Source organism: Schistocerca serialis, chromosome 9 (assembly GCF_023864345.2).
Source record: "Schistocerca serialis cubense isolate TAMUIC-IGC-003099 chromosome 9, iqSchSeri2.2, whole genome shotgun sequence".
In the NCBI taxonomy this organism is placed as follows: Eukaryota; Metazoa; Arthropoda; class Insecta; order Orthoptera; family Acrididae; genus Schistocerca; species Schistocerca serialis.
The window spans coordinates 267662413-267734501 of record NC_064646.1 but is presented as its reverse complement, the minus strand read 5'-3'; the positions used below and the strand labels follow the sequence as shown (position 1 = coordinate 267734501).

Sequence of the window (72089 nt, the reverse complement as noted above, 5' to 3'; positions counted from 1 at the left end):
GACTGTACTCAGTCGGCAGTTAACTCTTGGTGTGTGTTGACGGTAGAACAATGTGCAGATCGCCGTCATAAATAATTTTGAATTATGTTACTATTTTTTATATAAACTATAAGAAGAAACTACATTCGAAGAAATGATATTTGAAGCACCAAAAATGAGGCAAACACATTGAACCAGGTCATTTCTGCAGCCGACAAAACTGCAATTGTGGAATCATACTTCGACTAGACAACTGAAGCCAAGACCAATATCGCCTTGTAAACATCTAACGGAAAAGGTACTGACACGAAATATGCCAAATTTGGCCGGCCGGAGTGGCCGAGCGGTTCTAGGCGCTTCAGTCCGGAACCGCGCGACCGCTACGGTCGCAGGTTCAAATCCTGCCTTGGGCATGGATGTGTGTGATGTCCTCAGGTTAGTTAGGCTTAAGTAGTTCCAAGTTCTAGTGGACTGATGACCGCAGAAGTTGAGTCCCATAATGTTCCGAGCCATTTGAACCATTTTTTATGCCAAATTTAAGTAAATAAAAAATAGTGAGCATATTTCAACTTTGTGTCTCAGCCAGGATACCATATTTCAACTGGGCTCATCAAGCTGCCCATCTTCAGTGGGCTAGAAATCATCGAATGTGAAAATTAGCTAACCGCGGAAAAGTAATATGATCTGAAGAATCATGTTTGATCCTGCATTCAGATGACGCACGTCGTCGACTGTACCGAAGGCCAAATAAAGCATTTTATTCTGAATGTGTGCACGGTCATGGTGAAGCCGAGGGTGAGTCTGCGAGGTTTTGGGGGTCTTTTTGTTATCAGTAATTGGTCCCGCTGATGTGACCATCAACGTGAACCAGTGTGTTTATTTGAACATTCTCAGTGATCACGTCAAGATCTGTTTGATGAGTATGCTATTGAAACCCCTGTTTTTCAACAACAGCAGAGTTCATCAGTCGGGAAGAATACGTGATTGGTTTTCTGAACACTCCCCACTTCATTAGATTTCTATTGGTCTGGAAAATCACCTTACTAAACCCCACAGAAAATCTGTGGAACATGTTGAAACAGCGGGTAAACAATGGCATCAACATTTGATGGAATTACGCAATCCAATCCTGACCGAGTGACTTAACTTGGATGCGACGTATCTGCACAACCTTGTGGACTGACTTCCTCACTGCATCCAGATTGTTATCAAGTCCAGGGACGGAATTAAACTCTATTAAATCCTGCTCGTAATGATTTATTTAGGGGTGCTAATTTTTTGTTCCCTGATGTCAATAAATATTTATCAGTGGCAAAGATGAATAATTAAGTGAGTATACTTCGAATCTCTGTAGCTGTACCATCCTTTAAAAAATGTTATTGTCAGTTTCAGTAATAGTACGTCCAGAAGGGTGTAACGATTTGTTTGGTCTTTTACTGGTTCATCAGATTAGTCAATTAGTTTTTCGTAACAGCTGTCACTAGATGTTAAAATTATCCCAAGATTCATAATTAATATATTTAAGATCGCCTTGGTTCGCAGTTAGATGCGGTCGCGCTTTCTCACCAAGCAACATTACGCATCCCCACACTGTAACATCTGGCCCACCAAAACGATCATGCTCGACAATGTTGTGCATGCCACCGTATGAAAAGAGGAGGGAACACGTAACGGACCGAGGAACATGATCACTTTCGTGGCCCCGCTGTTATCGTGGGGTGAGACAATGTTCCATGGATGTGCTGACATCCAAATCTTCGAACACGGTCAGCGTTGTTGTGGCACTGTGCTCCTTCCCAATATGCGTCTTTTCATGAGTGCATTCAGCCCTGACTTCATTTTTATGGAAGACAATGTGCGACCGTATCGAACAGCTCAGGTGGAGGGTCTCTTGGAAGGGGAGAATATTCGGCAAATGGATTAACCTGCCTGTTCCCCTAATTTGAATTTCATCGACCACGTGTGAGCGACGTACTGCAGCCCGTCCATTGAACCAATGACCATCTAGCAACTGCACTGATGGAGGAATGGAACGCTCTACTAAAATAACTCCTTACCAATCTTGTGACCAAAATCGTTGGACGTTGTGCAACACGTGTAGCCGTCCGTGATGTTCACTCACCCTATTAAGAACCACGTACCCCCATGGTAATGTCCAGGGGATCTTGTAGCCCGGTGACTTCGGTGCAGCGAATGTCTTCGAATAAAAGTGTCATCCCAGCTCGAATCACTCCTATTTGTTTCAGTTAACCTTGTATTATAGTGTTGAGTTTTTTCTCTCTATGGTCCAAATTTTATGCAGCTATTTCACTTTGGGGTGACACATCATGCGAAAGTTACTTTCGTCCTTACGTTTTTCGCACCACAGTTAGTACAACGTGTTATTTTACCTCCCATAATTATTCTCTGGTCGATTCCTGTAATTCTTTTACGAAATGAGTTTCTGTAGTATTAAATGTAGTTACCACTTTGGAAATAAATGTACTGCCATTGACTACCAAGGCTAGGTAAATAACCTGAGCGATTGTGTCTGACATGTAGAGATTTCCATTTTCATAAAACTGGATTACTTCAGTCTACATCGCTGTCAAGGGTGATAAGAGTTTGAAATATTCTGGATAGTTGTCACTGTCACTGCTCCTCATGATCCTGTGTCATTATAGCACTCGTTGGCAGAAGGAGATGGAAGAAATAGGCCGTGGGCTACTCATAAAAACCACTCTTTAACCTTAAAGTTATGTAGGGAGGAAGAACGAAAACATATATATCGACGTGTTTCGATGAAAATTTGCATCCAGTTTCTTCTGAGTGCGATTACAGCACCTGACCAAAAGTATCCGGACGCCTCTAGGTAAAGCGGAAATTACCATTACTTATCCCGTCAGTATAAAAGGAGACGTGGAGCGTTGTCTTCTCAGTATAGAAGTGTTAACAGCGGAAAGGGTTGGTCAGCAGAGCTCAGCGACTTGGAACCCAGGATAGTGATTGGATATCACCTGATAAGGAAATTCACCACGGTTAAATTTTCACTCTGCAGCCGAGTGTGCTCAGATATGAATTCGAGTCTCGATCCGGGATACAGTTTGAAGTTCCAAATGCACCATCGGCTGTCAATCCTTCTACAGCTGCTTAAGTCGACTGCTGGCGATGAGACTGTGAAGAGCAAAAGCGGAGGAACAACCACAACTCAACGAAGACGAGGCAGACCTAGAAGCAATCACTCGTGAGTTGCAAAGTGGCTTGACACTGTAATTCTGTCTGAGAGAGCGAAGGACTTGGAGGAACAGCTGAACAGAATGGACACTGTCTTGAAAGCAGGATATGAGATGAACATCAACATAAGGAAAACGAGGATAATGGAATGTAGTCGAATTAAATTAGGTGATGCTGAGAGAATTAGATTAGGAAATGAGACACTTAAACTAGTAAATGAGTTTTACTATTTGCGGAGCAAAATAACTGATGATGGTCGAAATAGAGACGATATAAAATGTAGACTGGCGATGGGAAGGTAAGCGTTTCTGAAGAAGAGAAATTGATTAACATCTAGTATAGATTTAAGTATCAGGAAGTCCTTTCTGAAAGTATTTGTATGAACTGTAGCGATGTATGGAAGTGAAAATTGGACGATAAACAGTATAGACAAGAAGAGAACAGAAGCTTTCGAAACGTGGTGCTACAGAAGAATGCTGAAGATTAGATGGGTAGGTCACGTAACTAATGAGGACGTACTGTATAGAACTGGGGAGAAGAGGAATTTGTGGCACAACTTGACTAGAAGAAGGGATCGGTTGGTGGGACATGTTCTGAGGCATCAAGCGATCACCAGTTTAGTATTGGAGGGCAGCGTGGAGGCTAAAAATTGTAGAGGGAGACGAAGAGACGAGTACACTAAGCAGATACAGTAGGATGTTGGTTGCAGTAGTTACTCAGAGATGAAGAAGCTTGCACAGGATACAGTAGCTTGGAGAGTTGCATCAAAGCAGTCTCTGGACTGCAGACGACTGGTCGCAGGTTCGAATCCTGCCTCCGGCATGGATGTCTGTGATGTCTTTAGGTTACTTAGGTTTAAGTAGTTCTAAGTTCTAGGGGACTGATAACCTCAGAAGTTACGTCCCATAGTGCTCAGAGCCATTTGAAGACGACAACAACAAGAACAGCATCAACAACAACTCAAGGCTTGACATAATCAAGAAGAAAAGCGATCTTAATTTTCAGTATAACTCTTATTTGTCCAGATCGCGAGTTTATAAAATGATATATCATTTTATAAACTCGCGATCTAGACCAATAAAGACTATACTGTGAGTATGGAGTTAAAAATGATGGGATGCAATCTTCGAGCAGCTCCTCAGAATCCAAATATTTCTGTTGTCACAGCTAAGCGACACTTAAGATGGTGGAAAGGGCGACAGCAGTGGACGGAGGACGATTGTAATTACAATGTACCATATGACAACCCGATGGAAGGGGCTGGGTTTGACGAATGCCTGGAAAACGCCATCTGTCATCATGTGTAGTGCTAACAGTGAAATTGAAAGGAAGCGGCGTTATGGTACAGATTTTTCTTTCGTGGTTAGAGTGTGGTCCCCTTTTTGGGCTTAAGGAAACGCAATGATCTGGGGGATATGAGTAGATTTTACAGCATTGTGTATTGCTATCACAGCAAGAAAAAAGGAAACAGAGAGGAAAATGAAAAGCAAGTGATGATCTGAATATTCAATAACCAGCGTATCGCAGATGTTCCCCGTCCTCTGTGTTTGCTACCACACGTTGGCCTCTACCAGAGGCGTTCTTACACAAACTCGACAGGTGCTGGGTTCAAGATCTGATTCCGTGCCAAATGGTTGTTCCTGCCACAGTCAGTAATGCAGAAACTGTCGTACTTTTCTCTTTTCATAAATGTACACACAGATTAATAAGGAGAGTTACCAGACCTCTAATTATTGAAACATTTAATACACTTATCACGAACTAAACATATCGCTTTCCTCGAGCAGTGGTGAGTAAAAGGGAATCGTCCCGATTAATAAGTAAACCAGTCATTAAGATCTAGATCATTCGTCAGTTATGGGTGAACTGTTTTGCGAGTCGAGTGTAGCTGCGAGCAGAGTTTCTCAGCTCGCTGTGGACAAAACCAGAAAATCGGTGCAGACACCTGCGGCACGGGACGTCGAGATAAAGGCAGGCGGCGAGTGAAAGGCGCAGCTACGAGTGGCAATCGCAGCCGTGTGGCGGACGCCGGGCGCCTACTCACGACGCCAAATGCGCTCCCATTATCCCGCTGTCGTCAGCAGGAGTGGCCTGGAACTCGAAGTTTCCCTTGTGGCGTAGTGGCGGTTGCAGAAAGGTTACGTGAGAGGTGTCGCGGCGTGCTGGTACAGTTGTTTTTAAGCGACTATGTTGACGAGAGCTCAACATGATAATAAATATTCTCATTTGCCTCTGTACATCATCCCATTTCGGTGGCCATTCGTGTAGACATGAGCTATCCACCACGGGCCACACATTGCAAAATCAAACGACACTCTTGCGGCATTCAGCGGCACAATTTCATTGATTAAATACGAAATCTAAGATCACCGGGCAAAGTATTAGTCATTCCTTCAAAAGTCTTCAAACAACAGCCACGGTCTCCATCATGTCATCATATGACAAAATTGCATGATCTATAAGTGGTAGCAGACGATCACGTGACCACACTGACAATTAAGTGGCCGGATCTGCCTATCGCTTGTATAGATGAGCGCCGTAACATCCAGAGGTTGGAAGAAAATATGGAAATGCCATGAGAAAGGCGTGCTTGAAGGTAAATGCAGGTGCTAGCCAAGCATGCAGGTTCTGCTGTTGTGTTTGACCACGAACTGCACCTGTGCCATGTCCTGCATATGCTGGTCAGAAGAGTGCTGTAGCTGTAAGGAGACTACGTCGGATCTAAGTGAAATCGAATGTGGGAAAATTGTTGGCGTCCGTATGGTGGATGCTTCCGTAGCCAAGGGAGTCGGAGTGTTTGGTGTTTTGAGAGACACCGTATGGGAGATTTATACTGCATACAGGGAAAGTGGGAAAACATCATCCGATAAGTTACAAGGCGGATGAAATTGTGTGTTGAGTGATCGTGATGGACGGTCATTGAAGATGATTGTGACGAAATATAAGAGGATGACAATTGCATATGTCATGGCAGAATTGAATGTCAACCCCCAAACCCCATCAGCTCCAAAACAGCACGAAGGGACTTCCATAAGCATAGAAAAGGAGGGCGAGCTGGAATTCCAGAACTAATCATCACTGATGCAGATACCTGTAACAAGAAAACATCTTGCCAAAGGCATAAAAACTGGACTACAGAGCAGTGGAACAAAGTCATTTGGTCGGATGACCAGTGTTTCCAACTTCTGGCCTAGTTTATGTCCCAAATGTGGAACCTGGCGGGGGTTCGGTTCGGTGATGATATGGACACCCATATCTCGTGATACTCCACGGGCACCCTGGGTACTCAGCAAGGTCGCTCGAGCGCCAACTGTCATGTGACCATTTTGGCTAGTCAGATCCATCCCATGGTACAATATATGTCTTCCCAAGGTTGATGCCGTGATGCAAACCGACAGGGCTCCTGTTCACACAGCACGCATCTCCAGTACTGGACTGGTGTGAAGGAGGATGAATTCTCGCTCTCCTCTGGCGCCGGCTGGAGTGACCGTGCAGCTCTAGGCGCTACAGTCTGGATCCGTGAGCCCGCTACGGTCGCAGGTTCGAATCCTGCTTCGGGCATGGATGTGTGTGATGTTCTTAAGTTATTTAGGTTTAAGTAGGGGACTGATGACCTCAGAAGTTAAGTCCCATTGTGCTCAGAGCCATTGGAACCATTGGAATCTCCTCTGGCCAACATAGTTACCAGATCTCAATATAATTGAGCCTTTGTAGTCTACTTTGAAGAAATGGGTGTGTGATAACTACCCACCTCCATCGTCGTTACCTAAACTTGCTATTATTTTGCAAGGAGAATGGTATAATCCATTACGAGACGCCTGGAAGCTGTCTCCAATGCCATCACGTTTCCCACGCCTTCTTAGGCATAGTAATGTATCGGATTTTTGGTGTTTGCATATTTTTGTCCAATCCCTGTAGGTCGTCATGTAGATATGAAGAATGACAGGAAGGAGCTATCGTGTTCTGACCTGTCCATGAGCACAGCGCCGGTGAAGATGTCTGATTTTTTTATATTTTAACGAGGACTGTCTAAAGTATCTACAAGGTGTGATGTACCACTCGGAGCCATGTAAAACGACGTAAGAACAGAGGCAAAAAGATCCACCGACAGGGACCAGAGACGAGTGTCTTGCCTTGTCAATAACAGTCGGCTTCAAACTGGACAGGAATTGCTGCAGTCAGTGAATGAAGATCAATTTGAACCAGATTCCGTGTCAACACTGCGAGACGAACTGCATGTAATGCACATTTACAGTCGGATGCCTCACAGAAGGCCGTAGCTCAGTGTGACATTTCAATTTTATCGATGATCAAGGGTGGTTCTCAGCATGCTACAGACATTCTCGTCTCACAAGAAGACCGATTTCACTTTTGCCAGCACTCAAAAATTTCAGAAAAAGTAATGTACAGGCAGCTGCTCCACCATCTGACCACAAATAACATATTATCAAGAACACAGTTTGGATTTCTGAAGGGTTCTGATATCGAGAAGGCTATTTACACCTACAGTGAAAATGTACTTAATTCATTAAATAACAAATTAGAAGCAGCAGGTATCTTCTGTGATTTGTCAAAGGCATTTGATTGTGTGAACCACAACATCCTTTTAAGTAAATTAGAATTCTATGGTGTCACGGGCAGTGCTGCAAAATGGTTCAAGTTATACCTCACTAACAGGAAACAAAGGGTGTCAGTGCAAGGGACTAGTGAATTAAGTCATCAGTCATCATCAGAATGGGAAGAAATTACATGTGGTGTCCCACAAGGATCCATCTTAGGGCCATTGCTTTTTCTTGTGTACATTAATGATCTCTCATCAGTTACACTGCCGGAAGCAGAGTTCGTTTTGTTTGCAGATGACACAAGTATTGCAATAAATAGTATGTCGAGTGTAATTCTAGAAAGATCTGCTAATGATATTTTCATGGATATTAATAAATGGTTTAAAGCCAACTCACTGACATTAAACTTCGAAAAGACTCACTATATGCAATTCAGAACCTGTAAGAGGTTTCCACCCAGCATATGCATAAAGAACGAAGAAGAGCAGATTGAAGAGGTTGACAGTCTTGAATTCCTTGGATTACAACTTGATAATAAATTCAGTTGGGAGGAGCACACCACAGAACTGCAGAAACGCCTTAACAAACCTGTATTTGCAATTCGAGTGTTAGCAGACATAGGCGACATAAAAATGAAAAAGCTTGCATACTTTGCCTACTTTCATTCCATAATGTCATATGGTATAATATTTTGGGGTAACTCTTCAAGTCAAACAAAAGTTTTCAGAGTCCAAAAGCGTGTAATATTTATTATTTGTGGAGTAAATTCACGGACGTCCTGTAGAAACCCCTTCGAAGAACTGGGTATACTAACTACTGCCTCTCAGTATATTTACTCCTTAACGAAATTTGTCCTAAATAATATATCTCTTTTTCCAACAAACAGCTCGGTTCATACATACAATACCAGGAACAAAAATGATCTGCACAAGGACTTAAAAGCACTTACTTTAGTTCAAAAAGGGGTCCACTACTCAGGAACACTCATCTTCAATAATTTTCCAGTAAACATAAAAAATTTAGTTACAAATAAAGATCAGTTTAAAAGGAGCGTGAAAGACTTACTAGTGGCCAACTCCGTCTACTCCATTGACGAGTTTTTTAATAGAAACAAATGATGCATTGTATATATTCACACTATTAGTATTGTTATTTCAGCTTTAAAAAAAAATTTGACATGTTCCACATCCACGAGTATCTCCTCAGCACGGATCTACGGAACGAAAAACTGATCTAATCTAATCTAGTCTAACAGCCGTGTTCACAGAGCTGTAAGCGTACGATCCTGGTCTGACGAAAACTCAGGCACCCTACCACTAAACCATCCGATCTGAATCCCGTAGAAAATGTATGGGACTCTTTAAAACAGCGGGAGAAACGCAATAGTCAACATTCGCAGTGATACAATCAAATAGTGGCGTCAGAATGATATGTCATTCTCCAAGAAACTTGTGGACTTTGTGAGCGATTTGAGATCATTATCAATTCTACATGACGTGTTACATAGTATTATGATGTAGTCTCGTGGGAGTAACTTTTTTCCTGTGTGGTTATGGTTTCATTAGATCTCTAAGCTCTTGACAAACACTGAAATTTGTAACAATGTCGTTTCGGTAATAGCGATCTCTTACAAGTGATAATAAGCAGGTGCAAAATTAATTAGCTGTCGTAATCTGGGGAATCGGTACACAGCGCTTGTGTAAAGTAAGTAGACTGTATTGATACACATCAATACACCGATGCATTTGGTGGAATCGACATGAATATGAGGCATCTGCTATGTAGCTTTTCGAAGATTGTGTCGATGATGTTTTATCAACTTCGTGCCACGCGGGATTAGCCGAGTGGTCTAGGGCTCTGAAGTCATGGACTGTGAGGCTGGTCCAGGCGGAGGTTCGAGTCCTCCCTCGGGCATGGGTGTGTGTGTGTTTGTCCTTAGGATAATTTAGGTTAAGTAGTGTGTAAGCTTATGGTTCAAATGGCTCTGAGCACTATGGGACTCAACTGCTGTGGTCATAAGTCCCCTAGAACTTAGAACTACTTAAACCTAACTAACCTAAGGACATCACACACATCCATGCCCGAGGCAGGATTCGAACCTGCGACCGTAGCGGTCGTGCGGTTCCAGACTGTAGCGCCTTTAACCGCTCGGCCACTCCGGCCGGCTGTAAGCTTATGGACTGATGACTTCAGCAGTAAAGTCCCATAAGATTTCACACACATCTGAACATTTTTTTATCAGCTTCGTGGTGTGAGTTGTCAGTGCCCTCTACGGGCAAAATTGGTCGGCTATGACGCACTAATATAATGATAAACCAAAACATTATGACCAGTGCTCACCGCGACGTTGTATGCCGCCTCGTGGCGTTGCGGTCACGTGACCCGGTAACAAAAGTATGGAAGCGGAGCAGACACGGACAGGGCAGCACGCTAGCGGACATATGGGCTGCAAATGAGGAAATCCGTTGAGATAAACGGCTCTGAAGAAGGGCAGTTTATTATTACGTATCGTCCCTGAATGAGTGTCTCGAAAACGGTGAAGCTGCCTGGATGTTCATGTGGTAGTGTCTTGAGCATCTACGGAAAGAGGTAGCAGGACAGCGAAGCTCCCACTAGGCGCTAAATGGTTGACGTCCACTACTCTTCACAAATAGTGGGGTTCGGAGGCTTGTCTGATCTGTAAAGTAGGATACATGTTAATCTGTGTCATCTCTGCCGAAAGAGCACAAGTGTTTCGGAGCACATCGTTCATCGTACACTTCTGAGCACGGCACTCCGCAGCAGACCGCCCTTATGCGTTCACATATTGACCCAACGACATCGTCAATTACTATTGCAGTGGACACGGGATCATCCGGATTCGACGTCAATTAATGGAAACGTGTCGGCTCTTCGATGAATAATGTTTTTGCTATACTAGATGGATGATCATCTCCACAAACGCCTTCATTATGGTGAACGAAGGCTCGAAACGTGCAGCACGCGACGGACGCAGGCTGGTGAGAGCAACATTATGCTATGGGAGACATTCTCCTGCGTTTGCATTGAACCTATTCTTGGTAGTAATCGAAGACACGCTGACCGCTGCTAATCACCTGTATCCCTTCATGCTTGATGCCTTCCCCGACGGCGATGTCATCTATCAGCGGTACAATTGTCCGTGTCTCGGAGCCAGAACCGTGCTACAGTGGTTTGAGAAGCTTGATAGTGAACTCACGTAGCTGTCTCGACGATGAAATTCGCCTGAGGTAAATCCTATGGAACCCATCCGTGTCGCTATCTGATGCCATCATTGCCTACGCAAATCAGCGGCCCGTTATTTACGCGAATTACATGATCCGTGCTTAGACATCTAATGCCACATACCTCTACAAACCTGCCGATAAACTATCGCATCAAAATGGCTCTGAGCACTATGCGACTTAACTTCTGAGGTCATCAGTCGCCTAGAACTTAGAACTAATTAAACCTAACTAACCTAAGGACATCACACACATCCATGCCCGAGGCAGGATTGGAACCTGCGACCGTAGCGGTCACGCGGTTCCAGACTGAAGCGCCTAGAACCGCACGGCCACACCGGCCGGCCACTATCGCATCCGCGTTACGCTTAATCAGTGATGTATTTCGTTTCAAGAACGAACACACAATCTATAGAGCAGGTGGTCATAATGTTTTGGATCAGTGTAGATTTTAATCGTGACGAAAGTTGACACTCCCTGCCGAATCGCAGTTTTCACCTTTAACAAGTCGCACCGGGTTTGTAATTAAAAGTAAATAAGATGGTTACAAGCTCATCGTTAAAACAGAATATATTTTTATATATCAGAAAGAAAGGACCTTTATTTGGCTGTAAGGGCACGACGGTACCGCCTTAGTACTGCACGCCAGCTGGCAACTGACCTCGCAGCATCCACTGGACGTGTTGTATCGAGGCCATCCGTGTACAGAAGGATTCGGCAGAGTGGCCTTTATTGTCAGAGACACGCCGTATGTGTAACTCTGAAGCGTGTTCACAGAAGGGAACGTTCAGTAAGGAGCCATCTACATGCCACCTGGACGGTCGAATACTAAGCGGACTTTCTTTTCACAGATAAATCCCGATTTGGTCTGGAGAGTGACTCTCGACAGCTTCGCGTCTGGAGGGATCGCAGAACACGATTTCGGACCGAAACATCGCGGAAAGAGACCGATCTCGAGGAGGATCGCTAATGGTGTGGTGAGGGATTATTTTGAACTCTCTGACACCTCTTCATGAAACTGTACAGGTGAATCTGCAAGGTTTAACTGCGGTCAGGTATGGTAACGAGACATTGAGGACCCATGTGCGCTTGTTGCGAAGTGCTGTGGGCCCAGACTCCGTACTGATGGATGATAATGCTCGACATCATAGCGCACGGGTGGCTGATGTTTTCTTCACTCCTGGCGTGGCCTGGTCGCTCTCTCGATTTGAATCTCATAGAACTTGTCTGGGATGCCTTAGGGAGACGGGTTGCATCACGTCAGCATCCACCAATCACTCTCCAAAACTTGTGAGTAGCTGTGCAGGAAGAACAGGGCGTTATCGCCTCAACATGAGACTGATGACAACATTCAAAGCATATCCCATCATTGTCAAGCCTGTACTGTCGCCAGAGGTGGTCACATCCCATACTGAACACATTAACCAGTTGTCTGAATGTGTGTGCAAATCCGTTAAGTTGAAAAAAAAAAAGCGAACAACATTTTGTCTACCGATATGTATGTAGCATTTGTTTCAGTTCTGTATTCTTTACAGTGTTTCTACTTCAGTATCACCTGTTAATGCTGGCTTGTGACAAAGTAAACGTAGTATTGCAAAATTTCCGTTTGTTGCTTTAGTTTTGGACACCAGTGTGTACTGCGCTTACTCTCGTCCGTGTGTATATGCAGGCTAATCTCAGGATCAGCTGTAGGGACTTTGATCCATGAAACTCTTCAGCTCCTAACGTTTCGTCCAGAGCTGCGCTGGACATCTTCTGGACGAAACGTCCCTACATTCACGTCCCTACGTCATTCACGAGGAAGGTTTTTGTATATGCTTAATACATATTTCGTTCTATCTAAATTGTGATGAATTGAATTCTAGTTGCGAAAACGAACCATGTCATTGCCATCTAGCGAAACGCCGCCACAATTAGAGAGAGCGTAGTCCCTCAAGAACGCAACAATCAGGACCATTTTCGCATCTAGCTTGGTGGTCTGGAGGTAGAGCAACGGCTGCAAACCGAAATGTTGTGGCATCGAATCCTGGATGGATCACTTTTCTTCACACTGCGCTCTAACCTGGGGTTCACCTCTCGGTGACGTGGAGATAAGAATTTCGAAATATGACGACAATTTCAGGCGGCCAATTTCCGCTCCTATCTGGTTAGCAATCGAAATTTAAATTCTTAATTCACTACAAGTTCTTCGAGCAACTGGCAGTAAGTTACTCAACTCGGAAGTATCGTAATACATATGAGCAATAACGAAAAGATAACCACATGATCAGCCTGTGATGTGAGACATACAATTTGAAATAAATATTTGTAACCAGTGGATTACGTGCGGACATTCCAGAACAAATGCATAGCTAAAAACCATAGAAATTCAAAATATGTGTTGTTTTGTTTTTTACGCTACAAGTAAAACGTTTTTCAAAACTCAAGAAGTTTCAGCAACTTCACTTCGTTTTCTTTCAGCAGCGCAGGAGATATATCAGCTTTCAGCTTCCTGCCTTTCTTGAATAAAACCTAGATGTGGACGTAATTGTTTGTACGACAAGCCGAAGTAGTCTGCCATAAAGGGTCCATGGAATCCACCGAAAAGAATTCCGGCAATGAGTCTTAACGCATCACAGTGTGTAGTAAGCTTCAAAAGAAAAGTGCTGTAACACGAGCTAGACACGTACTTCATATACGTTTCTTTTTCCATTATTTGTGCCATCTCAGCCAGTCACTGATACTGAGTCATTCACTCACATATACACCGATGATTAGCATACAATATATACGTTGGTTGTAAAGACATTGTTTACATCACGATGTGCTCCCATCACTGCCATGAGGTGTCATTCCAAACGCCAGTTCAATTTAGAGCACATAACATTCATGCCTCCATACAATTTCCCTGCGAGCGCTGCTTACATCGCGTAACTTATATGAAAGTGATGATAAAACTTACTTAACGTTCTCTCTGAAATTTATTCGTTCAAGCAAAATACGCTATGCCAATCAGATTATCAAAGCAGGACGGTACCGCTAGCATATTCAGTGCGGTCAGAAACAGCTTGTAAGGATGTTTCAGGGCAGGTTGTGCTCAGAAATAACTGTTCAGAAAAAAATTCAATGCGCCGCACCGTTTCCGAGTTAATTATCAGTAAAGTTAGCCAATCAAGCCGTTACGAGCGCAAGTTAAAGCAACCCGCCAGATACAATTAGTGTGAACTATTGTCACAACATAGATGATAGCGCTCGAGACTGCTCAAACTTTGTTAGATCCTTACTACCATCTCATGTCCAATCTTTGTATCGCTCTCTTGTTCACATTTAGGAAACCAAACGACGAACACTTTTGGCGACAGGGCCGCTTGAATTTGCCCGCGCAACGGCCTAGCTGGCTAACTACAATAGTAATCAACTCGAAAACGGCGCAACGCACAGAATTTTTTTCTTAACAGTTATTTACCATTATAACCTAAAATCCAATAGATTTACAAAGTTTTCAGTTCTGATCGCCCTTTTATGCGCCGAAGAGCCAAAGAAACTGGTATACCTGGCTAATACGGAGTAGGGCCTCGCGAACACGTAGAAGTGCCGCAAGACGACGTGGCATAGTCGACTAATGCCTGAAGTAGTGCTGGAAAGAACTGACATCATGAATCCTGCAGGGCTGTCCTTAAATCCGTAAGAGTAAGAGGGGATGGAGAACTCTTCTGTACAGCACTTTGCGAGGCACCCCCATACGCTCTATAATGTTCATCTCTGGAGTGTTTGATGGCAGTGGAAGTTTTTAAACTCAGTAGAGTGTTCCTGGAGCCACTCTGCAGCAATTCTGGACGTGTGGGGTACCGCATTGACCTGTTGTAATTGCCCAAGTCCGTCGGAATGCACAATGCACGTGAATGGATGCAGGGGATCAGACAGGACGCTTACGTACGTGTCACCTGTCAGAGTCGTATATAGACGCTTCAAGTGTCACATGTCACTCCAACTGCACACGACCCACACCATTACAGGGCCTCCACCAGCTTAAACAGTCCCGTATTGACATCAGGGTCGATGGATTCATGAGGTTGTCTCTATACCCATCCATTCGATACAATTTGAAACAAGACTCGTCCGACCAGGCAACATGTTTCCCGTCACAAACAGGCCAATATCGGTGCTGACGGCCCCAGGCGAGGCGTAAAGCTTTGTGTCGTGCAGTTATCGAGGGAACACGATTGGGCCTTCGACTCCGAAAGCCCATAGCGATGATGTTTCGTTGAATGGTTCGCCCCGTTGAGACTTGTTGATGAGCCAGCATTGAAATTGGCTGCAATTTGCGGAAGGTTTTTACTTCCATCACGTTGAACGATTCTCTTCAGTCGTCGCTGGTCCCGTTCTTGCAGGATCTTTTTCCAGCCGGGGAGATGTCGGAATTTGATGTTTTACCGAATTCCTGATATTCACGGTACACTCGTGAAATGGTCGTACGGGAAAATCCCCACTTCACCGCTAGCTCGGAGATGTTGTGTCCCATTGCTCGTGCGCCGACTATAACACCACGATGAAAGTCACTTAAATCTTGATAACCTGTTATTGTAGCAGCAGTAACCAATCTAAGAACTGCGCCAGACGCTTGTTGTCTCATATAGGATTTGTCGACCGCAGCACCGTGTTCTGCTCGTTTACATATCTCTGAATTTGAATACTCTTATCTTTATCAGTTCCTTTGGCGCTTCAGTGTATGTACACTGATATTCGATATCACATCAGTTAACACTTGTAACCACAGCAGATCAGAAAACCAATGAGCAGCTGTTATACAATGCAGACCTTAGCACAAATCAGATAAATATTATTTGATCTGCTTAAATGCAAACAAATAAGACTAGTAATATTCATTGAAGGTCCAAAGAAACTGGTGTAGGCATGCGTTTCCAAATACAGAGATATGTGAACGGGTAGAACACGCCGCTGCCGTTGGCAACGCCTATATAAGGCAACAAATGTCTGACCCCGTGTTAAATCGGTTATTGTTGTTTCAACGGCAGGTTATTAAGATTTAAGTGAGTTTCAACGTGGTGTTATAGTCGGCGCACGAGCGATGGGGCAGAGCATCTCCAAGGTAGCCATGAAGTGGGAATTTTACCGTACGAAAATTTCACGAGTGTACCATGACTATCAGGAATCCGGTATAACACCAAATCTCCGACATCGCTGCGGCCGGAATAACAACCTACAAGAAGGGGCCAACGGCGACTGAAGAGAATCGTTCAGCGTGACAGAACTGCAACTGTTACGCAAATTGCTGCAGATTTCAATGGTGGGCCATCAACAAGTCTCAGCGTCCATTCAACGAAACATCATCGATATGGCCTTCCGGAACCGAAGGCCCACTTGTGTACCCTTGATGACTGCACGAGAAAAGCTTTACACCTCGCCTGGGCCCGTCAACAACGCCGTTGGATTGTTGATGACTGGAAACATGATACCTGCTTGGACAACGCTCGTTACAAATTTCATCGGGCAGATGGACGTGTACAGCTGTGGAGACAACCTCATGAATCCATGGACCATGCATGTCAGCTGGGGACTCTTCAAGCTGGTGGAGGCCCTAAAATGGCGTGGGGCGTTTGAAGTTGGAGTGATATGGGATCCCTGATACGTCTAGATACGAGTCTAACAGGTGACACGTATGTAAGCACCCTTTCTGATCACCTGCATCCATTCACATGCATTGTGCATTCCGACGGACTTGGGCAATTCCAGAAGGACAATGCGGCACTCCACACGTCCAGAATTGCTACAGAGTGGCTCCAGGAACACTCTTCTGAGTTTAAACACTTCCGCTGGCCACCAAAGTCCCCAGATATGAACATTATTGAGTATATCTGGGATGCCTTGCAACGTGCTGTTCGGAAGAGATCTCCACCCACTCGTAATCTTACGGAGTTATCGACAGCCCTGCAGGATCCATGGTGTCAGTTCCCTCCAGCACTACTTCAGACGTTAGTGGAGTCAATGCCATGTCGTGTTGCGGCACTTCTGGGTGCTCGCGGGTTCCTGCAAGGTATTAGGCAGATGTACCGATTTCTTTGGCTCTTCAGTGTAGATAACAGGCGTGAACGATGACTGTGGAGATGTGCAACTTTTGAGGAGCTGACGGCCCAAATAAAACAATGGGCTACCAACAGTGTCTCGTCAACGACCATTCAGCGAAATTTTCCGTATATGGGCTTCCGTAAGAGGCACCTGGTTGATGCAACCCTGCTGACTGCTGTTCCTCGGCAACGACAGCTGGAATTTGCATACTTATTCTGCAACTGGACATCCACTGAACGGTGACTGGTGGCCCTTTCAGATGAATCACGTTTTATGCTCCATCAGACAGATAGCCGGTGGCGTGTACTGCCTGAAACGTCTTGAAGCAAACATATTGCAACAATATTTGGAAGGGCCCAGGCTGGAGGAAGATACATACATACCATCGGTGGCCTCGTCATTCTGGAAGGCACAACGGATCAATACAAGTATACATCCATCTTGTTTCAGTGTGTGTACATGCGTGTTGTTATATGTGTGTGTGAGAAAATTTAATTTATTATTTTGTCTGGTTATGGCTCTGAGCACTATGGGACTTAACATCTATGGTCATCAGTCCCCTAGAACTTAGAACTACTTAAACCTAACTAACCTAAGGACGTCACACAACACCGAGTCATCACGAGGCAGAGAAAATCCCTGACCCCGCCGGGAATCGAACCCGGGAACCCGGGCGCGGGAAGCAAGAACGCTACCGCACGACCACGAGCTGCGGACTCTGGTTATGTTTTACATATATGATTGTTATTGTTTTAGTGGCTGTTGCTTGTATTGATTTGATCATTAATTACTTTGGTTTTCATTGTAAGAGCGCTTTGTATATGAAAGTTCTCCTATAGTGTCACTCTAACAAATTTTAATCCTGCTCTGTGTTGGATGGTTCATGTTTATGTTTTATCAAGTGGTCGGCAAAGATAGATTGGTTATTGTGATACTTACAGCTTCTTATATGTTTTTTATATCTAGTTTTGAAATTACTGCCTCTCATTCACAGATACACTGATTCATATTCTCGGAAAACAAAAGAACAATGGGAGAAAACGTAATACTGAAACTTACTTTACGTTTAAACGTATTTATTATACATGAAAATTGTATTACAGGCCACTGAATATCCTTCAGAAATTTGAATAGTGAACTTTTTGGCAAGATACATAGTGCCTTTCATTTAGTTGCAAGGCTGGAATATAACTCCATGAATTCTGAAGAAAGTAAGCAACGACGAAAAACGGAAATAATAACGACATTAAATAAATGTGGGAATGTTTCTACAATTTTCTCATATTGTTACTTAGTAAGCCATCTGCCACTTTAACTGTTACAAGTCGCACCTCATATACGTTTCTGCATCGGTTTTTTCATACACTACTGGCCATTAAAATTGCTACACCAAGAAGAAATGCAGATGATAAACGGGTATTCATTGGACAAATATATTATACTAGAACTGACATGGGATTACATTTTCACGCAATTTGGGTGCATAGATCCTGAGAAATCAGTACCCAGAACAACCACCTCTGGCCGTAATAACGGCCTTGATACGCCTGGGCATTGAGTCAAACAGAGCTCGGATGGCGTGTACATATACAGCAGCCCATGCAGCTTCAACACGATACCACAGACCATCAATAGTAGTGACTGGCGTATTGTGACGAGCCAGTTGCTCGGGCACCATTGACCAGACGTTTTCGGTTGGTGAGAGACCTGGAGAATGTGCTGGCCAGGGCAGCAGTCGAACATTTTCTGTATCCAGAAAGGCCCGTACAGGACCTGCAACATGCGGTCGTGCATTATCCTGCTGAAACGTAGGGATTCGCAGGGATCGAATAAAGGATAGAGCCACGGGTCGTAACACATCTGAAATGTAACGTCCACTGTCCAAAGTGTCGTCAATGCGAACAATAGGTGACCGAGACGTGTAACCAATGGCATCCCATACCATCACGCCGGGTGATACACCAGTATGGCAATGACGAATACACGCTTCCAATGTGCGTTCACCGCGATGTCGCCAAACACGGATGCGACCGTCATGATGCTGTAAACAGAACCTGGATTCATCCGAAAAAATGACGTTTTGCCATTCGTGCACCCAGGTTCGTCGTTGAGTACACCATCCCAGGCGCTCCTGTCTGTGATGCAGTGTCAAGGGTAACCGCAGCCATGGTCTCCGAGCTGATAGTCCGTGCTGGTGCAAACGTCGTCGAACTGTTCGTGCAGATGGTTGTGGTCTTGCAAACGTCCCCATCTGTTGACTCAGGGATCGAGACGTGGCTGCACGATCCGTTACAGCCATGCTGATAAGATGCCTGTCATCTCGACTGCTAGTGATACGAGGACGTTGGGATCCAGCACGGCGTTCCGTATTACCTTCCTGAACCCACAGATTCCATATTCTGCTAACAGTCATTGGATCTCGACCAACGCGAGCAGTAATGTCGCGATACGATAAACCGCAATCGCGATAGGCTACAATCCCACCTTTATCAAAGTCGGAAACGTGATGGTACGCTTTTCTCCTCCTTACACGAGGCATCACAACAACGTTTCACCAGGCAACGCCAGTCACTTGCTGTTTGTGTATGAGAAATCGGTTGGAAACTTTCCTCATGTCAGCACGGTGTAGGTGTCGCCACCGGCGCCAACTTTGGGTGAATGCTCTGAAAAGCTAATCATTTGCATATCACAGCATCTTCTTCCTGTCGGCTAAATTTCGCGTCTGTAGCACGTCACCTTCGTGGTGTAGCAATTTTAATGGCCAGTTGTGTATTATTGTGCTGTATGTTACAACTCCCGTACCCACCCCCTGTTCTCCTAGAACTGATACTTTCATTTACTTATTAAAGCACGTTTAAAACGACAATTAACCAATTTTAATGAATATTGACACGATTCAGACGATCCCAATATCTTACCTGCGCTATTCTTCTATAGAGGAGCGTGTCTCATTTGCTGCAACCTTGTTCAGTCGTTTCTCATTTTCAGTTTTCAGTCATGTTCCTGACCGCTGTAGGAGGAGTTGTCGCAGACCTTTGGCCTATCACATCTCGTGGAGGACCACAATGAGTACATCCTTGTGTGCTGAATTTTTTTTCTCTCTTTTCCTGTTAATCGTCAAACTCCTGTCATAAAGGGTGCTTCGCTCTTCCTGCCATGTTTTCTCCTTCATGGACAACGATGGGCAGGCTACTGTCCGCTGGCGAAGTACCTCGAGGATTTTTCCATATGTGTATCTGCTAAATTTTATTAAATTTTAGGAACTAATTCTTGTCCGTTACATTGACTGTGCCGGCCGTCTCAAAGTAAGTGTAAATGTGCACTTGTTCAACAACAGCGGAAGTATATTTCATCGCCGTGTTTTAGTACTGACAACCATTGCGGAGGTCAAGACACCTCGGAAGTGAAAACGAGAGCGTGAGCATGCAGCGAAACGCGAGAGCAAACCAGACAGTGTGCAGCGGCCAAAGTCCTCGCTGGTCATAGCATGAAGGTGACTGGTGGCCCGTGACAAAGGCTGCACGGGGACGCCGATTTTCCTGTGTCTCTCGGGCCGGGCAAGTTTCGAAAACATGCACTGTGGAGGGCCGGTAATGCATCAAGTAAAGCCGCTGTTACTTTGCTCCTGCATTGCTAGTCAAGGTCACACCGTCAGTCTTGTGGAAACTTTAAAGTGAAACTTCCATTGCAAAGCTGCTTACTAATGCATCAACAAACGTCTGTTACTGGTACAAGCCAAACTTCTGGAGCACTAAGGAAATTATAGAACTGCGACGTAAGGCGCACACGTAATAATTTTTGTACACAAGAACACCATTGTCAACGAAACGCACAAAATACATTCTTAACCCATAACTATACTGGCTATTTACAATAATGTTATCAGTTTCGTGGGGTAGATTTCGACCACAGAAACAAAAACCGTCTGAAACTTATTTAATTCAAAGTTTCTCTAAACTGTTGTTAAAGAATCAATAAAAGAAAGGCTTCTGTTTAAGAAAAATCAGTCTTTATTAAAAAGAAAACGTGGTAAAGCTCTTACATTAACATTGATCTCTTGAGCAAAGTGTCTGGAATTAACAACAAAAAACCCAAAGAAAATCTAATGTTCAGAAACATGTTCAGAGATTTAATAATCAATTAAGAAAACTATCAAGAAAAAACAAACAATAACTTTCAATAAAAATGGCAATAGGTATATGACGGATCAGCTAAACACTTATTCTCATTCATTACAGCGAAGACATAACTTTTTTCTCATGGAGTGCATTTTGCACGCCTTTCGTGTTTCTTACATTTAGGACGTGTTTTGGTAGTTTCTCAGTCTTTAAGATGTGAACATATGTGGTATATTAGTACCGTTGATTTTTTTTCTGGGTCCCACTTGGACTTGCACTGCAGATTCGTCGACCGTGCACCCATTTTCAATATTTTTGCGAAGAACTTCATGCATTGCAGTCTTAAAGCGCGTGGATAATTTTGTGGAATTCATTTTCCTCTCTCTGATATGTGCTTTGTGGATGCTATGCGGAGCTGCATCATCTTGCTATTCTTCTTTAAAACTATTTTTTCCGTGATCAGATGTTTCTGTTTCGTTGTCACTAAACTCGGCTGCATCTTGAAAAGAATATGGTGTATCCAGTGAGTCAGAGTCTTTACTAGCTAAAAATACTTTCAAACGTCCTCTCCTTTGTCTAAGACAGTCAAAAACAATTTGTAATGGCAAATAAGAAAAGTAACATTGACAACTTCGTGCGATATGTTACGACCCCCACTGTTACGTACGTACCGGAAAAATGGTCGGTGGTTAGCACGCTCCTGCAAAATGCAAAAGTAGAACCGGTACTAAGATTACTTTCAAATGGAGTGGTAAAGTTGCAATAGGAACGGAATTTTAAACAAAAGAGTGACGCGTTGGGAATTAAATTACCCCACGAATGTAGTTAAGAGTTAAGCAACGAAATTAGGTGCGTCGTTAATAACATATAGGATGCTCTTTCAAACTGATGAAAACGGAGACAGGCCGTGGCATGGACTTCGCTAGTCAGTGAAAGTGTTGGAGACCTGTCTTGATCGACAACAGTTCAATCATTGCCACCTCATGGACATTGGACGGAATCGGGCCCAAGGCGCGATATCTCTCGACAATATCTCGGATGTGCTCAATGCGTTTTAATACCACGTGAATTGGCAGGTCCCTCCACCGTCTTCATATCCGTACACCGTTCCCATTCTGACACAATTCAAAAGCGAGGTTACAATGCATAGAATTTTCCGAGCTGCTCTAGGCGAACACAAGTTTCAAAATGGCTCTGAGCACTATGGGACTCAACATCTTAGGTCATAAGTCCCCTAGAACTTAGAACTACTTAAACCTAACTAACCTAAGGACATCACACACACCCATGCCCGAGGCAGGATTCGAACCTGCGACCGTAGCAGTCCCGCGGTTCCGGACTGCAGCGCCAGAACCGCTAGACCACCGCGGCCGGCCGAACACAAGGACTCATCTGTTAAGACAGTAGGTTCCTATATCCCTCGACGGTAGAAGAAGATGGCAGATGCAGGAGCCCCTACTTCAGCTCATATAAAGACCCACCACACCAGAAAACCTTCGCTACTTCTCAGTTCAGTGCTCGGTTAGTAATGGAAACGTACAGCCTCATGTAGTGTTTGACATCGGCGATTACCAATGTGCACCAAGAGGAATCTGCCGAAGGGACCATTTTTTTCATCTTATGCGCGTTCAGTATCGTTTAACGTCCCGTTAAAGACTAGGTGATTAGATACAGAGAGCAACCTCGGTTTCGACAGGAACCGGGAAACGAATCGGATACATTTCTTTTTTTCAGAGGAACCGTTGCAACACACTCATTAATCAGTTCAGGGAAACTTAGAGAAATCTCTCTGCTTGTTCGGATCGGGAATACGAGAAATCACTCTTCTTGTTCAGATCGGGAATAGGACCCCGTTTGTCTGTAAAGTGAGTCCCTTAAACGATATACTATCTCGCTCTGTTACTTCAGTAAAATATTCAGAAAGACATGACACTACTGGTCAAGGGTATGTTATCTCGAAGACTCAAATTTATATTGCATGGCATTAATCTTCCAGATGCGCACGGCTCAGCATTTCGCAAGAAAATAGAAATTGTCAAGATTTAAACGGACTTCAGTACTTTAGTTTATTGTGAGACATACCATGCAACTGACCGTATCATTTTTCCTATCTCATTTTGGAAATAATCTCTACACCATTCTACTTAAAATGAGAAGTTTGACGAAAATGTTTCCTCATTTGTCCAATTGTGCTGGCTGTAGTGCTCCAGTCACCAGGGCGACAGCAGCTTCCAACAACAGCAGTACCAGTTTCTACACAGCCTTTTCTTCTTTTTCTTACGTTCTTCTGCGAAGACGTGAATAGTGTATATGTACGTACGAGGGTTGGAACTTTAATAGTGGAAACTATTTATTTACAGCTCGTACAAAAAGATACGTGTTTCCAAGTTGTACTGATCTTCAAAGTAGTCACCAGCATTGTGTATAACCCGTTGCCAGCTATGTGGAAGTCGTAGGATATTCTTAGCAGTGCCAGTTGTGTTGACAGTTCGAGCAGCACGGTATATAACCCGACGAATTTGTAGCAGTTCTGAAGCGAATGCCGTGAAGTGTTTCCTTCAGTTTACAAATCGAGTTGAACTCACAAGGGCTTAAGTCAGGGGAGTGCAGTAGGTGGTATAGCACTTAGCAACCCCATCAGTCAAACAAATCAGCTTGCACTGTACGTGCTTGAGCATTGTCCTGCAAAATGATGGTCAGGTCCTGCAGAAAGTGTGATCACTTTTGTCTCTATGATGGTAGTAGGTTGTGTTCCAGAAATGAACAGGATAGAGACAGAAGTGATGAGACTTTCTGTAGGACCTGGCCGTCATTTTGCAGGACAATGCTCAAGCACGTACAGTGCAAGCTGTTACAGATCTGTTTGACTGATGTGGCTGCTAAGTGCTATACCACCTACTGCACTCCCCTGACTTAAGCCTTCGTGAGTTAACTCGATTTCTGAACTGAAGGAAACACTTCACGGCATTCGCTTCAGAACTGCTTCTAATTTGTCGGGAAATATACCGCGCCGCTCGAACTGTCAACACAACTGGCACTGCTAAGAGTATCCTACGACTTCCACATCGCTGTCAACGGGTTATACACAATGCTGGTGACTACTTTGAAGGTCAGTAAAACTTTGAAACACTTATCTATTTTGTACGAGCTGTAAATAAATAGTGTCCATTATTAAAGAACCAATCCTTGTATTTGTGATGCGTAGTTATGATTTTTTGTAAGTGCTGACTTTGCGAAAGTTTTCTCAAAGCAATTTCTGTGCAATTGATGTCTGTGAACTGGTACACCTACGAGCAGTTTGCACTTTTGATTTTTCTAACACAGTTTTCTGGTATCGCCTTCAGCGCCGTCTAAAACACTTTCTTATTTAGGCTATATTTTGTACCTTGTAGTAATGGTGGTGTAGATTTACTCCGCCTATAGCGCCACAGTCGTTAGTTTGATCTATTGCTGCAGTCGGCTTGCAGTTTCTTCGTTAATAGCCGACCGCTTTCGTCAGTACTTTTTGTTTGGGTAATTTTGTAGTCTTACCTAGTAGGAAATGGTTAGAGACATAGCTTGATGCGTGCGCCCACAATGTGAATTGACTACACTCCAGAAACAGCTAGAACTGCACTGGCCACCATTGATATGCTTCAGACTGTTGCTATAACTTGCAGAGATATTGCGGCGGCAGGGGCAAGAGCTACTGGAAACGCGTCGAAATTTCGATCTCACTGCGTCATCCAATGGACAACATTTCACCGGTTTGTACTTATTCGAGTGTGAATGCAGGACACGTAAATAGGAGGAGATCTCGTCCGAGATGTGGAGGAAGCTCTTCCTACCGCTTATGAACACATTGGGTGCAACCGTTGTAAACTGCATCTTAGCACGAATGACATTTGCCTTCTTATTTCTGATACTGTCCTCGGGTCCTTTACATGACTGATTGAACTGGCGATGGCAACTAGCCTCGTACTCGAGTTGAGGGTATGGGTCTCTGTTAACTGCATCGCACCCACAATCAGTATGGTTATGAAAAGTAGATTAAAACTCAAGAACTTGCAAAAAATTTGGAAATGAAAGGTCAATTGAAATAATAATTATTTGTTTATAGTTTCAAAGGCAGCACTGGGCAACGAGTGACTGAAGCAGGGGAAAGAAATACAATAAAAGTCGAATGGGTAGCTTTGAGAGATGAGACAGTGAGGGCAGCAGAGGATCAAATAGGGAAATGCTTGAATATCACAGGACATCTTTAATTTAACTAATGAAAAGAGAAAATACAAAAATGCAATAAATGAAACAGGCAAAGGAGAATACAAACGTCTAGCAGATGAGATGTACAGAAAAGTGCAAAAGGGCTAAGCGAGAGTGGCTAGAGGGCAAATGCAAGTATACAGGAGCATGTATAACTAGAGGAAAGATAGACGCCACCTGAAGGTAAATTAAAGAAGCAGCTGTTTGGATATCGACAGCTCAAATGGAAACCAGTACTAAACAAAGAGGGAAAAACTGAAAGGTGGAAAGAGTATGTAGAGGATCTATAGAAAAGAGATGAACTGAAAGTCAATATTATCGAAATGAAAGAGGAAATAGACGAAGATGGGATGGGAGATATAATACTACCAGAAGAATTTGCAGAGCACTGAAAGACTTAAGCCTAACAAAGACCCCTGGAGAAGATGACAACCCCCTCAGAACTAATGATTCCCTACTAAAGCCAACCATGACTGAACTTTTCCCCGGTGTTCAAGATATATTTGGCAGAGGAAATAACCTCAGACTTCAATGTGTACGTAATAATCCAAGTTCCAAAAAAAAAGCAGGTGCTGACAGATGTCAATATTAGCAAACTGTCAGTGTAATAAGTTGCAAAATACTTACACGAATTATTTACAGATGAGTGGAAGAACTGGTAGCAGCTGACCTCGGAGAAGATCAGTTCGGATTCCGGAGAAGTCCTGGGACACGCGAGACAATACTGGCCTACAGCTTATCTTAAAAGATGGGTTAAGGAAAGGCAAAGCTCTGTTATACCATTTGTAGATTTGGAGAAAGCTTTTGACAATGTTCACTGGAATCCACTCTTTAAATTTATGAAGGTAGCAGGGGTAAAATACAGGGAACGAAAGATTATTTGCAACTTGTTCAGAAACCAGACGCCTGTTATAAGAATCGCAGGACATGCAATGAGAGCAGTTCCCAACGTTGTCAATCTGTCCATTGGGCTATCTGTGAAGGAAAACAAGGAGAAGTTTGGAAAATTAAGTAAACATCAAGGAGAAGAAATAGAAACTTTGCGGTTTGCGGACAACACTAATTCTGTCAGAGACAGCAAAGTGAAGTTGAACGGAATTCACAGTGTCTTCAAACGAGGGTATAAGGTGAACATTAACAAAAGCAGAACAAGGTAATGAACTGTTGTCGAGTTAAATTAGTAATTAAGTTAGGGAATGAGATACTAAAAGCAGTAGCTGAGTTTTGCTGTTTGGACAGTCTAATATCTTATGACGGCCAAAGCATAGAGAACGTGAATTGTACAATGTTAATGGCAAGAAAAAACTTTTCTGAAGAAGAGTAATCTGTTAGGAAGTCTTTTATGAAGGAATTTGTTGGTGTGTAATCTCGTACAGAAGTGAAATGTGAACTATAAGCAGTTCAGACAAGAAGTGAACAGAATCTTTTGGAATGTGGTGCTACAGAAGAATGTAGAAGACTAGATGTCTAGATTGTGTAACAAACGAGACGGTATTGAATACAAACGGGGAGGAAAGAAATTTGTGATATAAATTGACTAAAAGGACTCTCTTTATAAGACACCATTTGAGATATCAGGGAATCAAATGTTCAAATGTGTGTGAATTCTTAAGGAACCAAACTGCTGAGGTCATCGGTCGCTAGACTTACACACTACTTAAACTAACTTATGCTAAGAACAAAACACACACGCACCCATGGCCGAGGGAGGACTCGAAACTCCGGCGGGAGGGGCCGCGCAGTCTCTAACATGGCGCCTCAAACCACGCGGCCACTCCGTGCGGCTGTATCAGGGAATCGTTAGTTTAGTATTGGAGGGAAGTGTGGGTGATAAAAATTTCTCAGCAGATTCAAATGGATGTATGTTGCAGCAGTTATTACGAAATGAAGAGGCTTGCACAAGATAAAGTAGCATAGAGATCTGCATCATATCAGTCTTTCGACTGGTGATCGAAACACCCAGGATCGATAGCAGTCCTGTGCTTTCTAGCCGACTGAAAGATCTAATTAATAGGATAGATAGAATAAAATATCCTCTTCAGTTGCCAGTAATTGGTTGTTTATTGCACGATGTGTTTCGAAGCCTACAGCTTCATCTTCAGGGACTCAAGCAATTCTTCGACGATTTAGGATGCCGAATCTCAATCTCTGCTACCTAACAGAGAGTTACGGCGCTTTCTCCTATAGGTAGACTTGCACTACACAAAGGAAGCAGCAATTCCGGTAGTAGAGTACATATGGTGAGCTATTTAATAGTTGACTCTGGCATGGTTAAAATAGCTATTGCACAAATAAAAATTGTTTGTGATGTAGCTAAACTAAATAAATTTGAACAAATGGATGCTGCAGTAAAAGTTAAGAAATAATCTTCAAAGCTGGGCACTACAAAAATAGTAATGAAAAAAATACAGAACCACTTAAAAGCCTAAACAACACTAAGAAAGGTGACAAAGAAAATGTTTTGTAATAATTTACGATAATGACTGTATCTATAAAATGGAAATTTTCGCAGGTAATAACGTAGTTGAAGTCAAGACAAATTCTGTAGATAAATTTCAATCAGAAATAAGGAAAGTTTTTCAAAATAGTAGTTTTTTGTTTATGAATGAGAAAGAGAAACGTAAACTAGAAATTATGACTTCATATATTCCAGTACTTCGGTTGCAATGTAACTGAACAAGTTAGGAGTACCTATTAGGGCGACTGGTAACAACATGCGATGTCTCAATTAAAAAGGTAACCAAGAATGTAAAAAACATGTAGTCAGGACGAACAGATGCAAAGGCCGCGATGTAACAAACTTCTGCAACACACTAACGTATAAAATACATGATGAAGACAGCAGGTCCAGACAACAAAATGTCTGTTACTATGTCATGCAATGGTTCACTTTCTGACAGAGTTGCACAAGCTTTTAGAAAAACTAAGGTTAAAACTGGATTTCAAACAAAATGTACATTTTTTTTAGGCTACGCCACAGAGTTGGCAATAACAGTAATGAGTTTTTGGGTCTCGGTGTCTGCAAGACCAACCGCGAGTACTGTGAAAGATTGTATACTGGTTAGTCGGCAGGAATTTTAAGGCTCGCTTCAGAGAACGCATTTGTAACGAAAACAAGAGTGCATGTGATACACGTCTGGATAAGGAAAAATATGTGACAGGCGACATGCAAGATTAAATGGAAGTGTTTCATAGGCCATTAACATGCTAAGATGTTTTCTCTAAGTGGGTTCTGTTTTTAGTTTTTACACCACTAATCTCACTTTAACATACTCTTGTGTCTTATTGAATTGGTCATGCTGAAACGTTTTCTATTAATAGACTCTTTATCACTTTCTACAGCTTTTATTCGGACTCTGAATATGGATTTTTATTTCTACATGTTGTTTTTCAGTTTATATTTTATTGTTAAACACGTACTTTTCACTGTGAAATCATTGTAATTAATGACTACGCATAGTCTATTTTAAGCTACTAAATTTATGATGCTGATCATTCAAATACCTCAGAAGTGATGCCATATACTGTCTGTAGCTGTATTTAAATAAATATTAGACGCCCCCAGGCTGTCAGCACCACTTGTTAATTACCTACTTGCAACGATTTTTTGACGTTAATACGAGGGCTATTCAGAAAGTAGGGAAGGTTTCCGTCTGACGCCGCTAGGCGCGCGCCGATCACGTGTATTTTAGTATGTGCGTGCTCGGCAGCTCAGTCGGCATCCATTCGTGACAGCGGGAACGTCTCTGCGCGTCTGGTTTTTTCGATATTCGAATTTGAAATGTGCGCTGCAATCGAAAATCCTGCCTGTTGTGAGGTGCGGTCTGTGATACGGTTTTTGTTGGCAAAAAACCTAAAACCCATGGAAATGTATCGTGAACTGTGCGAAGTGTACAGAAACAACGTAACGAGTGAATGTTTCGTCCGGAAATGGTGTATTCGGTTTAAAAATGGCTGAATCAACGTTCATGATGAAGAGAAGAGTGGACGCCCGAGCATTGTGACTGACGATCTTGGCGCTAAAGTTAATGAAACGATTCGTGAAAACTGTCGCTTCACAATAACGGAGCTTTCGCTTTCTTTTCCACAAGTTTCACGGATTTTGTTGTTTGAAATTGTCACTCAAATGCCAGGCTGCCACAAATTTGCTTAGAGGGCAACATAAAGAACAGCGAATGGGGGCAACGTTGACATTTCTGGAGGCCTACCACAAACATGGTGATTCATTACTAGATCGAATCGTAACTGGTGACGAGACTTGGGTGAAACACGTCAATTGCCAGACAAAATTACAGTCCATGGAGTGGGGGCACACAAGGTCCCCCCAAAAACCATGAAAATATTTACAAACCTTGTCAGCAAGTAAGTTGATGGCGACAGTGTTTTGGAATAGGCAAGGTGTGCTTCTTATTGATTTTCTCTAACGTGGAGCAACCATAAATTCTGCCCAGTACTGTCAAATTTTGCACAACCTTAGAAGAGTAGTTCAAAACAAACACCGAGACAGCTGACGTCCAAAATTTTGTTTTTGCACGACAGTGCTCGACCTCACAATAAAGAACTCGTTAATTCATTCAAATGGGAAATTTTCCCTCATCCGGCCTACAGCCCCGATCTTGCACCAAGCGAATTCCTCTTGTTACCCAAGATGAAGAACTGGCTTGCAATGCAGCGCATTGATGGCGACGCAGAACTCCAGGCGGGCGTGACTCACTGGCTCAAGTCTGAGGCGGCAGAATTTTACGACGAAGGTCTTTGGAAGCTTGTCCACCGCTATGATAAATTCCTCAATGTGTTTGGTGACTATGTGGAAAAGTAGTATGTCAGTCGCTCTCTCAGATGTATACAATAAAATGTATTTCTCGTACTTAGTGTTTTTTTAATACCAAATCGTTCCCTACTTCCTGAATAGCCCTCGTACTGGTATCAGAACACTTTTAATGATGTGTATGGCTGTCGGTCGTTTTATTTATTACCAAATTTTCTGTGCATTTAGCCGTCAAATAATTTAGAAAAAGACTACGCGCGATGAAGGAGTTATGAGGTATGCAAATTGGTAACAAACTGAAATTCATGCAGATACCGACGAAAATGAAAATTTGTAAACCTTGGCGGATGATGGATGGATGTGTGACACTGTAGAAAAATTTCACTGTGCAGTTGGAAATCATAGTAAACAGTGTAAATTTTGATACCGGGGCATACTCAGATATCTGCATCTGAGAAAGGACATATAGCGTGGCTCAAAGATGCCGGTTGGACAAGTCGGAGAATCACTCGACATTTGAATAGGAGCGACGCTACTATTCGACGATGTTGGCAGGAATGGGTGAACAAAGGCCGAACACAACGCCACGAAGAAAGCGGTCGACATAGAGAGACGACAGAGCGTGATGATATTCTACGCCTTTTGTGTTACCCTTCATGGCAAGCCATCTTGGACTTGGATTTCAGCAACATAATTACCCATCCGCACACAATGAGTTTCCAGTGCTTGTCTTGGAGCTTGGCGCAATTGAGAATTTTTGGAGCATTATGACCAGGGTCTTCCGACCAACTCAGGATTTTGACTATGTAACGCACCAATATGACAGAATTTGGCACGATATCCCACAGGAGGGCATCCACCAACTCCTTCAATGAATGTCAAGCCGAATAACGGGTTACATAAGGCCCCCCCATGAACCATGGACCTTGCCGTTGGTGGGGAGGCTTGCGTGCCTCAGCGATAGAGATAGCTGTACCGTAGGTGCAACCACAACAGAGGGGTATCTGTTGAGAGGCCAGACAAACGTGTGGTTCCTGAAGAGGGGCAGCAGCCTTTTCAGTAGTTGCAAGGGCAACAGTCTGGATGATTGACTGATCTGGCCTTGTAACAATAACCAAAACGGCCTTGCTGTGCTGGTACTGCGAACGGCTGAAAGCAAGGGGAAACTACAGCCGTAATTCTTCCCAAGGGCATGCAGCTTTACTGTATGATTACATGACGATGGCGTCCTCTTGGGCAAAATATTCCGGAGGTAAAATAGTCCCCCATTTGGATCTCCGGGCGGGGACTACTCAAGAGGATGTCGTTATCAGGAGAAAGAAAACTGGCGTTCTACGGATCGGAGCGTGGAATGTCAGATCCCTTAATCGGGCAGGTAGGTTAGAAAATTTAAAAAGGGAAATGGATAGGTTGAAGTTAGAAATAGTGGGAATTAGTGAAGTTCGGTGGCAGGAAGAACAAGACTTCTGGTCAGGTGACTACAGGGTTATAAACACAAAATCAAATAGGGGTAATGCAGGAGTAGGTTTAATAATGAATAGGAAAATAGGAATGCGGGTAAGCTACTACAAACAGCATAGTGAACGCATTATTGTGGCCAAGATAGATACGAAGCCCACACCTACTGCAGTAGTACAAGTTTATATGCCAACTAGCTCTGCAGATGACGAAGAAATTGATGAAATGTATGATGAAATAAAAGAAATTATTCAGATTGTGAAGGGAGACGAAAATTTAATAGTCATGGGTGACTGGAAGTCGAGTGTAGGAAAAGGGAGAGAAGGAAACATAGTAGGTGAATATGGATTGGGGGACAGAAATGAAAGAGGAAGCCGCCTGGTAGAATTTTGCACAGAGCACAACATAATCATAACTAACACTTGGTTTAAGAATCATGAAAGAAGGTTGTATACATGGAAGAACCCTGGAGATACTAAAAGGTATCAGATAGATTATATAATGGTAAGACAGAGATTTAGGAACCAGGTTTTAAATTGTAAGACATTTCCAGGGGCAGATGTGGACTCTGACCACAATCTATTGGTTATGACCTGTAGATTAAAACTGAAGAAACTGCAAAAAGGTGGGAATTTAAGGAGATGGGACCTGGATAAACTGAAAGAACCAGAGGTTGTACAGAGTTTCAGGGAGAGCATAAGGGAACAATTGACAGGAATGGGGGAAAGAAATACAGTAGAAGAAGAATGGGTAGCTTTTAGGGATGAAGTAGTGAAGGCAGCAGAGGATCAAGTAGGTAAAAAGACGAGGGCTAGTAGAAATCCTTGGGTAACAGAAGAATATTGAATTTAATTGATGAAAGGAGAAAATATAAAAATGCAGTAAGTGAAACAGGCAAAAAGGAATACAAACGTCTCAAAAATGAGATCGACAGGAAGTGCAAAATGGCTAAGCAGGGATGGCTAGAGGACAAATGTAAGGATGTAGAGGCCTATCTCACTAGGGGTAAGATAGATACCGCCTACAGGAAAATTAAAGAGACCTTTGGAGATAAAAGAACGACTTGTATGAATATCAAGAGCTCAGATGGAAACCCAGTTCTAAGCAAAGAAGGGAAAGCAGAAAGGTGGAAGGAGTATATAGAGGGTCTATATAAGGGCGATGTACTTGAGGACAATATTATGGAAATGGAAGAGGATGTAGATGAAGATGAAATGGGAGATACGATACTACGTGAAGAGTTTGACAGAGCACTGAAAGACCTGAGTCGAAACAAGGCCCCCGGAGTAGACAATATTCCATTGGAACTACTGACAACCGTGGGAGAGCCAGTCCTGACAAAACTCTACCATCTGGTGAGCAAGATGTATGAAACAGGCGAAATACCCTCAGACTTCAAGAAGAATATAATAATTCCAATCCCAAAGAAAGCAGGCGTTGACTGATGTGAAAATTACCGAACTATCAGCTTAATAAGTCACAGCTGCAAAATACTAACACGAATTCTTTACAGACGAATGGAAAAACTAGTAGAAGCCAACATCGGGGAAGATCAGTTTGGATTCCGTAGAAACACTGGAACACGTGAGGCAATAATGACCTTACGACTTATCTTAGAAGAAAGATTAAGGAAAGGCAAACCTACGTTTCTAGCATTTGTAGACTTAGAGAAAGCTTTTGACAATGTTGACTGGAATACTCTCTTTCAAATTCTGAAGGTGGCAGGGGTAAAATACAGGGAGCGAAAGGCTATTTACAATTTGTACAGAAACCAGATGGCAGTTATAAGAGTCGAGGGACATGAAAGGGAAGCAGTGGTTGGGAAAGGAGTAAGACAGGGTTGTAGCCTCTCCCCGATGTTGTTCAATCTGTATATTGAGCAAGCAGTAAAGGAAACAAAAGAAAAATTCGGGGTAGGTATTAAAATTCATGGAGAAGAAATGAAAACTTTGAGGTTCGCCGATGACATTGTAATTCTGTCAGAGACAGCAAAGGACTTGGAAGAGCAGTTGAATGGAATGGACAGTGTCTTGAAAGGAGGATATAAGATGAACATCAACAAAAGCAAAACAAGGATAATGGAATGTAGTCTAATTAAGTCGGGTGATGCTGAGGGAATTAAATTAGGAAATGAGGCACTTAAAGTAGTAAAGGAGTTTTACTATTTGGGGAGCAAAATAACTGATGATGGTCGAAGTAGAGAGGATGTAAAATGTAGGCTGGCAATGGCAAGGAAAGCGTTTCTGAAGAAGAGAAATTTGTTAACATCCAGTATTGATTTAAGTGTCAGGAAGTCATTTCTGAAAGTATTCGTATGGAGTGTAGCCATGTATGGAAGTGAAACATGGACGATAAATAGTTTGGACAAGAAGAGAATAGAAGCTTTCGAAATGTGGTGCTACAGAAGAATGCTGAAGATTAGATGGGTAGATCACATAACTTATGAGGAAGTATCGAATAGGATTGGGGAGAAGAGAAGTTTGTGGCACAACTTGACCAGAAGAAGGGATCGGTTGGTAGGACATGTTCTGAGGCATCAAGGGATCACCAATTTAGTATTGGAGGGCAGCGTGGAGGGTAAAAATCGTAGAGGGAGACCAAGAGATGAATACACTAAGCAGATTCAGAAGGATGTAGGTTGCAGTAGGTACTGGGAGATGAAAAAGCTTGCACAGGATAGAGTAGCATGGAGAGCTGCATCAAACCAGTCTCAGGACTGAAGACCACAACAACAACAACAACAAGGGCCACGCGTTATTGACTGGCTGGATTTGTGAAGCTATTTTTCTTGAATAAAGCAACCAGTTTTTCTGAAACTGAAATCATTTTTTCCTCTGTGCATCTACATCAGATGTACTGATTGGCATCCCATTTGGATAATTCCTTCATGGTACTCCGTTTCCTTTTGTCTGAGAGGGTATATGTGATCCAGATGGACAATTATGAATAAAGAGTTCTGAACCAGCTACGTAACAAGGAACTCCTACAGGACGCTCCAGACCCGACCTCCTCACAGCCTGTCACTATAATCAGTGGCGATGCAGCGTGCAGACACGCACAGAAGCGTTTATATTCCAGCTTATCGAACACACTACCTGGAATACAGACAGCTAGTATTTACATAAACAAACAGACAAGCGAACATCGACAGAATCTGCGTAAATCACTGCACGTTGCACAGCACTGCTAGATGGGAAAATGAGTCTCATTCATACCATACGACAACTGTAGCGCCCTTTCGGGAGAGCTCTCTTCTCGCACTACAATTCCTGCTTGCTCTTCAACCTGCAGGCAAACTACATACGAGTGTGTAAATGAGTGGGATGCTGTTCCTTTCAGTGATTCCCATCTCCCGTTCTCTCCCCCTTTTCCCTTCGTGTCTTCCCTTTCAACTGGCTGCAGTTTTCTTGTTGACAGCAAATAGGTCAGTCACCGTAGTGCAACTTTTCCTGGATGAACTGGTATCTGCAGCCTGTGAGATCACGAGCCCATCCACAGGCGCGCTAGAAACTTAAACGTATGCTGTTTTATGTTCTAGAATTACTTGTCGTTAGCGAGACTCTTGTTTTCTTGCTACCGAATTCTCCGAAATTTTGAAACTTTTATACGTAAAAATGCAGTGACTGACAAAATACAAAACTGAAACACTCAAAAGGGGAAGGAGGAGACGGAGTCAAACTGTACTGATTGAAAGAATATGTCATGTTGTTCAGTGAGTGCAATATCAAGTCAAATTTACAACTTGGCATGATGAGTCCAGTTATCATTGTGACGGTGCCCCCCTGGACCAGGATGCATAGGCTGCTTCTTTTCAGAATGGTGTCATAAAACCGTCATACTATCTCCTGAGACAAGCTCACCCACAACTGTTGTAACTGGTCCTTAAAATCTTGGAAGCTGACACTGGAACGGAGCTGACGTCAAAGCTGGTCCCATATTTGTTGTATTGATGACGCAGGGCTGTGCATCTTGCCGTCTACGAGAGTACCTCAAAATCAGGCAAGCGCAATTAACAGAGGTACGTGTGTGTCTGTGTGTGTGTGTGTGTGTGTGTGTGTGAGTGTGTGTGTGTGCGGACGGGCGTTGTCCTGTTGAAAAATGGCACCTTGCTAGTGGTACGGAGATGGAGCTCTGACCGCAATTTTGATATCAATTGATTTGCAAATTATTTAAATTGGTCAATTATCACCCCAACCCCTCCTCTTACACCCACCTCCACACCCACTGTCGAAAGTAATCTACATGAGGTTGAAATCGAAACTTCTCCATTGTTAATATGTATACATAATCTCTATATCTATGTGTATAGAGCTGTCAGCGGCGGAAGGTTGATGTTGTGGTTCAAATGCATAACTTGCTAATTGTTGGTCTATAAATTACATTGCCAGGGATGTGCACTCTGTTGGTACGGGGAGGGGAAACTCTCATTTTCCAGGATGTGAAGTGCAGGCGACACACTATCAACTAATAAATAACTTATTACTAGGTTAAAGAAAACCCGCAATCTACAGTTTGTAGATGTCCTTACATGATTGTGGGGACGTTCCAGAGTTAGAAGGTGTGAACAATATTAGCGTAACTCATATTGTAACAAATAAGAACATATAGTTATGGGAAAAGAAAATATCAGAGCAGCAGCAGAAATCAACTCTGCTTTCGTCAGGTTGTGGAAAGCGGCCAAGACCAGTTACTGTTAGTTACACAAGCACACACAACTTTATTGCCTTTAAAGTACAAACACATTCCTCTTTGAAACAACAAGGATCAATTCAGGCTGAGAGCCCAAGTAACTTCTCAATAACAAAGGGTTTAATAATTCATTTTAAAACACAAGGATTTAGACAAACGGCTGAAGGCCTTACTTAAGACAAATTAAAATATCTTCTAGGTTGAAGGCCCAAATAATGTTTCGAAATAATAAAAGGCAACCTTTAAAGACAAGCATTTACACATTACAATAGGAAGCCATCTTAAGAAAACTTGAAATATCTTCACGGCTGAAGGCCCAAACAATTATTCAAAATAGTTTAAGACAAACCTTAACATAAGCATCTACACAGTAAGATTGAAAACCATTTTAAAAATTCAAGATAATTAAAGAGAAACCTAATAGACAGGAATTTACACTTTACAGCTGAAAGCCACAAATTTTAAAACAAACGCGGCTGAAGGCCTAAATTCAGAGCAAACAAGAACTTTAAATAAAACACGGCTGAAGGCCTAATCTTAAAATACTTCACAAAAGGTTCGTCTGAAGGCCATTTACTGAACATAGAACAGACAAAATTAATACACGGCTGAAGGCCTGGCACAGTACTTGCGACAAAAGAAAATCACAATCTCAAACAACAGAACAGTGGTGCTCAGAAGTGTTCCAAGGGTCGGCCTGGGGAGGAAACTAACAACAGTTTAGGTGAGACTGGCAGTCAAGCGTAACACTAAATAATCGGGCGGGAGCACGACCTAGGAACGGCAGACGAATCAACCAACAACCTAATCAATTCCCTTCACCTCACGCAGCTGAGACTTCCTCGCTGCTCTGTCGCAACCGACCGACTGGCTACTACTCCAGTACGCAGATAGCATTCACCTGCTCAGCGGAAAATCACAGAAGCTACTCACAGTTCCACGTAAACACTTGCGCCAAGAGCTCCGACAATCCTAAAACCAATCACCGTGGAATAACAAGGAGAAATGACAAGTCACACACACACATAGAGTTTCCATAAGCGGTCGGCGACCAAATACACGTCGTCCGATGACACGACCGACCGAATGACCAACCAACAGTCGTTCCCGCTCCAGTCTCCTGCCGGCAAGTACTGGCTGTCCGCGCCTCACTGGCGCTCCGTCCCCTACTGAACTCCAGGCACACGACGACCCGGAAATACTAGCGGTCGCTCCAGAGATGGCATGACAGTGCCCTTACGATAAGCGCTGCTGCTGCAAGCAAACCAGCAACCTAATGACGTCAGTAAATCGAATTAAAAGAAAGAGGCGACACAACTACAAAAACAAGATGACGAGCAATAAACGGCATGACCGTAATTCGCACACGGCTCACTTGTATTAGTGTTTTAAGTAGTTTCCTCTGATGTAAAACGACTCTTGTATCATTCGTACGGAAGAGGGCTTTGCGGAAGTTGGAAATGGAACTTTTGGAAGTTGTAACTTCATATATTACTCTGATTGTAGGGTCGGTATTTGGAACATACTAGTAGTGAATGGTAAAAATTGGTTTCTTCTCCTCTATCAGGATTACGCTGGAATTTAAAACTGTAAAATTCCATCTTCCTGCAGAGTTGGTTAGTGAGGAATACAATGTCCCGTTCCATCAGGAGTCTTCTAACTATCCATGTAGATTCTGACGTAATACAGAACCAGATCAAGTGTCACAGATACGACGTCTGGGAACTTTTTTTCTGCTCCGATATCAGTAGCTTAGTTTACGACATGGTGGAGATACTCGTGGCTTTCTTTGTTAAAAGTTGTCCTGAAGATGTGCTAACTGGCAGACATAACGCAGCAGATGTCACGTTAGACCACTCGTTGCTGTACAGAATGTTATGGTCGATGAGTACCACCAGGAAGTTAGATATGACCGTTACTGTTTAGAACGTATATAAATTATCTATCAGAAAGCGTTAGTTGCTCTTTAAGACTGCATGCGAATTGTATCGTCAGTTGAACGTAAAAATTGTACCGACTTTGCTCATAAAACTAATAGAAAATGGACTAAGCCTATTTTCGTGGAAAGAGGACGTTTATTATCGCGACTGTGTTTTTCCTTTTTAATAGAAGCTCGATTATAAGCGTTGTTACAGTGCAGTGTTTCCACATTCAGAATGGTGGGTACTTGTGGGGGCAGTGTTTGTGGTCGCCATCTACATCTACATCTACATTTAGATAGATACTCTGCAATTCACATTCAGGTGCCTGGCAGAGGGTTCATCGAACCACCTTCACAATTCTCTATTATTCCAATCTCGTATAGCGCGCGGGAGGAATGAACACCTATATCTTTCCGTACGAGCTCTGATTTCCCTTATTTTATAGTGGAGATTGTTCCTTCCTATGTAGGTCGGTGTGAACAAAATATTTTCGGATTCGGAGGAGAAAGTTGGTGATTGGAATTTCGTAAAAAGATTCCGTCACAACGAAAAACGCCTTTCTTTTAATCATTTCCAGCCCAAATCCTGTATCATTCTGTGACACTTTCTCACATATTTCGCGATAATACAAAACGTGCTGAAAGGTCTCTGTTGGATTCCTTTCATGTTTAATTTCTCAAATCTGTTGTCATTTATGGAGTAAATTCCTCTCCTAAATTTACTGTGGCGTTTCTGACTATCTGGGAGGAGACTGAGTAGTGGAACGTGTTACTTTTACACATAAACAAGAACGATCTGTCACACTACTACACTTTAAAACACAGTTTATATGTAATTCATGTCACACAGTCTCATACGGAACCTACATCGGCTTTCTGTTATGTACTGTACATGATAAGATACTGTCATCCCCCTTCCCTTCTGTGTGAGAGGATGAATGATCAAATGTGTTTGTAGTTGCATGCTTGAGGGTAGCAGACAAGCCTGTCTGCTAGAGAACAGTAGGACCAACGTCGGAACAGTTAGCTACGCTTCCTAAAAGCAAAGAGGTTTCTATCCTTAGTATGGTTCTGTCTGTCCGTTGTCATCTTGGTATAGGAAGCTGCCCCTCTGGCCACTTCCGTTTGTCTTTGTGAGCCACCCTCAGGAAGCACGCTCGGCAGTAGGGCAGTTGCTGTGGGACCGTGGCAAGCGTCTGAAGTGGTAAGATCTCCGGCTAAGCGCGTGTCTGCTAAGTCCGTAGGACAATGGATTTGTTAAGTTCAGCCTAACTGAAAATTTAATCATCTTTATTTCGGGTTTAGCTCTAAAATATCTAAGGTTATCTTAAATTGCAGCGTAGTGTAATTCTCGTGTGAAGTTCATATTATTTTCCGGTTGTTGCTTTGTTACTACTTTGTGAGTAAAGTGGAACCATGTGTTGATCAGTAACTCTAACTAAGTTCATCAATCTTAAATGTGAATGCTTGTGTGATTATAATGTCTCGTCTTGACAATATTTTACAATATAGCAACTTTTCTTTATGCTTTTCTTTATGTTCAACCCACGTGGAGAGTACTTTGCGAGACCAGTACCACGTGCTTATATAACTGTTTGACCCATCAGGTTAATAGTAAGACGTTAGTAACCAGTTCAAGGTTTTTCTTTTGTCAATTGCTTTTCGATCGAATTTATTTTAATTATCAAAATTATTGTGGAGTTATACGCTTTGTGTAAACCAAGTTGACCACGTGAAGCATGTGGTGTAATCATCAAAGTAGCCCTCAGCTATTCTTTTCGGGAAGATTTCACAAAGAGTTAATATGAATTTAGTATACCAGTGTGTGGTAATTACACGACGGACAGGATTGTGCTACGAACGTAATTTCTTTGGGTGAAAATTTGAATCTGTTGGTAGTGGTTAATTTTCTCTTGGATATGTTTCAATGTTCTTTGTGTGTTGTTTTATGAATGCAGTGTTGTATGCAGACTCCCAATCTTGGCTCCATATTTGATGTGTTCCGTAAGATTTTCACAATCCTAAATAAGGCACCAGCTTGTTACGAGTAGAATTTAATATGCTGAAATTTCAGTGACCAATCTTAAAAATAAATTTCCAAATATGAACTGATTTCTTTCTTGTTATTTAAATTCTCCTTTATATATATATATATATTACCGGTTGTGGTATGACTATTAAAAGATTATCATTAATGTTAGTCTGTTTGGGAATTTGGTAAACTTAGACTAGATACCTGATGAAACAGTTGCTTAGTAATACAAGATTAACCTCCCCAGACAGCTCACAGCTTTTAACCCGCTTTTATTCTACTATTAGCACCCGATTTCAGCATAGCAAAATTCATGTAGCAATATTACAGTGCTGCCTTTCTTTGAACTTTTTCCATGTACTCCGTCAGTCCTATCTGATAAAGATCCCACACTTCGCAGCAGTATTCTAAAAGAGGACGGACAAGCGTATTGTAGGCAGTCTCCTTAGTAGGTCTGCTACATTTTCTAAGTGTCCTGCCAATAAAACGCAGTCTTTGGTTTGTGTCCCGACCAGGGGGCGGCGTGTGTTGCGGGATGGTGCCGCTACATTGTAAACGAACAAACAAGGTGCCTTTGGGGTGGCACTCATTTATCTCGTATTGTTTAGTTGGCTTTATATCCTTTTTTGTGTTGGCGAAGGACCGTCACCTCAAGATGAGCTGGGTCATCTTCCAGTGGAAGGGCGGTAGGCTGCAGAAAAACCGCAAGGCGCTTGGGAGAGATTAAATGTTTGAGAAGGTAGGGAGGGAGGGAGGGATGAGGGGAGGCAGGAGTGCCTACAACTCCACCAGTTCTCGTCTGTACATCGAGGAGAATGCACATTCAGCTGCCACCCACCTGCGGTTTTTGGGACGACCATTTTTCCCAGTACATGTGTTACATTATGACCCATTCATTACGAGTGTTGGTCTTTTCACGACAGCTTCGATGTGTAATTAGAGCACTGAAGCATTTTCCATCAGTTTCGTGTATTGGCTTCGAGTACCTGGGGTGATAGTCGTGCTGGTGTCTGTAGTGAACTCAGATGTCAAACAATGATAGATACAGTCCTCAGGTGTGTGTTTACAGGTAATACACTTATTAAACTCCTTTCTGTCCAACACCATTATCTCGTCAGTTGAATATTTTCCCACCAAAAAAATAAAGATAGTACCTCCCATTGCAGCCTTTTACCCACCAGCCTGTCTGTGAAGAATAGAGTTTGAGTACGTCTGCCACTTATTTCGAATGGTGGTGTGAAATTTTTTCCCAGCAGGATAACACCAATTGTACGGCATCGTCAATTTTTGTGTGTAGAGCTATGCATATAGTTGTGTAATTGGGACTGATCTTTATAACTAATTACGTTATAAGGACCGATCTTTACTTCAGTTTCCCAACCAAAATAAATAATGTACACTTACCTACCCTTCCTCTCCTGCATCTGGACAGTTTCCATGTGTTGGCTGGTGCACTTCGGGTCTACATCCAGAAGGACCAGGGTTCGAGTCCCAGAAAGGGCAGTGCCATTTTTAATTTCCTGCCAATTCCAAGGTGGGGTTGCGATGTGTCGTCACAGGCCTACGACAAAGAAATTCCCACCAAAGTTCGAAATTCTCATCAATAGCATCGGTGGGGGGGAGAAGGGGGGATGGGTTGGCGTCCATGTGTGGGATGAGGAAAATACATGACATCATCTTGGGGTGGGGTGCGGGTGGGTGCGTAAGTAATTGATCAATTAATTAATTTGAATATCAATTTGATATCAAAATTGCGCTTGGAGCCCCATCTCCCTACTAATCACTATACTATCACATGTGACATATCATGTAAGGATACATGATATATTGCGACATACTGTGACGCCGCCAGCGTTCCCTCAGTCAATATCAGCTGTGACTTGGAGTCATGGCCGATGACTCCCCACGAAATAACGCCATGAGTAACACCGCAACTACACAGTAAAAATGGGATCTGTCCAGGTTACCACCATTCTCACCAGCGATCATCACCCAGGATAGCGAAGAATCACGATTCATCGCTGAAAACAGTGCAATGCAGTGTTGTGCATGTTTGTGTTGTGGTGTTACTGACAGCCTACACATTATACAGGTTGCCACCAGACTCTAAGAAAGATAGGATTATTTCAACCAGAGAATTTATTTGTCGTTAAAAGTAACTATGCTTTCTTACGAGTCGTGGCTAGGCTTGGGCTGGTTAGTAACCAGCACCAACCCACGTCCTGTTCATGTGCCTGGGCAAACTCGACTTTCATGGTTGGCAATGGTGACGAGATGACGCTTTGTATAAGCGTCGCTGACAGGGTATACTCCGAGAACGAGCATCGATAGAAGCAGCCCACCAATCCAAGGGTTAGAAATGATTATGTGAGGGCTGGGTGCAGACCGTGGAACACAGTGGAGCCTAGAGCCCCGCCTAACTTGGCAGCCAGCTCTCGACCTGACCAGACGTTCCTCTTCTATCCTCTCAGGCGCCATGTCAACGTAGTCTGTCGGAGAACTCCCTAGGCACCGATGTATCCCTTAATTTTTGTAAAATAAAAGTAATTAAATGTCGAGTTTTAACACAGGATTTCTCAGTTATTATTTCAACCATCCTGCAAACCGGATGCCCACATATCCTGACAACTTTCTGTTGGCCACCATGTACAGCATGGTGCTGTAATTCCCTAGTCTGGCTTCTGACAGTCTTCGACCAATGGTGCGGGACGGCAGAAGCAGATCTGAAAAAAAATGTTCAAATTTGTGTGAAATCTTATGGGACTTTTCTGATAAGGTCATCAGTCCCTAAGCTTACACACTACCTAAGCTTAATTATCCTAAGGACAAACACACACACCCATGCCCGAGGGAGGACTCGAACCTCCGCCGGGACCAGCCGCACAGCCTATGGCTGCAGCGCCCCAGACCGCTCGGCTAATCCCGCGAGGCAGCAGATCTGAAGCGGTTGCTTTGTGATTAGTGCATATTCGCCCATTCTCCCTTGTGGTGATCGGACATAGTGTGCCAAGAGCCTTCACAATGGATATGTCTGCTCTCATGTTCCCATGCAGTCCATTATCGGGCCACTGAGTCATATGAATGCTCTCACAAATATACATACTGCATGATCCTACAAGTCAACAAAAATGAAGATCTACAATATGGCCCATTTCAAACTCAGTGACTTGCTAATAACGCCGTGTCTTACTAGTGCGCGACATCTCCACGACTTTCATAGTGGTCACTCAAAATCTGACACTGATGACGCCTATTATAAATATTATCAGATCAGTAACAACTCCAAGAACGAAGAACACTGATCCTCCATGACGCTCATTGTACCTGTCACAGAACATTGCAACTCTGATCATTTACATACCTGCCGATGGCGTGTACGTGTACGCTGTAGCATTGTCATCTAACCACGCCTTCTTGGTGCCTCACATTTTTCGTCAGGTGGTGTATAAACGCTTCACGTAAATTTTTGAAGGGAGAGAATTCATGGCACTCTAGACGCCTTGCCATTCCCCGTCCCTTGGATCCGTGCCTGGAAGCAGACGGAGCTGCGAAGTGTTTGACCGCCATGCAGGACTGCCAGACAGCGGTGTTGTGGCCACGCACGTCTTACGAGTGCCTGGAGCAAGCCGGCGCTGGCAGCGACGGGTCAGAAAAGGGAGCGAACTTTCTCCTGTCGGTGGCCTGGGGCGCGTATGCTGTAACGGCGGGCACCGAGGGCCGGCTATTACCTTCGATATCTCGACTGCCTCCGGGAACACTGAACTACGGGCAGTACGTTCGCTGACACTCAATTACAGCTAAACTCCGCCAGCATGGCCGGAGGGCCACCGTCGCCGACCGACCGCTGGGTCAGCCATCTACTTGTACCGACATTTGGACGTTATAATCGATTACTCCGTTCTCCGCTCCAACATCTCCTCCACCCACGGAAGATGTGCCATACCGTTGTGCCGTCCGAAGATCGGAGCATCCTCTCCAGTAGTTACAGTGCCAACAGTCTCAATGAAAAACAATCTGGTCTTGCAACATTAGCCTTCAATATAGGTACTCCTGTCGGAAGTTATAGCCGGGGTTTTTCATTAAGAATCATACTTTTTAAAATTTTAATTTCCATATTTTTTGTGTGATAATGTCCACAGCTCGTGGTCTCGCGATAGCGTTCTCGCTTCCCGAGCACGGGGTCCCGGGTTCGATTCCTGGCGGGGTCAGGGATTTTCACCTGTCTCCAGATGACTGGGTTTTGTTGTGTCGCCTTCATCATCATCATTCATCCCCATTACGGTCGGAGGAAGGCAAAGGAAAACCACCTCCTCTAGGACCTTGCCTAGTACAGCGGTGCGGCTCTCCTGCATAGTCCCCTACGCTCTGTTAAGGAGTATGGGACTTCTTCATCATCAATGTCCAGTAAAATTTGCAGTCCAATCATTCAGTTACTCACGCTTCCTGAACGTTTAGAAATCGTTAAAAATGTTTACCAAAGTGAGAGCTCAGTTGTATTGCTCATCGTTTTGTTTACCAGAGAATTGGGTAGCCACCACCGTTTCACCGTTCAGGCTCTACGCCGTACTGTGGCCAATTTTGAGCGGGATTTCACTCTACACGACCAGGAGCCACCAAGAAGGCAATTTAAAGAGCGAAGAGCGGACAATATCACAGCTCTAGTGGCCAGTATCGAGTAAGAGATGAATGTGCCAGTTTCAAGACGGTCTCAACTATTGCAGCAATCAGAGACATCAACTTGGCGAATCTTGCGAAAGAATTTGGGCTTGCTTCTACACAAAGTTTTATTGGCTCAAGAGTTGAAGCCAAGCGATCACAGATTGCGTCGTGAGTTCGCTGTTTGGGCCGTACAACAGTTGCAAGCTGATCCTGATTTCAGTTCAAAAATCATCATCTCAGATGGGGCACATTTTTGTCTTAGTAGTTTCGTCAGTACACATATTGTAGCTTCTGGAGCGAAAAGAACCCACAAGTGGTCCATGAGATGCCACTACATTCAGGAAATCTGACTGTGTGGTGCGGTTTAAAAAGTGGCGTCGTCATTCGACCTTTTTACTTTAGAAAACATGAGAAAAGAACCGTTACCGTCAATAGCAACCGCTACAGATCCATGTTACGCAAATTTCTGTGCCCATAACTTGAGACTATAGACATTGAAAACATGTGTTTCGATCTGGATGGCACTATGCTCGATTTACTGAGAGAGAAGTGTTTGGCTACTGGATCATCTCACGACGCTGGCCTGTGAATTGGCCACCACGACTGTGTGATTTAATACACATTTTCTCCTTTTGATTACATTAAAGCCCAGGTCTATGCTGACAAGCCACAAACCTTGGAACATTTGGAGGAGAATATTCGTCAGGCTATCGTAGACATAACGCCAGTAATACTGGAAGAGTGATTAACAATTGGAGGCATCGTGTGCGCCAGCGTCTTAAAAGCTGTGAGTGACATCTGAACGATATTTTATTCAAAAGATAACTGCAAGTCTAAGCTTCAACATGAAGCACAATTTACTTTGATACATATGGTGTTTTTGAGTGGTTTTTTTTATTTTAAAAAGTATGGCTCTTAGTGAAAAATTCTGTACATTCCGAGGACATCCAGCGTCTACCGTATGGTTAAATGATGATGTCATCCTCTTGAGTAAAATATTCCGGACGTAAAACAATCCTACGTCCTGATCTCCGGGCCAGGACTGCTCAGGAGGATGTGGTTATCAGGAAAAATTCTAGCGCTGTACGGCCATTTGCGATGAATGCTAGGTCCCTTGATCCGTTAAAAAGGTTACAAACCTCTGAAAGAGGAATGGATAGGTTGAAATTATATATACTGGTAATAAGTGACAGTTAGAGGCAGAAAGAACAGAACTTCTTATCAGATAACTACTTGATTATCGACGCAAAATTAAATTTGTGTAACGCAGAAAACGGACTAATAATGAGCAAAAAATCTTGATTACGGGTGACCTACTACGAACAGCACTGATAACGCATTGTAGCCAAGTTAGACATAAATCAAAGGCTCACCGTAGTAGTACTGATAGCTATGCAGATAATAGTAAGATTCAAAATAAATTGTTGAGTTGATGTGGCATTCAGTCCAACGACTGGTTTTATCTTTGTCTACTATGTGCCGGCCACCTCATCTGTGCATTACTGAAAATTACATCTATTAGAAACAGCTTGCTGTAATAAGATGTTGGCCTGTATCTTTAATTCATTTTTCTCCCAGTCATTCTTCTATTACCAAAAAGACTATTCCTTCATGCTTCAGAATGTGTCCTGTCAACAGATCTCTTCTTTTAGTCAAGTTCTTCCATATACGTGGTCAAAGTAAATGTTGCAATTTGGTTTAATGTAATACTAGACACAATAGTAATCATAACTGATTTTGTTCTGTCAGGTACAGTCACAAGAAAACGAAAATAAAGAAGATAAATACGTTTCCACGTGATAAGCACACACACCTACGTACACACACTCACACAAAATACTAACAAAAGATTCCACAGCAGACGCTTCAGTTTCTTCTCGTTGTCATATTCCATAATACGTTGTTTATGAGCCATGTGGATCAATTGGTTCAAAATGGCTCTGAGCACTATGGGACTTAACATCTGAGGTCATCAGTCCCCTAGAACTTAGAACTACTTAAACCTAACTAACCTAAGGCCATCACACACATCCATGCCCGAGGCAGGATTCGAACCTGCGACCGTAGCGGTCACGCGGTTCCAGACTGAAGTGCCTAGAACCGCACGGCCACACCGGCCGGCTGTGAACCAATTGATCCTCCTCGTAAATGGAGACACTTTTGAATGCAGTTAGGCAGACTCCTTACCAAATTGGTCTGGATAAGCCTGCAGGTATTGCTCCTTTTCTCCACAGCGGTCTCAATGTGGTCTTTGGTGGGAGAGGATGATTTCCAACCGCTCGATTTAGCATTCTCCATGCATTTTCAATGCAGTTGAGAAGTGGAGAATATGGGGGCCATCCCGTCCAGCTGTTTGTATGCTCCACTAGGAATGTGCATGAAGATGGGAGCACGCATTGTCGTGATTCCTGCTCCAATATGTTCACTAAATGGTGCCACAAACTGTATCAGGTGACTTATGTGAAGAATCGGGGCGACATCCTTGCACGCACAAGGATGTCGCCCCGATTCTTCTAATCAGTCACCTTCCTATGTGTTGGCACAAAGGAAGTTCTGCCGCTATACATGATTCCACCGCAAACCATGACCGAACGGCCTTGATGAAGGTGGTGGTCTACGACACAGTTGCGGTGTAAACATTGTCCTCGTTGCCTCATGACACTAACATCAGTATTGTCAGGGTGGAGACTGATACGATTCTCATCAGACAGGAGCGTTGAGTCCCACTGCAGCCTAGTCTACAAACAGTGATTTAGTTTCCATGTAACACGAGCCTCTTTCTGAGCCCGATTTAGAGGAGGAGATTTTTGATGTCTTCTGGCACTTAATCCCTGCTCGTGGAGTCTACTTTGTGTCGTTTGTGTTGCACTCCTGCCGGCCGCGGTGGTGTAGTGGTTCTAGGCGCGCAGTCCGGAACCGCGGGACTGCTACGGTCGCAGGTTCGAATCCTGCCTCGGGCATGGATGTGTGTGATGTCCTTAGGTTAGTTAGGTTTAAGTAGTTCTAAGTTCTAGGGGACTGATGACCACAGAAGTTAAGTCCCATAGAGCTCAGAGCCATTTGAACCATTTTGTTGCACTCCTGTAGCTGTTTGGAATTGCCACCGTAAAGGTATCGCATTGTGTTGAGGGTTCTACTTGCCGTTGTATGCAGATACCGGTACTGCACACCTGTTCTTTTTTCTAGTGCAGCCAGTACTGTGTCTTGCTTCAACTGATCCTGTCTCTGGAAACTTGTTTCAGATTTTAGAGATATTATTTTGGCTCACGCTGACATTCACTGCGAAGTCCGTCTGTCTCATTCGCTGCCCCATTTGAGTGACTATACGGAGCCTCTGATAGCACATTATTGTTGTCCGAGCCATCCTGAAGGAACAAAACTCTCATGATGATACACAGCAGTGTTTATAGATCACATGGCTGCCATAGACTGCGTGTACTATTCTCTCACGGTGGAAACATGGACTGCTTCCGCTAGAATTACGTCACAAACAACTCGCTCGGGAAGCGAGAACGCGACCACGAGACCACGATCTGCGGGAAGTCCCCCTCCAGCACGCAGAAGTGCCTCAACACGACGTGGCATGGATCAACTGATGTCTGAAGTAGTGCTGGAGCGAAATGACCCCATGAATCCTGCAGGGCTGTCCATAAATTCGTAAGGGTATGAGGGATGGAGATCTCTTCTGAACAGCACGTTGCAAGGCATCCCACAAATGCTCAATAATGATCATGTCTGGGGAGTTTGGTGGCAAGCAAAAGTGCTTAAACTCAGAAGAGTGTTCCTGGAGCCGCTCTGTAGCAATTATGATGGTGTGGAGTGTCGTATAGTCCTGCTGGAATTGCCGAAGTCCGTTGGAGTGCACAATAGACTTGAATGGATGTAGGTGATCGGACAGGATGCTTACGTACGTGTCACTTGTCAGAGTCGTATCTAGACGCATCAGGGGTCCCATATCAGACCAACTGCACACGCCCCACACCTTTACAGAGCCTCCACCAGCTTGAACAGTCCCCTGCGGATTCCATAGATTCATGGAGTTGTCTCCATACCCGTGCACGACCATTCGCTCGATACAATATGAAACGAGACTCGTCCGATCAGGCAAAATGTTTCCAGTCATCAACACTCCATCGTCGGTGTTGACGGGCCTAGGCGAAGCGTAAAGTTTTGTGTCCTGCAGTCATTATGGGTACACGAGTGGGCCTTTATCGATGATGTTTCGTTTAATGATACGTGCACTGACACTTGTTGATGGCACAGCATTGATATCTGCAGCAATTGGCGAAAGGGTTGCACTTCTGTAACGTCGAACGATTCTCTTCAGTCGTCGTTGGTCCCGTTCTTGCAGGACCTTTTTGCGGCAGCAGTGATATCGGAGAGTCGATGTTTTACCAGATTCCTGATATTCACGGTAACTCGTGAAATGGTCGTTCGAGAAAATCCCCACTTCATCGTTACGTCGGAGATATTGTGTCCCATAGCTCGACTACAACACCACGTTCAAATTCACTTACATTTTGATAACCCGCCATTGTAGCAGCAGTAGCCGATCTAACAGCTGCGCCAAACACTTGTAGTCTTATATAGGCATTGCCGACCGCAGCGCTGTATTCTGACTGTTTGCATATCTCTGTACTTGAATACGCACTCCTATACCAGTATCTTTGTCGCTTCAGTGTATACGTAAATGTATTTTTGTAATATGTATGGATTATTTACATTCATTCAGTCTTTAGTTGCTGATTTCTGGAACGGTGTTGAGTGTCGGAGGTTCACCACCTTAGCGTCTCTAGGCGGGTTGACCTTGCAGCATCGTGCTTACAAGCAGCAGCGAATACCGAGCGTCCGATGGTGCTGCCTGCGGGCCCCGTGGCCGTCTCTTATAACTAAGATCGAAGCAGGTCCAGCCGCGGTGTCTGCTGTTGTCCCGGAGAACACGTCCGAGTCACGGTACGGCGATCCAATGTCCCCTACCACACCGAAGGATGGACTGTTATGGCTGACTGCATCAGGTGCCAGCGGCGCGGCGGCTACATGCACTGTTTGTTTCATTACTTATTTGTTTGTATCTCATTTACGAATTTGATTTGTTTCTCCTCTCACGTTTCTACTACCGAATCCATATTATCCTGTAGCTCTGTCTACTGTTCCTTTCTCTACTGCTGCATTCCAATGGCCAAAGATTATTAGATAATCTTGCTTTATGTACGGAATTACCTCTTCACTAGCTTCAAATACTGTCTCTATCACTTTATATTCTGCTTGTAAAGTAAGCATTGATACCAGAACTATTGCTATTGGCACTTCTTTACTGTCAACTATGATGCAACTCACAATAACTCTCTGTCCTATCTTCCTTTTCATCAAAGATGCTAGTACCATTACACCGTTCTCTGCAGCTGTTTGTACTAACCTACATTCATCCGACCAGAATTCCTTATCTTCTTCCGTTTCATTTCTTGAGCCTCATCATATCTAGATTGAACCATGCATTTCCTTTTTCAGGTTTTCATGCTTTCCCATGACGTTGTAACTTTTACAGTCTCGCTCCGATCCATAGAACATTACCGTTTCGTTGGTCTTTTTCTCGAGGAGTCAAATACTTAACCACTTCAATTCTAAATAGTTTTATTGGTTGAAAATCACGACTGCTTTGTGGCAATTATAAGCCCATCTTCAGATTTTACAAGGCTTCAAAAGGGATAATGAAGGAACTGTAACAGCCGTGTACACGTGAAGATGAGGTTCTAATTGCCCGACACCGGTCGTGAGTTTGAACCAATAAAACTATGTACAACTGAAGCAGTTACCATAAATATCTGACTCTACCATGGCGTTGAGTGGCAGATGTTCTGCTAACCAAATCTTATACAGTAAAGTGCCATGTGGGGCAGCTTTGAGGGCAACCAGTTTCTCAACTTACACTTACCTATTTCGACATCAGTTGCCATTGCTCTTAGTAAGATTTGTCTTAATTACAATGTCATTCCCAATTCCATCAAACGATTGCGGGATACAACCAACATTAATTCAGCATGTTATGAACATCACCGAGCGAGGTGGCGCAGTGGCTAACACACTGCACTCGCATTCGGGAGGCCGATGGTTCAATACCGCATCTGGCCATCCTGATTTAGGTTTTCCATGATTTCCCTAAGTCGCTCCAGGCAAATGCCGGTATGGTTCCTTTGAAAGGGCAGGGCCGACTTCCTTCCCCATCCTTCTCTAATCCGATGATACCGATGACCTCGCTGTCTGGTCTCCTTCCCCAAACAACCCAACCCATGAACATCAGCTGATGAAAACAGCCATTTCGAAAGAAATCAAATTTTTGTATTCTAAGAAAGACTTTTTAAATAAGGAAACTTACATTCTCCTTTTGGGATTTTCTAAAGCACCTGATTATTTTAATTTTCACAATGCAAGAACTCATATTATACACATTACTAACGTCCTAAAAACTAATGTTACGTTTTCCCACGAGAGGAAGCTTCAGGTATTAGCACTGAGATGTGGTCAACCAGAACCAGTAGAAACTCTGAAAAGCAATTTCTGGTTCCACGAAATGGTCGAAATCGTACTACTATTGATTTTATTTCCTTCTAAATGGGCTCATTAAACGAAGATCTGTCTTATAATACCAGTAAGCATTTGATCAAATACTGTCGGCGTCCTCAAATTTATGATTCGGTACGCTCCTTATGTGAACTGAAGGCGGAGGGTGGAGAAAGGAAAGGAAATGGAGGGAACTATTGATGTCAGCTGCATCGGGACTTTATGTGGAATCAGCGGCGACGGATGAAAATGTGTGTTGGATTGGGATTCGAACCCGGGATTTCCTGCTTACCAGACAGCTGCATTAACCACTGCACTATCTCGGTACGCATCCCGGCCGACCACACATTCCCACCCAGCGCCACCTATCCCCAGCCACTGTCCATGTCCTCCATGCTCACCATGCTGAGATTCTTGCAGGAAACCACTGAAGGTGGTGCATTCATTGCCCATCGAGGCGAACCAGTTATTTGACTGTGTGCTGTCTGTTCCCCGGACATGTCCGAAAGAACAGACGCCGTGCATTCACATGACCGTTCCACTTCCGTGACATCATAATTTTGTAAAACTCTCAATCTGTTTGACGTGCTGAGAGCTCTGAAGCTAAGCTTGCCAGTTCAACAAATAGTTTTCGTCTGCTTATGTCCAAACTATCGGTTTGGAAACGTTTGCTGTGAGTTTACGGTTGGACCTACATGAATGACATCGCATCATATTTGATCTACTTTTACCCATCAGCTAACAATGGTAACAATTTACTTTCTGAGGTTTATTTTATAAATGGTTCCAGAATGAAATTTTCACTCTGCAGCGGAGTGTGCGCTGACATGAAACTTCCTGGCAGATTAAAAATGTGTGCCGGACCGAGACTCGAACTCGGAACCTTTGCCTTTTGAGGGCAAGTACTCTACCAACTGAGCTACCCAAGCACGACTCACGCCCTGTCCTCACAGCTTTACTTCTGCCAGTACCTCGTCTCCTACCTTCCAAACTTTACAGAAGCTCTGCTGCGAATCTTGCAGAACTAGCACTCCTGGAAGAAAGGATATTGCGGAGACATGGCTTAGCCACATCCTGGGGGCTCGGTCCGGGACACAGTTTTAATCTGTCAGTAAGTTTCATATCAGAGCACACTCCGCTGTAGAGTGAAAATCTCATTCTGGAAACAATATTTTTGTTGTTTATTTACGCCTCAGACATTTGATGAGACACAACTTTGCATTTTATTTAATACGTTCTGCAAACAAATTTCGTAATTAAAATAAGATATGATAAGAACCTAGAGGCCACTCAGGACCAAATACCGCAACGAACCTTCATAAAAACGTATTTATAGTTCTCTTGTAAGACAAGTACACAAATATCGTATTATAATATCAACACTGACCTCCAACATCTGACCACAAAGCAAATGTTCTGAATCCACCGATTTACCCAAGGACGTCGAAATTCTCGAAAACTTTTACCGTTCCTGATGTCCGTGGTACATTCGTGAGCTGGAAGAAATGTATCACGCCACAAACAGGCTGGCTCTCAAGAATAATAAACGTTTTGTATGGGCTGGCCATGTCACTCGAATAGAAACTCACGGTGGACAATAACACTGCTCTATTATGCTCTTGTTAGAAAAAAGCCAAAGGTAGACGAAGTAAACAGAATGTCTGGTGGCACAAAGCAAGAAATACGACATAGTGAAGGAGGAGTTGTACAGGTTTGCACTGAAAGAGGTCCATTAGTTTCGCACCCCCTAACGTAATTTTATCTTTCCCTGACTTATTTCTGCTATTCGATATTTCCATCACGCATATTTTTATCTGGAGGAGGATTTTCTGCTGGAAATTTACTTTGATATTATTTTTTTCTATTGTATTATGAGACTCAGCAACCTCAATCATTTTTCGTATACCAAGAACCACTGTAGTGACCTGCATGGGATGAGATCATGGCGACGTAGCTTCAGGTTAGGAGGGACATGGGGAGGGGGAAGTCCTTTGGCCTTCCTTATGCCTGTCTGGCGGAAAGAAATATCGACGGCAGAAGCCAGCCTTCCCGACGTTTTTAAAATCGAGTTCTTTGATTGGCCCTGGAGATTCCCGTGCAGGTCCTTCCAGAACTTTCTGGAAATTTTCTTTGGTCAGGAAGAGCCTAGGGGCAAAGGCCACCCTCGCTTTCTCAGCCTCCCTAGTTGGCTTAGTGGCCTACGCTTCTTTTTAACAGGGTTATGTCAGCTGCCATCCCTCCTCCATAGAAGACTGATTATGGACACTGCGTCCGTGTAGGTCATGAAATTTTAGCGTCAGGGAGACTCTGGCACAGGCAGTCGGTGAATATACACATTTCTGGTGGAACGTGATGTTAGATGTTAAGTCGGATTAAGATTTTGTAAGTAAGGTTGCATTCAAATCTGGTGTTACCAGCATCCTAAAAGGTTTAGGGAGTGATTCATTTTACTTGCTTTTACTTTTGCAACTGAAGTGGCTAATTTTGCACTAGTTTTCCTTTGCGATCGTCAGATGCAGCTGGGCAGTCGTAGTACCAATTACGTTTGTGCTAAGTTCAATGCTGAATGAATTTTATGATTTTTCTCTTGCCATAGTTTTGGATGCCAAGTGGTTATCCACCAATCAAACTTTGACTATAATCTTTCTAACTGGAAGGATCTGAGGCCCACAAATCCACCAAACGGCAACGGTCATGGTATCGAATAAATAATTCCGCGACTACCTGTAGTTTAGTTTGGGACGATGTACTGCCCTCTCTTGTCAATGTCTATCTCTCTGGAATCCCCATATGAGTACATGGTCGTAATTCACATTAAAGCAAATAATTCTTCCAAACATATGAGAGGATATTCTTGGTGAATTCCTACTCTAAATTAATGTGTTTCATCCCTCCATTCTGAGTCGTTAGTGGACTAAAGTAGAATAAGGTTGTCTATGTGTTTGTTTCCAATCCATTAGCAAACTTTGTAGTAAATGACCACTTTTCTTAAGGCAGCCACCTTGTCGATTAAGATTGTTTCTTTTCCTTTCTGTCAGAAAGTTTTAGAAATTATCCCAGAAGCTATCAAAGATAAACGCACAGCCAATGCAAGTAAGCAGTCCGTCGCTGCACGGTGTCGAAGGATCTTCGCACGCCCGTTGCGTTTATCTTTCTGATTTTGTCCCTTTGAGTTGTTCAAAATGTTCAAATGTGTGTGAAATCTTATGGGACTTAACTGCTAAGGTCATCAGTCCCGAAGCTTACACACTACTTAACCTAAATTATCCTAAGGACAAACACACACACCCATGCCCGAGGGAGAACTCGAACCTGCGCCGGGACCAGCCGCACAGTCCATGACCCTTTGAGTTAGATCAATTAATAAATGCTGGGCGTAGATGTGTTGCTTCAATAAATCGGGACTCTGTACGAACCTTGCATATGCAGTCAACCAGATACGGGTAATGAAACCTTACCCAGTGTAGTAACTGAAATAGATCTGCTTCCTTTCTCTTAGCAAACTGTCCGACTTTGTAACTGGAAACACAAAACAGCACTCGACGGAAAATTTATACACCCACCCCCCATCCAACGCCATATTTAAACATTTCCTCTATCTTCCTTTTTTTATATTTCTTATCAGAAAACTTTTTACTTCCTCGCCAATATTCTTGACGACTGGAAACCATTGTGTAATACAGTTTAAACGTAAAGCTGCATTATCAGTGCTATTAAGTTGAGCACGCTGCGCCTTCAGCTGTTAACGTGGCATTGCAGATTCTGAATTATTGGGCACAGCGATCCGTAGGCCAGGCTGCAACCTGAAAGAATTTGGCCACGTCACTGCATACAATCCGAGGCCCACGAGAAAGACAGGCCGCGGCGCGTACATCTACATCTACATTTATACTTCGCAAGCCACCCAACGGTGTGTGGCGAAGGGCATTTTACGTGCCACTGTCATTACCTCCCTTTCCTGTTCCAGTCGCGTATGTCGCGTATGATTCGCGGGAAGAACAACTGTCTGAAAGCCTCCGTGCGCGCTCGAATCTCTCTAATTTTACATTCGTGATCTTCTCGGGAGGTATAAGTAGGGGGAAGCAATATATTCGATACCTCATCCAGATACGCACCCTCTCGAAACCTGGACAGCAAGCTACACCGCGATGCAGAGCGCCTCTCTTGCAGAGTTTGCCACTTGAGTTTGCTAAACATCTCCGTAACGCTATCACGCTTATCAAATAACCGTGTGACGAAACGTGCCGCTCTTCTTTCGATCTTCTCTTATTCCCTCTGTCAACCCGACCTGGTACGGATCCCACACTGATGAGCAATACTCAAGTATAGGCCGAACGGGTGTTTTGTAAGCCACTTCCTTTGTTGATGGACTACATTTTCTAAGGACGTCGCGAATGTAGTCCCGCTCTCGCTCGCTCGCTCGCTCAAATCAGCAGACAAACTACGTTTCTACACCTGTTAACTCGTAACTAGGCGTGTCCGTACAAACGAAAACGGAATCTTCTATTGGAATCCGCTATTATGGAATCTTACTGTTATTAGTCCTATAATGATGGGAAGTCCATGGGCCTACTTACAATTTGTTACGGCTGTACCGGCGTAATCATGCTAAAATGACTATCAGTTGCAGAAGGCACCACTTTCAGCACGTAATGAGTACTGTTAAGCAGAAGGGACTAAATGCTATAAACACGCCGTTATACCATTTATATCGAGTATTGATCTTAAATTAAATTTTGCTGTAGTACTGTTAATCAGTAAGACTTCATAATAGCAGATTCCAGTGGAAGACGCAATTTTCGTTAGAACTTACACGCCCAGCTGCGAGTTAACAGGTTTAGAAACGGATTTTGTCTGCTGAGCTGAGCGAGCGAGCGAGTTCAGGACTACCTTCGTTACGTACGCGCCGCGGCCTGTCTTTCTCGTGGGCCTCCATAACAACCACGCTTCAGCTCAAAGCAGTGATCGTCATTACCTTCGCAACGATCGCAGAAAATGCGCTGTGGGCAGCTGCGACGGTGTGCTGTAAACATCATCAAATTTATTGACGATATGACGGCGACAGTGCACCCCGCTTGCCAACAGCGCTGGACAGACCGGATGGTCATACATCCAAGTGCTAGCCCAGCCCTACGGTGCTTAACTTCGGTAACCCGACGGGAACCGGTGTTACCACTGCGGCAAGGCCATTGGCAGTATGCTTTTTATATCCTCCTTTCTCCGATCGACAGTACTGACGCAAAAGGTGACAAAACGTGTAACCATAAAGTTAAATGTTGTGTAACTCGATGGTGAGTAAACTACTGAAAATGCCAACAGAGTGGGATTCAAGAACCTAGAAGTGAGATGCCACTATACATACCCCACTAACGATGTGGATACATCAACCTTCTGACGGGTTTGATGTGGCCCACCACTAAGTCCTCTCTGCGCCATCCTCTTTATTCCAGAACTTTCTTCAGCACCCTCTAGTGTTATGGAAGTTATTCCGTGATGTCTTAACACATGTACTGTCACCCTGCCATCCTGTCAGTGCGGAGAATCTCCTCATTCCATACCTTACCTGTCCACGTTAATTTCAACGTTCTTCCTTAACACCACATCACAAACGCTCCGATTCTCTTCTGTTCTAGTTTTCCGACAGTCCATGTTTCACTACCAAGCAATGCTTTGCTCCAAACGTACATTGTCAGAAATGTATTCCTCAAATTACGGCCTGTGTTTGATAGTAGTGGACTTCTCTTGGGCAGGAATACCCTTTTTGCGAGAGTTAGTCTGCTTTTTAAACTAAACTAAACTAAACTAAACTACGTTCGAACAGGCCATGAGGTCCGACGGGACCGACTGGCCGCCATGTCATCCTCAGCCCACAGGTATCACTGGATGCGGATATGAAGGGCCATGTGGTCAGCCGTAGTCAGTTTTCGTCACCGAAGCCGCTACTTCTCAATCAAATAGCTCCTCAGTTTGCCTCACAAGGGCTGAGTGCACCCCAGTTGCCAACAGCGCTGGACAGACTGGATGGTCACCCATCCGAGTGCTAGCCCAGCCGTACAGCCCTTAACTTCCGTGATCTGACGGGAACTGGTGTTACCACTGAGGCAAGGCCGTTGGCAGTCTGCTTTTTATATCCTCCTTTCTCCGACCGACATGGGTTATTTTGCTGGCTAGGCAGTAGAATTCCTTCATCTACTTTGTGATCACCAATGCTGATCTTACGATTCTCGCTGTTATCACTTCTGCTACTTCTCGTTACTATTGTCTTTCTTCTGTTTAACTTCAGTTCATATTTTGTTCTCATTAAACTGTTCATTCCACTCTACAGATCCTACAATTCTTCCTTACTTTCACTGAGAATAGCAACGTCATCAACGAATCTTATCACTGATATACTTTCAGCTGAATTTTAATCCCTCTCTTGGTACTTCTTTCACTTCTTCGTTGCTTCTTCAGTGTAGGAACTGAACATTAGGGGCGAAAGACTGCATCACTATCTTACACACTTTTCAATCCCAGCACTTCATTATTGGTCTTCCATTATTATTGTTCCCTCTCGGTTCTTATTTCGAGCATCTTGCAGCAATTTACGCGGTCGAACGCTTTAGCCAGGTGGACAAATCCTATGAACATGTCTTGATTTTTCTTCCGTCTCTTTTCCGTTAACAACTGCAACGTCAAAACTGCCTCTCTGGTACCTTTACCTTTCCTAGAACCAAACTGATCTTCAACTAACAGGTTTTGAATTTCCTTTTCCTTTATTCTGTATATCATTCCCTTCAGCAACTTGGATGCATGGGCTGTTAAGCTGATTGTGAGATAATTCTCTCACTTGTCGGATCTTGCTGTCTTCAGAATTGTGTGGATGATGTTGTCGCGAAAGTCTGATGGTATATCGCCAGCCTCATACATTCTACACTTCACTTCCTCCTATGATTTTAGAAATTCCGATGGAATGTTATCCATTCTTTCTGCCTTGTTTGATTTCAAGTCTTCAAGAGCTCTTTTCAATTCTGATTCTAATACTGGATCCTGTACCCCTTCCCTATCGATGCACTCCATAGGGGGTTTCTTTTTACTTCCCTATGCGCTGAGTCAGTCTTTCCGACATTCATTTCTTTTTTTGATTTCTTAACATTTTTCATGTAGACTTTTCGCCTTAACTTTCCTGTACTTCCTATTTATTTTATTATAAGAGACTTCTGCTTCTCTAGTCCTAAATATTTTTGAATATTTTTGTATCAGCTTCCTTCAGCAATAAACTGAAATATTTCTTCTGTTACCCATAGTTTCTTCGCAGTTACCTTCCTTGTACTTATGTTGTCCTTTACAACTTCTGTGATGGCCCTTTCTAGGAATATGCATTCCTCTTCAACTGAACTGGCTACTAAGATAGTTACTATCGTGGTATCTATAGCCTCAGACAACTTCACTTCATTCCTTTGTATTTCCGTATCACACTTCTTAGTGTACTGATTCTTCCTGACTAGTCTCTTACTCTTCAGCCTACTCTTCTTCATTATTAAATTGTGATCCGAGTCTGGGTACATCTTACAATCCAATATCTGGTTGCGGAATCTCTGCGTGACCAGGATGTAATCTAACTGAAGACTTCCCGTATCTCTTGGACTTTTCCAATTATATCTCCTCCTCTTGCAATTCTTGAACAGACTACTCGCTATTAGTAGCTGAAATTTAACGCAGAAGTTAATTAGTTTTTCTCCTCTCATTCCTATTGCCAAGCCCATGTTCTCTCGAAACCCTTTTTTTCTACTCTTTCCCCTCCAACAGGTTTCCGGTCCATATGACTATAAGATTTTAATTTTCTCCTACGTACAGAATTACCCGTGCAATATCCTCATATACTTTCTCTATCTCTTCATCTTCTGCTGGCGACGTCGTCATGTCCACCTGAACTACGTGTCGGTTTGGTGTCGATTCCGATAAGAATGACCAATCCACTGAATTTTCCGCAATAAATCTGTCCCTGCTGCACTTTCCTATTCACAACGAATCCTAGTCCCGCTATTCCTTATTCTGCTGCTATTCATATTACCCTACATTGGGCTTGTAAAGTAGGATTTTCTAGAGTTCATTAACGATTCATGCCTCATTTGTTTGCCTCCATCGCAATACAGTTGCTACTAATTCTGCTGGAGCAGTTGTTTACCACAGCATCTATTTTAGAATTATAAAGACGTCACAATGTCATACAACTGCCGCCATCACGCTTATAAAAATTAAGAAAAGCTTAAGTAGGGTGCGTGAATATGGTCGAGGCTATTAGTGTCGTTAGGGAAACGGCAACGAACTGAGTAGCAATATGTTGCAAAATACGAAACGATAGTTCTTGTACGAGTGCTTCTGCAAAAAATTAATAAATGAACTCGTGTGCTCATTTGGATTAAACTCTAGAGTGACGCTGACATATTTTAGACGTAATATATTTGTTTGTGGGTAAGAACACAAAAGATCGCAGTACATTGAGAAAGGAAGATACGTCTGCCACATAGCTATCTAGATTATACGTGAAATTCATGAATATATATGAGAGAAAAATAGCCTCAGAAAAAGATAACGAAAATCGAAAAAATGAGAGGGAACGTATTATTGTACGACTGTGTACGTAGAAGCAATAAAATAAGTTAATTTATAATTCAATGACGGCTGCAGAAGCGTCTGATTAAATTAATCATCGTTCTACGCTGTAGTAGGAACATAAGTGAACACGCATCCGGATATATTTATCGGCTTTTAGACGGAGAGTCCTCAATAAAAATAACACAAAACAGATATCATGCAGACACTGTAAATAACAAAGAAATCTAAAATAATTTCTATGACTCTTTGTCTTTAGCAGTGAATTCCTCGAAATATTTTCCTGATCTAAAGTATATTTCAACGAAGAATTTTTCAACATATGTCGATTCGACTTTCTTTAACAATAACCGTGGCCAACTTTTACTCCCTAATTGTGACACGATTATCTTTGTTCCGCATTACATGCGATATTTCACTTGTTACATATTTGATTACGTATAAACACTTCTTTAGCACTGAGTTCCGCCGGTTTTTTCTTTTGCCATAATTCGTACAGCATTAGAGAAATGATAGTTATCTAAAGTCTTCTATGCACATGGAAGAAACCCTACAAGTTCCTAAGCAAATATTAGCAAGTACACAATAACAAACACCAGAAATAGGAGAGGAGATTACTGTTTTTTTAATTCATTCAATTTTTTTCAATCCAAAAATACGTAAGGCACCCAATTAGGACACTACAAAAACTATACTTTGTATCAGGAATATTGATGTGCTAAAATTAATGAAAAATGTTGTAGGTAAAATTATTGAAAGCAGCTTTAAAATGATCGTAGAGAAGTGCAGTGCACGCCCTCTTCTATACTGAAGCGCCAAAGAAACTGGTATAGGCATGTATATTCAAATACAGACGTATGTAAACAGGCAGAATACGGCGCTGTGGTCGGCAACGGCTCTGTAAGACAACAGGTGTCCGGCGCAGTTGTTAGATCGGTTACTGCTACTACAATGTCAGGTGATCAACATTTAAATGAGTTTGGAGGTGGTGTTTATAGTCGGCGGACGAGCGATGGGACATAGCATCTCCGAGGTGGCAATGAAGTGGGGATTTTCTCGTACGACGATTTCACGATTGTACTGTGAATATCAGGAATCGGGTAAAACATCAAATCTCCGACTTCGCAGCGGCCTCCAAAAGATCCTGCAGGAACGGGACCAATGATGACTGAAGAGAATCGTTGAACCTGACAGAAGTGCAACCCTTCCACAAACTGCTTCAGATTTGAATGCTGGGCCATCAACAAGTGTCAGCATGCGAACCATTCAACGCAACCATGAATATGGCCTTTCGGAGCCGAAGGCCCACCCGTGTATCCTTGATGACTGGGCGACCCAAAGCTTTACGCCTCGCCTGGGCCTGTCAGAAGCGACTCTGAACTGTTGTTGACTGAAAACATATTGCCTGGTCGGATGAGTCTCATTTCAAAATCAATTGAGCAGATAGACTTGTTCGGGTATGGAGACAATCTCATGAATCCATGGACTCTGCTTGTCAGCGGTGGACTGTTGAAGCTGGCGGAGACTCTGTTGATGTGTGGGATGTGGGCAGTTGAACTAATATGGGATCCCTGATACGTCACTCTGACGGGTGACAAGTACTTAAGTATCCTGTCTGATCACCTGCTTCCAATCATGTCACTGTGAATTCTGACGGCCTTGGCAATTCCAGCAGGACAATGTGACACCCCATACGTCCATAATTGCTACAGAATGGTTCCAGGAACACTTCTATGTGTTTGCGGGGGCCCTACACGATATTAGACAGGTGTACCAGTTTCTTTGGCTCTTCAGTGTACATTGTGCAGAGCAGCCTGACCCGCACGGTGACGTCACGGTCTCTCTTTGTCCGACAGTCTATTGTCCAGTGCGCAGCAGTGTGTTGTCCTCTCCTGGGCTGGGCTGATTTGAAGGGCAGAGACTGCTAGCCTAGCCCGTCGCGTTCAGCACAAACTGGTAGCCCAACTCGGCCCATGCGGAGACGTCACGAGCCCGTTTCGTCCACAACTGCTGAGTCCCAGTGCGAAGCAGTGCAGCGCTCGCCCGTGCGACGGACCACTTTTCAACACACAGGTCAGTCTTACTCGCCAATGTTTAATTACTGTGCTGTGCGATATACTGTCGTACAGAGGTGTAGCATGTGACAGCTCTGCATTTGTAAGAATTCTGTATGTTCACCTTTACTTCGGTTTCCTGTTTGATTGGTGTAAACACGACGGTGCTGCAACAGGTTTTCAGTTAGGTTTGCCGGTAAATATACTTTTCGTTCTGTCGATGTACCTCGAAGGGTAGTTACAAATACTGATCGTGCTTGCATTGTGGTTCAAATGGCTCTGAGCACTATGGGACTTACCTAGCGAGGTGGTTTGACAGTGGACTCGCATTCGGGAGGACGACGGTTCAATCCCGCGACCGGCCATCCTGATTTAGGTTTTCCGTGATTTCCCTAAATCGCTCCAGACAAATGCCGGGATGGTTCCTTTGAAAGGGCATGGCCGACTTCCTTCCCCATCTTTCCCTAATCCGATGAGACCGATGACCTCGCTGTCTGGTCTCCTTCCCCAAACAACTCAACCCAACCAACTATGGACTTAACATATGAGGTCATCAGTCCCCTAGAACGACATACATTTGTGCCTATATGTATATGTTCCAGCACAATTCTGGAAGGCCTGGAAAGTGTCAAGCAAACACATGTGGCTTACTATCAGGTAAAAATATTATGATGGCAAAACATTCTTAAAAGATGATACGAGGGGAAAATGGTTTGATATCTGAAAATAAGCGTAACTCTCGACTGTGTGAAGCTGTTTCTTCTAAATTTAGTACATGTAGGGTTACAAGAAATACAAACGTCTCAAAAATGATGTCGACAGGAAGTGCAAAATGGCTAAGCAGGGATGGCTAGAGGACAAATGTAAGGATGTAGAGGCTTATCGCACTAGAGCTAAGATAGATACTGCCTATAGGAAAATTAAAGAGACCTTTGGAGAAAAGAGAACCACTTGTATGAATATCAATGGAAACCATATTGCAGTTATGCAATCTGATCCTGGTGTTTTATGTTTTTTCAGTTTGTTGATTGCATCTCTTACTTCCTTTAACGTTGGCTCAGGTATCTGGGTATCAATGGAAACCCAGTTCTAAGCAAAGGAGGAAAGCAGAAAGGTGGAAGGAGTATATAGAGGGTCTATACAAGGGCGATGTACTTGAGGACAATATTATGGAAATGGGACAGGATGTAGATGAAGATGAAATATGAGATATGATACTGCGTGGAGAGTTTGACAGAACACTGAAAGACCTAAGTCGAAACAAGATCCCCGGAGTAGACAACATTCCATTAGTACTACTGACTGCCTTGGGAGAGCCAGTCCTGACAAAACTCTACCGTCTGGTGAGCAAGTTGTATGAGACAGGCGAAATACCCTCAGACTTCAAGAAGAACATAATAATTCCAATCCCAAAGAAAGCAGGTGTTGACAGATGTGAAAATTACCGAACTATCACCTGCAAAATACTAACGCGAATTCTTTACAGACGAATGGAAAAACTGGTAGAAGCCAACCTTGGGAAAGATCAGTTAGGATTCCGTAGAAATGTTGGAACACGTGAGGCAATACTGACCCTATGACTTATCTTAGAAGAAAGATTAAGGAAAGGCAAACCTACGTTTCTAGCATTTGTAGACTTAGAGAAAGCTTTTGACAATGTTGATAGGAATACTCTCTTTCAAATTCTGAAGGTGGCAGGGGTAAAATACAGGGAGCGAAAGGCTATTTACAATTTGTACAGAAACCAGATGGCCGTTATAAGGGTCGAGGGGTATGAAAGGGAAGCAGTGGTTGGGAAGGGAGTGAGACAGTGGTGTAGCCTATCCACGATGTTATTCAATCTGTATATTGAGCACTATGGGACTTACCTAGCGAGGTGGTTTGACACTGGACTCGCATTCGGGAGGACGACGGTTCAATCCCGCGACCAGCCATCCTGATTTAGGTTTTCCGTGATTTCCCTAAATCGCTCCAGGCAAATCCCGGGATGGTTCCTTTGAAAGGGCACGGCCGACTTCCTTCCCCATATTTCCCTAATCCGATGAGACCGATGAGCTCGCTGTCTGGTCTCCTTCACCAAATAACCCAACCCAACCAACTATGGACTTAACATATGAGGTCATCAGTCCCCTAGAACTGAGAACTACTTAAACCTAACTAACCTAAGGACATCACACACATCCATGCCCGAGGCAGGATTCGAACCTGCGACCGCAGCGGTGGTGCGGTTCCAGACTGAAGCGCCTAGAACCGCTTGACCACACAGGCCGGCGTCCCTTCGCAGCAAGAATGATTGTCAGCATGGGAGGTTGCCCACCAAATTTTTATACAAAACAGCGACGTCGTTTGAACATTCAGCTGCTGTTGTGAGATACAGGACTTCTCTAGGATATGCCAGCGGCTAACAACAATAGCAGCTGATGACTGTTTCTTAGCAATTATTGCTCATGGATAGCCTGAGAAGAATTATGAAACGTCCCCTTAGAAGAATTATACATGACTGTGCTTAAACTGACACACAATATTTTTAGCGCAACGCAATCTGTCTTTCAATAATCCCTACAAAAGAATGGCCCTGACTAACATTAACCTATACCCTTCACAAATCACTTACCTCACAAAAATCTTCGTTACTCGAACTACTGCAATACAGAGAGCGCCACTACTGCCAGCTAAATAAAAGATTCAAACTACGGAAGGCACTAACTACTGATAGGCATAGTTAGCAAATGAAAGATTTTGATAGAGAACAAACAATGTATTTACCTCAATAGTGTTCAAAAGTCATAATGTATATAGCAGTTCATGATATCCAGTGTTACAAATTTCAAAACTCCGCCATCTCTCTCCCCACGTTCACCACTGCTGACGGCTCACCTCCAACTGCACAATGCTATGCGCTGTTCACATCCAGCTGCCCAACACTACAATGGCAGACAACAATGCAAACTAGCCACAGACTGCACACAGCACAGCCAGTGATTTTCATACAGAGCGCTACGTGGCGTTACCAATAAGAAAACATAAACAGCCTACTTACATAGCCCCCATGCTCCCCACAAAAAATTTTACAAATTGTTTTGGGCAGTGGCCAATAATGATTTGATAAAATTTTTCATAACACTTATCTTTCTTACTGAAATATTTACGACAGCAGTTTCCGCTACAGTGGCAGTCTCATATAAAAAAATTCACAAGTTGAGAATTTGCGTTACAAATGTGTAGAAACAAAATCCTATAAATATAACAGTGTCCAAAAAATATTTTTCGGCATTGTGATACATTCACGCATTTAGACACATTTCATAACTCTTAAAGTACGATTCTTGGTTTCCAAGAAACTTTTCCACAAATCAGAGTCCCTAACCACTACTCATTATTCCTTACCTTATTATACATATCGTCGACACTTCTACAATATTTCATCATAACCGATATGTAGCATAATCAAATTCCTCATACAGCATCAGCATATTGATCATAAACATACCTCAACAGCATAATACACATCGTCGTCGTAATAATGTCATAATACCCCAGTCAAATCTCAAAAACGTCGTAGTTTTCTGCAATAATTTCAAAACTTAAAAAAAATTCTCTACTCATTTCAATAGTGTCATCTACCTCAAACATACTTTAAAATCATGCTCCCTTACCAAATACATCATTCAAAGCTCTCATAGTATCACAATGGTTCCGAAAAAATATGAACAGTTCACAAAGTACAGACAAAATACAATTTCATAAGTGTGAAGTTACCCAACTGTGTAATTGCGTAAACATGTGTCACTGATGTAGTAAAAAAAATGTTTATCTCTCAGTTAAATGATCAGATAGCTGTGTAATTTGTGTGTTAGAGAAATATGGTACCGATGTGTAAAGTTGTATAAGCAAATACCACATTAGCTAGGGCTCCTTGTGCTTGCCAAACACATGGTGCACAAAGTAGGCGTGTACCCCCTGAGGATTAATGTAATTATACCCTCAGGTGTTACAGATTACAGCAATGGAATGAAATGTATCACGGAAAACCTTTGTATCATTGTACTTCAAAAATCTTTAAAAATAAATGTTTTAAGTACAAAATTAATCACTCAAATACGTGTACTGTAGCGCTAAACTGTTCGTCTTGTTGTAAGATAATCTCTGTGGAAGTGTCTTAGTTATCGTCCTCCGAAAGCTACGTTCTGCAGAAGCCAATGTACTTGCCTCATGATAATCAAAATTGAAATGCTTTGCGAAAAGATATCTTAGTTATTACGCTTATTGCCGTGATGAGGAAAGTACTGGTGCTGTAACATATTGTTGTGCTACGGAAAAGGCTGTCTCATTGTAGCTATACCACAAAGTTATTACTAAAACATGTTTTACTTTCCAGAATAATACAGAAAAACTGTGCAGATTTAAAACAGAAACACTGCAAAAGCAACATTGTAAATTGTCACTCATTAGTAGCGTCGTGATAAAATTGTGTAGCTGTCACATAAACTAACCACTGTCTCATCTGGTATCTCACAGAAAGAACTTTAAATCCAGAATGTATTTTCAAGTAAACCAAAATGTTGCATTAAAATCTCATTAGCAGTACCAGTATATGTTCTAAGTATGTGAGCCTTATAGTCGTTACGTAATCGTGCAACTAACAAGCAAGAATATACACACACAAATACACTGTGTCGTCTGTTCACTATAACAATGCATTTGTAATTACTGTTTAAATAAGTTCTCTTGGTTCTTGATTGGATATTTAACTTCAAACATTGTTGCATGGTAACAGTTTCTAAGTCTGACAATGCATACTAGAAATGTGAAGTGAAAAGTTTTATGGCAAAGACAAAGTTAAAAAGCAGATTATCTTTCAATAAACGGTTTTACATGTGCAATGTGGTGTAAACATTTACTCTTCCTAGTACGCAGAGTTTCAACTTCAACGCAATTATTATGTGGTATACGACGGATTCTATAAGGTCCATTGTAAACTAGAAAGAATTTGTGAATCAAGTGTTTCTTCTTATGTGACAATGAATGAGCTTTAATGAGAACTTTCTGACCAATATATAATTTCTTTGCATTTGCTTTACCGTATAGTTTTCTCCTTTTGTCTGCTGCAGATTTTATATTTATAATAGCCAAATCAATTATGTCTTTGTGTCGAAGTTTACGTGTATTCGGGAAAGGTACAAGCTCTCTGATTCTGTTCGGTGGTTCTTCATTCTTCAGTACAAGAGTAGGTGGTAAAGCAGTGGAGTCATGAGGCATTTCATTCAGCACGTTTTGAAATAAGTGTAAATATCTGTCCCAATGCTGATGCTTTCTGTGACAATAAAGTCTACAAAGCTTATTGATTTCTTTCATAATCCGTTCGGAGGGGTTACAATGTGGTGAGTACAACGAAATAAAAACAGGTTTGATTTTATGATTCCGAAGCATGCGTGACCAAACAGCAGATCTGAATTGCGGTCCGTTATCTGAAATGACTTTACTAACGTGTCCAACTTCACGTAAAAAATTTATAACAAAGGCGTTGGATACAGACCGTCCAGTGGCTTTACGTAACGGTGTGAAAGAAACAAATTTTGAAGTAAGTTCAACAGCGACTAGAACGTACGAAAATTCATTAGATGTTCTGACAAGCGGTCCCAAGAGATCAACAGCAGCAAATTCTTTTAATTTAGAAGGAATGAGAGGAAACAGCGGAGCACGATGTGAGATAGTAGATGGTTTCGCCTTTTGACAAAGTTTACAAATAGACAAGACTCTTCGAATTCTCTTTTCCATATTGTTAAAATAACAAGTCGTTCGAAGAATATGATAACATTTTCGTGGACCAAAATGTGCGTAGCTGAAATGAATGTACCAAATGAGCTTATTAACAAAATCGTCTGTAATGCAAACTACCCATAGCTTGTCATCAGCAGTGCAGCGTTTGAAGAGTATGTTGTTTCTAACCAGGTAATAATGCTGAATCTGAGTGTGTGTCTTTTCATGCCATTTACTTTTGATGTCTTTCCAAATCGGATCTTTATCTTGTTCATGAGCAATGTCCTTTAAAGATATGGTGATGAAGTTTTCAAAGGCGACTTTCTGAATGTAAAGAATACTGAAATTTTTCTCGAGGTTGCCTTCTGTGTTACTTTTCTCAAGCCCAGCCGGTGCACGTGACAGTGCGTCCGCAACAATGTTCTCCTTGCCAGGAATGTAGACTATTGTGAAGTGGAATTCTTGCAGAAGCAATGCCCAAAGTTTTAATCTGTCATGATTTAATTTTGAAGACATAAGAAATTGTAATGCACGATGATCACTGTATACTTTTACTTACTTACCAGAAAGAAAGAAACGGAATTTGTTAAATGCCCAAACGATAGCTAAAGCTTCTAATTCAGTAACGGAATAATTTTTTTCAGATTTTGTTAGCACTCGGCTAGCAAAAGCAATGGTTTTCTGAACGGTAGTGTCATTTTCTATGGCTTCTTGAAATAAATGGGCACCAAGACCAACTTTAGAAGAATCCGTGCTAAGGCAAAAATCTTGTGACAGATCTGGATGAGCTAGTATTGGCGCGTTAAGTAACGATTCTTTCAAAGAATTGAATTCCAACTGTGCTTGTTCGTCCCAGTTCCAAATAGTATTTTTTCCAGTGAGAGAACAAAGTTTTGGTGTAACAAGAATTTGCATATTCAGAAAACGACGGTAAAAAATTACGAGACCTAGAAAACTGCGGACTTGTTTTTTTGTGGATGGAACTGCAATGGCTCTGATTGCTTCTAACTTTTCAGGATCCGGCTAAATGCCTTCAGAAGAAATAATATGTCCCAAAAACGTCACCTTTGTCCTACCGAATTCAGACTTTTCCAAGTTAACTGTAATTCCAGATTCTACAAAAATATGTAACAAGCTGTTGAGGATGCGATTGTGTTGTTCCCATGAGGCTTCTGCTATCAGAATATCGTCCATCTATAAGGTGATGTGACGTTTTAAGAACTCAGGTAATATTACCTCACAAAAATCTTCGTTACTCGAACTATTGCAATACAGCGAGCGCCACTACTGCCAGCTAAATAAAAGATTCAAACTACGGAAGGCACTAAATACTGATAGGCATAGTTAGCAAATGAAAGATTTTGACAGAGAACAAACAATGTATTTACCTCAATAGTGTTCAAAAGTCATAATGTATATAGCATTTCATGATATCCAGTGTTACAAATTTCAAAACTCCACCATCTCTCTCCCCACATCCACAACTGCTGACGGCTCACCTCCAACTGCGCAACGCTACGCGCTGTTCACATCCAGCTGCCCAACACTACAATGCCAGACAACAATGGAAACTAGCCACAGACTGCACACAGCACAGCCGGTGATTTTCATAGAGAGCGCTACGTGGCGTTACCAATAAGAAAACATAAACAGCCTACTTACAGAATTATAATAATAATAATTATTATTATTATTATTATTGTTATTATATTTACTGTTCATTATTTATTACATTCAGCATGTTACGTATAATTTGAACAAAGAATGTATCCGTTTTACAAAAATTAATACAATCAGCAACACAGTTTTTTTCCTACATATCGGCAACTAATGATGCAAAATACACTATTACATCGACACAATACTACTCCCCGTCACCGTAACTATTTATACTATTAATAAGAACTACACCTTCTATCAAATTTAACTATGTCTTCCACTGGTATTGTCCTACAATTGTTCCCTCCTATCTGTTACTAGTATGCACAGTAATTAAATGGAACATTAATAACAAGAGTCCTTGTCTGCCACATCATGGACTGTGCGGCTGGTCCCGGCGGAGGTTCGAGTCCTCCCTCGGGCATGGGTGTGTGTGTTTGTCCTTAGGATAATTTAGGTGAAGTAGTGTGTAAGCTTAGGGACTGAGGACCTTAGCAGTTAAGTCCCATAAGATTTCACACACATTTAAACATTTTTGTGTCTGCCACATTCCACAGTGTACTCCATCAGTCCCTGACCTGTAGCCACATACTGCCATTTTCTTGGGCACTGTGGACGGCGTTATAGTTGCATATGTTGAAAGGTGGCTACACTGAGTCACAGCGCCAGAGATTGCTCCAAAGATTATTATTCAGCCGCCTCCACTGGAGCAGTAGTAGTTGAGAGGTTGCTGTGGGCAGTGCTTGTTGAGAGGATGACGAGTGCAGTACTAGTGAGAGAATGTCGTGTGCAGTTGTTGTTCTGTTGGGCGAGACAGTAGATGCTGTTCCGTTGGTGTAATGTATAGATGGAAGATGTTGCAATGATCAGTGTATTTTTCGTCAATATTTATGGGGGTAAAAAAAAAATTTGTTTCACATTTCCTTAATGACAATTCCTCTTGGTCACAGGTTCAGTCAACAAAGCATCTGGCTCGTGTTCATGTATTAGACTTGTAATTCTGGTTTCTATGTGCAATTATAGTATTTCTGGTTTTTCAATTAGTTCATGGTAAATGGTGTTTAAAATATCTTGTCGTATTGAGGAAGAACCGAGTCAGATACATGTACGTTGAATCACACTTCCACACACAGAACAGTTACACTTGTGCTTTGTTGTTTCGTAGCTTTTATAGTTGCAAGGGTCTTAATTAATCAATTGTGTTAACGGAAATTTCCTTTCATTCTTTATTGTTATTTTATGCAGTCAGATTGCGTACTATTAGTCAGGGCTAACCGGTTACGAGACTTCGTAACCGGACATAAAGCTACTAAAATTATTGCATAATAATTAAGCCCCCATGCAATGTCTCTGCTGGTTCCTGTCAGCTCCCAGATTACAGATGACTGCCCAGTTCCGAAGGACCATCGTTGCTGGCGTTGAGAAGTGCAGCGACCTGCTGGTCCACATCATCCCTTTTCCAGCTTCTTAGGCGGAGAGATGCGCCTCATGACTGTGCTTCCACTTTGGTGTTGATACTATCATCACGCTTGTGCTTTTGGCTGTTCATCCGCCGCATCCGTTGACCTCAGTTGTCTCCGCCGTGTTGCTTCTCGATAGCGTGATAAGCCTCCCGTAGTGTGCTGGCAAAGCTGTCCAGGATCTGCCAGTCTGTCTCGCAATACAGTGTCTGTTTGAAATCGAGTCTTTCACCTCGAGTCAGCTGCTGTTGCCTGAGGAGAACGCAGCTGTACTGCATGCTATTTTTCTTGAGCCTGTGTCGACACAGACAGTACGCAGCGATATCTTCTTCTTCTTCCTGGCTCTATTGGTGTTGATGGGCCTTGGCTGACTCCAGTACTGCATTCAAATCGTCCCTGTCCAGCTACTTGCGTCTCCATCCTCTAATAATTTTAGATCATATTGTCTGTCACCCAAGTGTCGAAGTCTTGGTCTTCCTCTGATTCCTCGTCCAATTCGATTTTGTAGCAGCATTATTTTTGTTGGGTTCTCTTCTCCCATCCGAAAACGACGGCCGACCCATACCAGAACGTTTATTTTAATAAACTTTATGATTTCAAGACATTTATGTGGCTTGGAAAGTTCAAAATCATATCGTCTACACCACGATCCACCTTAACTAGTCATTCCATAGACTTCTCGTTCAAAATATCCTATTAGCTCTTCACATCACTATGTCAGGATACAGGTTTCTGAACCATAAGTTAATACTGAAAGTACTGACGTTTTATACAGCAGATACTTTGTTGTTTTGGACAGATTTCTGAATTTAACTTGTGGAGCCAGCACATAATTTTATTTATTAGGTAGCTGGATGTGCCACTTTAATTCTATACTGACAGATAATAGAAAAACCTTGTCAGACTTCCAGTTGCAACATTGTAAGTCCGAGAATTTTATTTATTCATATCGCTGTGAGACAGTACATTCACATCTCATCCTGTGATGTTAATAGTGCTCCCATATAGTGGATTTGTCTGACAGATTCTGTTTGCTCCTGGTCGACTTCTACAA

General features: G+C 42.9%; 1 non-coding gene across 1 annotated transcript; it reads right to left on the bottom strand.

Moving 5' to 3' along the window:
• Nucleotides 1-52362: 52362 nt before the first annotated feature.
• On the bottom strand, nucleotides 52363-52437 carry Trnal-caa (transfer RNA leucine (anticodon CAA)). The gene has a single exon. It is a non-coding gene; the product is annotated as a tRNA-Leu (tRNA).
• Nucleotides 52438-72089: the final 19652 nt, after the last annotated feature.